Raw genomic sequence first — 71492 nt, forward strand, 5'->3', positions numbered from 1 at the left:
AAGTCAATCATTTGTTTGTTACGAATGGCTATTAGCATGTTGGATGGCATGTCCATGTGGTAGGTTCTCGGTCTGCCACATCATCTATTCTCTGTCGGAGTTGTTTTAAATTTTTCTAGTATCATGGTTGTCGTACCCTAAACTAATAAAAAAAGAGTTATAAATGAATAACTATAGAAAAATGTACCATTATGTTTTGACTTAGAATCAAGAATGACTGATCAGCCCTGCTCAGAATTCTCTGGCCCCACATCCACGAGCAGGATGCGGTGTAGGCCATCACACCAACATTCATTCAATTGGAATGCAATGTTAAGAATCGTGGGGCCCATAAGTCACATGTGATGTGGTGTGGTGTGGTGTCTCACTCTCGAGTTAGCTTACTAGTAACCCCTATAAACCGCATCATGTCTATCAATTTGGCATTGATCCACGGTTAGGATTCATCCCACTTGTACCATGGAGCTAAGATTTGCAGGAGTGGACTGAACAATAAAAACCCTTCTGTTTTATAATGCAAGGTCATTTAACTACAAAACATGCTTAAAAGTTCAAAATACAAAATGCAACTTGCAACTTGGCGGTGATGAAATAGGAGAAGGGAACAAGAGAGAGTGAAGGAGAAGAAGAAGGAGAGGGGGAGAGAGAGAGAGAGAGAGGCCGTAGGTGCGTTCTCTTTTTCTATTCAACTGTCCGAGTGGTTTGGGAATAGAGCTCTATGTTTTGACAATCCATCTAAATCAACCACCGTAAGTGTTAGAGGCAGGGAGAGAGTGTGAGAAAGAAATGGAATAAACTATCGTAGGCATGGAGAAAGGGAGAAAAAGAAAGGGAATTTCTTGAATTAGATTAAATGAGGAAGAGAACAAGAGCAAAAGAGATATTTCATCATTTCCATTATGATTTAGCGATGATGACAATCGTTAGAAACAATAGGGAGTAGGGGTGGTTTAAGACAATAGTTAAACAGTAAGAGTAGAGTTTGTCAATTAGCTAAGCAATATGGTCAGTTTAAGAAATTTGCCCTTAAGAATAATGTATAATGTATTTATTATTAAATAACAGTAATTATTTTTAAACTGTAATTAATGGTAATTATAGTTTAAGCTATACATAGCATAAAATTACATTTAATAGTAATTAATAGTAATAATTAACAGTAATTTATTTATTAATTATCAGTATTTATAATAATTATAGTATTTTTAAATAATTAATAGTATTTATTAAAAAAGTATTAATTAATAGTAATTAATAGTGCATCATATGGTATAATGTGTTTATTAATTAACAATAATTAACAGTAATTATAATTATTTTTAAAGAGTAACAAAATAATTTATAAACTGTAAATTAACAGTTGTTAAAATTTAAGCTATAAATTGCAAAAAAAATTACATTTAATTTCCTGAAAAACTTTATTTTCAATAAGTATAGTAATTAATACTTACAGTATTATTAAATAATGTATTTAATAATTAATAATAATAATATTTAAATTGTAACTAAATAATTTTTAAAATGTAATTAACAATAATTATAATTTAAGGTATAAATAGAATAAAATTATATTTAATTTCCATAAATTGCTATATTTTCAATAAATACAATAATTCAATAATTATAGTATTTTTTAATTACAGTATTTATTGAAAAGCAATATTTATAAATACATTATTTTTAACAATAATTATAATTTAAGCTATAAATAGCATAGAATTATTTATAAATACATTACAAGAAAATTACATTTAATTATAGTATTTATTGAAAAAAAATTATTAATAATTACATTGTTTTAAACAATAATGCATTTATTAATTAATAGTATTTTAATAAATATGATATTTTTTAATTAACAATATTAATTAACTGTATTTTCAATTTTTAGTCATTCAAGGGAAATAGTTGGTAAGGCCATTGAGAGGTGTTTACTTGATTGGGGCATTAAAAGAGTATTCAAAAATGGACTTCTCGTTATTATTCGGATTCACGTATCTCATCTCTTTATGGTACAAACACCGGGTGATTTCTCTGGTACAAACACCGCTCCCGCCTTTCCCGGCCAAACGCAAGCACAAACATGCCATCTCGACCTCTTTGAAGAGCTTTTCGGCGATGTCAGTGAGGCATGCGGGCACAACCTCGACGTAGCTGCATCTGTCCGATGCTCGCCGCCTGGCTCTTCGCTGCACATGCTAGATCAGCACTAAAGGTACCGTCAGCTGTGCCCACGTCGCTAGACGGTCCGATGGTACCGAATGATTCCCAAAAGTGCGTCAACTCACTTCAGAGCTTGTTGCAGAGTCGTAACATAAACATTCCACAGCCCAACTCCACATGCGACGCCATTCTCTGTTTCTGTGGCACTCGTCTCCATCAGATTACCTCGCTGAGTTGCCTCGCCACAGTCAACCTTACCTCCCACAGGAACGCAACTCCGACGGTTGCCGTCAAGAATTTGGAACAGTTAGTTTTTTTTTTTACTATTTCTTATCATTTATTTCTTCCCGTTGGCGCTTTCTTTCTTTAGAATTCCCAATCATCTGCCATTACTTGAACGGCAACCGAATTGTCAACAAAAACCTGTTGCTCTATCATCTCTTCTGTATATTTCCTATTGCTAATGTGTGCCATACAAGCATACCAAGAACAAAACTTATCCTCCACTCGAGAAAACTATTCCTAATTCCTATTAAATCGAGCTATAATAACCAATTAACACTCTATCTCACTAGAAGCAGGATGCTTCATCAAAATTAAATTTGCAAAGCACCACTGCAAATTCAAATCTGCCCATAACTCCCAAGCCGAACCAAAAGAATTAACTCAACTCTTACGAATCGATCCCAACCAACAAAACAATCTTCAGTCTCACTCTAAAAAACAAAGGAGAAAAATTAAAGATTATCTATTTTTGCCAGCGATATGCAAAAACAGCAGAAATCGAGATGAACCGTTGTTAACGGCAGGTACTAGTAAAGCTGCAGCTCTCGTGTTCATTCGAGATATTACGAGACGTTCATATTGTCATATTACGGATAAGTCGATAAAAAAAATTAGAGATATTACCGAATTGTTGCATTTCAAAAGTTAGGATACTAAATTATCGAGTTTTAAAGTTTGGATATTAAATTAACACTAAACCTAAAGTACAGGGTACTTATCGCGAAGTTTCCTAGGAAAATGCTTTTAAGTCTTCAGGTGCCTATGTTTTGATGCATCATATCAGAGCTAAAGATAAGCATCCAAAAGAGTGCCCAACATAGGCTAAGTGGTGGCTGTCTTGGGTTGTAGGTATGGTTCTCTACCAGCTAGGTTCTTGGGGTTGCCATTGAGAGCTAGCCAGAGGTCCAAGGAAATATGGACCTCAGTGATTGAAAGGTTTATAAGAAGATATTTATAGGGTGAAAGAGGGAAGGTTCCCCCCCCCCCTTTTTTTTTAATTTTGAGTGCATAAAATTTGAACTAGGGAAGGCCAAAGCATGAGGGAGGATTAGGTATTCAAAATTGAACTAACAAGACTGCAAAGAGGGAAGGTTTTTTCCTTTTTTTTTTTATTTTTGGTGCATAAAAAAACCGAAAAATGAACCACGGTTAACCGATCCATCGATTGCATCATTTCGGTTTTGGTTTGGATATTTTAGAAAACCGATCAGGTTGGTTCGATTAAAAAAACCACGGTTCGATTAACTGGACCGTGAGCACCCCTAGCCTAAGCTTCATCATTGTTTCCCCACATCACCTCAAACTTGAAAGACTTTGGATCGAAATTCACTATTTTTCCAAATTTATCAATAGGGGGTATGATCCGAACTCAAGGTAGTATGTCACAGTAAGTTGTTGGATACAAGGTTTTTAAAACCGAACTGGAGAGGGAACCATTATGGGGTCTAGTTCCAAGGTTGAACGGTCTGACCATTCAAACCAAATGAATGGCCCGTTTTGACAAAAAAAAATAAAAGATGATAATGAAAATAAAAAAATAAAAAATGACCAAAAATCATTGTTCGAATTGACGATTTATTGACCAAATCAATAGTTTTGGCCAAAAAGTGTTTATGGGCTGTGTCCAGTTCCCAATTTTTTCGATCAGACCATCTGGTCCAGTCCGGTCTGATTTTGAAAACATTGGTTGGATATATATTTGTCCATCCAACATTTATGAACCTAATTTTTCATGGGTACTTTTATTCCCTTCAAGTGAATTTATTTCTCCTGTAATCCATTTATAACAAGTTACAATCCTAAGTTATTTGCTTGACTTTGGAGTCACTAATCTTCCCCCTATCTCATTAAATAGGATCTTAAAAGTTAAAATCTCCAACGAAGGGAGACCCCTTTTGCCACACCAACAAAAAAGAACCGTTGACTTTGGTTGTATTTGATACTATTATCATTTCTACATGCAATATTTCGAATTGATCAACACAAATTTGTGAAAAAATATATATTTTTTGTTCTACTATAATCATATTTTTTAGTTAAGGCGATCATCTCATGCAATGTGAGACACATTTTTGAAACATTTATATAATCGTACCAAAGTCAACCTTAGTCAATAATATTTGTTCTAAATAATTAAGAGTCCACTTGGTTTATAATTGGAATCGAAATCAAAATTCTCCAAAATTGGAATTGGAATGTATAATCTGTTTGGTTTAGATAGGAATTAGAATAAATAGGAATGAGACTTCATTCTCAAGGGAGGGGCACGGAATGACCATTCCCTCAAATGGGGGGGGATGCCATTCCAGCAGGAATGGGAATGGGATTCCAATTCTACCCAACCAAACCGTTGGAATTGGAATAACCCCTATTCCTTCAACCAAATGGGGCGTAAATCTTTTGGTGCATTTATTTTTCGAGTTCGGCTTCAGCCCGTTCAAGCAGCCTTTACTGCCTTGCATTGAGAATATGTTTGTACTTACATGGCTTTATTTTATGGGGAGATATTCCCAAAGCAAAGTTGAGAAAGGCTGTTAGAACGACGTGAGCATAGGTTTGCCCTGATGAAAGCCGATCTCTTTATTTTCAAATCTTGACAGCATAATTAAATTAATTGGACTGGATGGTTGAACCGATGACCACTGATTAGACCTGTTCACGAACTGGGCTTTGGGCTTAGGCTTCAGGCCAGGCCTATTCAAGTTTTGGCAAAAGTTAAGCCTAAGCCAGTCATGAATAGGTTTAACTGTGAGAAGGGAGAGAAAATAAGCTTTGGAGTTTGGGTTTAAAACATGGACCAGAATGGAAGAAATGAAGGTAAAAGAGTTGCACTGGTTAGAAACTATGCCAAAATTAGGATTAAATTACATTAACTGGGAACCGTGACCATGAGAAATACTTTCAACCGACTGGCTATCAGTGTTTGGAAATGAGATGATGATTCTTGATTTTTCATAAATCACTAATTTATGATATCAGTGATTTTACAAAATAAAATGGAGAAATGGTTTGTTTGGTATCATTGATAATGAATATTAGTAGTGATTTTTTTTCCTTTTATGATAACTATCTCCCATATTCACATCACTCAAAAAATCAAAATCAGCCTGAAAGAGAAATCATTGAAAATGGTCATTCCTCTTTTAAGCCCGATTTAATAATCAATTTCTGACTAATTTTCCGATTTCTTAGAAATCTGCCAACCAAACGGCAGAATAATCAGCCATTCAAAATTTGCCCATGTGGCTCTGATGTGATGCGGATTCCTGAGAAATCCACATGCGTCCCAACACCACCTAAGTATTCCTGATATCCCCGGAACCAAAAAACAATTATTAAATTTTTGATTTTGTGAATATAAGAAGCATTAAAACTTTACGCTGTTTTTGGATGGATTTGAAACTTTGTGTTTTGGTTTCAGATTATATTGACTTTAAAAGCACCTTCCAAGCGCTCAATATTGTGTGTGGGGGGAAGACTGATGTGTGAGAGAGCAGAAGATTAAACATTAAAAACACTCCTTATAGGAAGCAAATAAAGAGGATTGGTTGATTCATTCAATTTTCCTTAATTTTTCCCCTTCCCCTACGAGTGTAAATGGATCAATTTCGAACCAAATTAGGTAATATTCGAATTCAAATTTAGTAAATCAATCAATTAATTATTTTAGATAATTAATAAATATATAAAATAAATATTTTATTTAAAACATATAAATATATAAATTATTTATATAATTTATATAAATTAGGAAAAATTCCCGATAGATACCTTATACTTTAGGTCGAGTGTCAATTTAATATTTATACTTTAAATGGTGATAATCTAATATCCCAACTTTCAATTTGCAACAATTTAATACCCGATATTAAATTTCCATCAGTTAAAAGATAAAAATCCTAAATACCCTCGTTGATTCAAGTAATGAATGAATTAGCGATTAAAATTACGAAAAATAACCCATCATCTATTTAGACCAATGCAAGTGGGAACCAACTCCCTGACACCGGTGGTGTCAAGCGAATGCGTTGTTGGAAAAGCCGATTTTGACGATTGTATACGACGCCGGAAAATTCGAAGTCAAAGAATCCAGTACCGTTGCCGGAGGACAACTCTTGTTGCCCGTCGTTGGAACATTATTGCGCCCACTACTTACTCAGCCGTTGCTGGAGAAGACGAGTTGTTGCCGGCGCCGGAAGAGACAACCAGGGTATGTTTATTTACTTTAACAACCACGCGACCGGCTATAATCAACTAGTGGAACCTGAACAATTGAACTGGAAAAAGCGGAGCGACCGGCTATAAACGGATAAGACACTTGTCTATCTCTTCCCGATGACACCTCGGCTTACCGCTATCCTCAACCATATTTTAGAATAGCAGATAGAGCAGAGCTAACCGGAACGGTTGTCATGTTCTTTCGACATGGCAATGACTCCGACCAGCGTTCACCTTAATGGCCTCTCCAATGCCACATTCCTTCGTTCTATGGCACCAAACCATCTCGTCTCCTCCTTGGCATCCAAAGAAAAGAAGCCTTGCCGCCTAAGATGCGCATTGGTTCCTCCAGATAGGCGAGATAGCAGGCGCTCCGTCTCCATCGCCCTCTTTCTCTCACAGTGGCTCTTTATTTCTAAATGTGCGTCTCTTCCCCTCTCTTTGACTTTCCAGCCATCTTATCTAGTGTTCGTTACAGGGTAAGCAGGATGTCGACGAGAGGAGATAGGTTCATTTTTATTCAAGAAAATTATGAATAAAAGGATGATAAAATTGAAACACAAGTAGAGGAAAACCTTCATGGAATCAGTTCAGATCTGTGTACCGCTCTGTTATAGGAGTTTTCATACCCATCAGGTCTGTGCGCGACTCTGGTATGGGAATTTTCAAGGTATGGGTACTATTCATGGAATGGAAGTGCTATGAATCAAGAGGAAGGTCGGATCTCTTCTACTCTTTTGTTCATCGAACCCAGAATGAAGAGAAAAAGTCCTTATATTTTCGTAAAGGGTAATTTTGATATTTTGAAAATTTAACCCACACCTGATATCACGTGAATGATTATCAAATTGTCGCAATTTGAAAGTTGAGAGATAGATTATCATGATTTAAAGTACGAGTACTAAATTAACACTCAACTTAAATTTAAAGATATCCAAATTCAACCAAATATTTAAATCACAAATACAATTGACACTCCTACCAATCCCCTCTACCTATAAAAAAAAGCATAAAATTAACAATTTCCGGATTTTTGACCTGATCAACCGGACCCGGAATTATGATCGAATGACGGTTCGAATGGTTCAATCGTCCGGGTCAACGGCGGATTAAAAACACTGAATTTTCAACAACAACGGGTTGAAAACTTCGAAAACACTGAGTTTTCAATTTATTCTTCTTATCGTGAACTCATTTCAGACGCGCTCCAATGGCAATTAGGGTTTTCTTGTTCGCTCTTCTCCTCCTTGCATCTCCCTTCTTCCAAGGTATTTTTTTTTCCTTATCTCTTGTTTTTTCATTTTCAGATCTGGACCTGCTTCATTTTCCTTGAATTTTGGATTTCATTTTTACGCTGAGGAAGCTTTAATTTTCGGATCTGTCCACCTTATGTTCTTTAGAATTTGTTTCAGTCGCGTCTGAATTCTGCATGCAGTAATCCGAAATGTGACATGCTTTTCTCAGATTTCGATCGGTTTTAGATTTACTTGACCATTGGTATGAATTTTTGTGAGATTTATCAACGGCGACTTGCATATCCATTTCTAATTATTATATTAACTGCTCGGCAATTGTCACCCAAATTGGTTCATTTCCTTTTTTTCTCTGCCTTTTAATGAAGGTCATTGCTTAAATTCATCTAGTTATTGTGTCGATCGAGTTCCTATAACGTTTCTACATTTATATGGTCGGTTCGCGCTTGTTGTTGATGCGGTTCCATTTATGTTTTGGGGTCTATGGTTTCTTGATAGACAAGTCGGGTAGATTTTCTTTTATTTTGATATCTGGTGCTTGCATGATTTAATGTAGATTGTACTTTGGAACCAATTGAAGCACATATCGTCTACTGATTTTCTGTTTACATATTATAGGTGGATTTATCTGACCATCGTTATTACTTCCTCTTCGTTTCCCTGGACAGTTTCTAGGTGCCAATCTGACTCCGAAGTCGAAGTAGCTGAAGTTGCTGAAGGGGATGATCTTGGGATTGTTGGTGATGATGTCCAAGTTTATGGTGATGGGAGCTTTAATCCAGCTCCGGGAATTGATACTGTCTGTGTTTTCCCCAAAAATACAGCACGTTGTAAGGATTTCATCTATTGAGGATGATAGTTTCTAACTCGATTCCTTTCATTTTTTTTTGTTTTTACATTTTATCTTCCTCCTTAAGTTTCCTTTGTGCTCTGCAGTGGTTCCTGCAGGGGAAGAAACTGAACTACTAGTTGGAGTTAACAATGAAGGTAAAGTTTCATTTGTGTTAGCCAATTTGTAGTTTCAACTTCTGTTTTTTTAACATGTATCTTCCCTGCTCACAATGCTGGTTTTTATGGTCCCTTTCATCTTTCAACATTGAACAAACTGTAGCTGTATCCACAACTTAACTCAATGACTTCTTTCTGGATGAAAAATACAGGCGAATCAAGTTTGAATATCATTGCCATTAAGGCTAGCGTTCATCTTCCTTTTGATCATCGGCTGCTGGTCCAAAACCTCACTGCACAGGTAACCTTATATGACTTTTATTTGTTTTATGCATGCCTATTGTATTTACAGGTCATCAATCTGATTTTCATGTTCTGAAGCTTTTTTTTTCTGCTTAAGAAATTGATGGTAGATGAACTTAATTAAACATGTAGACTTGGGGGCTGTTTGATAACAACTGAAGTTGCTGAACTTAAAGGACTTATTGGTTTATCTTTTAGTGGATAAAATAATAAAATAATGAAGGGTATACTAATCTGCCGAACTTCAACTTCAGCCATAAGCCATTAGAGCCAACAGCATCCTTAAAAACTTATTCACTAAAAGACAAGGCAATAAACTTTTTGGTTCAGCTGTTGTCAAAGGGCCCCTTAGTGACTCAGTGAAAGTGGCTATATATTTCTGTTTTTTGTGCCTCTTACAAGTGTCTGGTAACTGTTGAAGTAACTCATTAAAGTATAGTATATTTTAGAGCTGCAAAGTGTAAATTTGCTCTCTATGTCTGTGTATATTTGGATTAAAAAAATCATATTTCTAGAGTTATTATATGACTTATTGATGTAGTGCAGATGGTAAGTTATAGATATACGCTGCAAAATGTTCTTTTAAAAAATCATCCTTTATTTGAGGATATATGCGAGAATAATGAATAAGTGCATTTTGTTTCCCAATCATATAACATCAACACTCTACTGTATGAGCTTACCTGTACCAGGCTAGAAGTGACTAGGAATGAGACTCCATGGATTTAAAAACTTACACATGATGCAACCAGGTTAACTTCCGGTGACCATTATATTATTTCCTCCGACACTTTCCAGCACGGTAGCAAATAGTGATGTTACTTAATTTCTAAGGACCTTATGGTAATCCTTCTAAGTTTTCTGTGAGCAAATGACCCTAACTATATTAATGTGACATCTCATTCATTTTGATGTCAAGCATCCTCACATGACAAAATATATCTCGAAAAGTTTGTGAAATGTAAAAGAGGACAACAAATTATTGCCTTTTACTCTAGGAAATTCGGAGTTCTTTGGGAATTTTATCAGACTTTTTTTGTCTAGAATATTTAAGTGGACTAACGGAGCAGTCTTAAGAGATCAAAATTTGTATTCAGGCACAAAATGAGGGCTACAAGTTCATTATTAAGGGAGTCAAAATATCTTGTAGGTACTGTTCAGTGGATATTTAATAGTTTGAGGATTTGCAGCATTGTTAGATGTCTTAATTACTTATGGCTGGGTAGTTTCTTTGCTTGGAAATTGAAAATTTCCTTGGTCACTGGGTCTGGTTCTATGCATGCATGGCATAATATTATGTCATGCAAGGTTTGATTTGTATTTAATCAGTTTGAACTTTGAAGCCATTGAAATCTAGTTGATCTTTATTATTTGTGAAGTTGTTTTAGTGCTGAACTTCCTAGTTGATTATTGCTTCAATACTGGCTGGTATATAAATCCATCGTAGCACCATGGTATTTTAAATTTTAATACAACGATTTCAATTCAGAAACACTGTAATAATTTCTAAAATATTCATTTGTTTCTTTTGCTTCGTTATTTCTTTTTATTGCATCACATTACACAATTTTTCTCTTAAATTAATTGTATGCACAGACTAAAGGTTTCCTCTTGATCATGGATTGTATATTGCGTGTGTGTGTGTGTGTGTGTATATATATATATATATAATTTATTTGTAAAAAAATAATTTTTTTTGCTGTTTTAATTGATTTTGCTGTTGGTGAACCAAGAGGTATCAGCAATAAGTACCTCTTCTTTCAGTTGATGACTATTCATATCCACCTCCTTTCTCTTAACATTTTATGGAGGATTCATGTTTTCTGTTAGAGATCGATTTTACATTTTTAGATATCACAGTAACAATATGTTCAGATAGTGCTACCAAATGATTTTTCCAGGAACAGAAGGAACAGATGCCATATATTTCTAAGTGATTTATAATTTTTGGATTATGAGAATTATCTCTCATTCATTTGGTGATATATTAGACACTGCTGGAAAAGAACCAAATTACACTAAATTGATTGATGCAGCAGGGGCAATCCAGAGGATTCGGGAATTTATGAAGTTTTTAGAAACCATTTGGGACACATAATGGCACTCTACTCAGGACCTATAGTGTATGGAAACTCGATTAAGGCAAGCTATTGATAGTACCTGTACTTCAAGGTTTGAAGTTGGAAAAAGCTGAAAATTACAAAGACATGATAGTAGGAGACTCTGGAATCATAATAGATTGGGTCAAAATAATAGATTCAGGCAGATGACAGTATAGTTATATATTGAAAGTGGTAAAAAGCCTTATGATGGGGTTAAGAGCAATGGCTAAGCAGGTAAAGAGGTCATCAAACAATGTGGCAGGCATAATGGATAGACAAGGAGTAGAAAGAAACCAGCTGTTTTGGGGAAATATAAATCAAGGGGATGGGCTGTCATACTAGTAAATTTAATGAAAGAGGGGAAGATTACTGTTAGTCTGTCACAATTGAAATGCTACCAATAAAACAAAACATGTTTTTTGTCTACTTTGCAAATAATATCTGTCAATGGAAACTTGTATATAATTTGATGTTAGGTGAATTTTCATATCTGAAAATCTTTTATTTATAGTTGCATAACATGCTAAAATTTTGAGCATATTATAGACAGTTATTGTTGGCTCATTGATAATTTAGGCCCCGTTTGGCGCGTCTTTCTGCGTGGACTGTCGGCTTTAGAAGCCTGGAAGATCGCATTTTTGTCTTTTGATTTCCCATTTGGTTGGGGGGAAGATCTTTCCACCAAATGACCATTCCCCCAAAAGATGCAAGAAGCCCGATTCGGGCTATATTCGGAAAGCTAGGAATGGAGCTTTTCGCCTTTTTTTCCCGCTTGCTCAAGTCTTGTCTTCACGCAGAAAGACGATCTTTGGGCTGCCAAGATCGTCACGTAAAAGCTCACTACGTCTTTTGGCTGTTAAATCTTCCAGAAGATCTTTCAAAAAAGACTTGCGAACGACACCTTAGTTTGTCCCTGGTGGTATCGTTTATCTGTTAGAGCATTGTAAATAGGTTATATGTTTTGATTATCATGAAATCATTTGTTAAAGCATTACTAGCAGATAGCTCAGCTGTTTTGCAACCCTGCTAATGCGATGGTGTATGGAAAACATTGTCTTTTAGCATATGCCTTTGTAGGACTGGTCTAGCATTTTATCTTATTTTTTGAATAGTACTTTTATTTCTGTTTTTCCATTGTAAGTAGTACTTTTTTTTCCTGTTAAGGTTATTACTCAAAGAAAGGTGTTCATGTTCTAGCATGCATGGAATGGGATACTCGATGTTAACTTTGCATCTTGGTATGTATCCTCTGCCATTGCCATGGAATGGTAGTGAGCTTGTAGGTGTCAGTTGCGGTAGCATGTATGAAGTGTTGATGAATCTTCCTTTGACTCAACTCAGTGTTTTAAAAGCGCAAGGCACAATAAAGGTGCAAGGGCCAATTTGTGCCCGAGGCGAGAGGAGCAAGGCGAGGCGTGCGCCTTTTTGAAGTAAGGCACAAAAGTACAAAAAATTGCTAAAAAAATAAAAAGTATCAGAAAATTAAAAAAAAAAGCCAATATATTAAACATAATATTGATAAGAAATATAAAGTTAAATTTTAAAATTAATGGTCCAAAAAACCTATTATCTAAAATTAAAATACATAAGCATAACATGGAAAGCATATTCAAATGAAAATTAAAAAATAAAATTAAACATATAAAGCATTTTCAAGCATGTAAAACCCGCAATCTCTTTTTTTCCTCAATTGCACTACTTCAAGTAGCTAATGTGATGTAAAACATATACACATTCCTAATTCTACGAGTCACCTTTGTGCCACATCCCTTGAGGCAACCCTCTATTTGCTGATGTTGTTCATTCATTCATCTTAACAAAACATCTTCTTAAAAGGCAATTAAAATTATAAAATCATTATTTTTTGTGTGAGAATTAAGAATTTCAGACCCAAACATGGACCTGTTTGGGATTGCCTCGAGGGGCGTGGTCGGGGATCCGGGGGCAGAGCCCCCGGCCCAGCTGGTAGGTTCAAAAAAAAAACGTAAAAAAAATGTACAGTTTTCAAAAGGTGCACGTATGGGCCAAGGCGCAAGGCGCATCAGGCCCACCAGGTGTGCGCCTTTTGAAAGTGCTGCGCCTAGGACCTAGGCAAGGTGCCTACCCTAAAATGTGCCTCGCCTATGCACCTAGGCGCACCTTTTAAATCACTGACTCAACTAACAATCTACACATGGGTACTCACTTCAGCTTTGGTTTTTTTCAGATTGGTTTTCTTTTTTTTTTAAATTGATTGGTAGCTGTATTTTAGGATGTAGATGATGCCTTTCATGCAACTGGTTTATTTTACATATAGGAAAAAAATTTGCTATGAGTTCACATGACCCATAAAGTGCTTTGACCACATTGCTTTCCATGAACCATATAATCAGAGGATCGGAGCCCTCCATTCAATGTGTCCCACCATAAATATCTACTGGGACCAAAAACATGCTTGTAAGTTGTAACATGATCATGATTATATATTTCCGCCACATACAACTGAAAGGTGGAGAAAATTTCTACTAGAACTCTTAAAAACCCCACCAGAGAATTCTCCAACTTGGAAGGTTGTAAATGATACCACTATGCTGACTAGCATGAGAACACTAGTTCAAGTCTGAGAACAGTCACTTTGTGCCAACTAAGAAAAAAAGCTCAAGGTTAGGTCTGCACTTCTCCACCTCTTCCGAAGAACCCAGATAGCTGGAACCTACATTAGGTAAATGACCTTAACCTCTGTCAGGTGAGACTAATCTAGTGATGGGTCCTGATCTTCTGGCCATGCAACAAGTTTTGTGTTTTAGGGGCCTAGACAATTACAAGTCCTTTGTTCATGGACCCAGGAAACATAGGGATGCTACAATTAAAACTTTGTTGTATGTATGCGATGCTTAATCATGATCTACTTCTAAGAGAGGTATTGCTTTTTTTTTTTTTTTGATAATTAGGCATTTCTTCTTGTTTTAGTTATACTTTCGTTTTTTCTTTTCTTTTGTTTTGAATAATTGTCTTGTAGAAATTGGTTAAGCATGGAGTATTTCTACTTAATATTTCATGAGTTTTCTCCTTGACTCTGCATTTCCATCCTTGTGAATATTTTCAAGTCCTTATTATAATCTGGTTCATATGCAAGCATGGTTTCTTCTTAGTTTCATGTTAGGTGTAATCTATTTTATCATTTATTTTGCATTTTTTTTTTGCTTCTAGAAAGGGTTCATTGTTAACATATAACTTTTTCTGGATTTCAGGTTTTTAACAATGCAACGGTTCCGTCTTCTGCTCAGGCTACTTTTCCATACATATTTTCTGTTTACAAGTACTTGCAGGTATATAACCTCATTGTAATTGAAATGCATCTTAAGCAATGATTATTTGATCATCCATTGGTTTCTCTTTTGCATATGAGTTTGTAAAAAATAACAAAGGGCTACTTTTTGATCCCTTTGTCTCGGTACAACTCAACTGAATTAAGCCTTGCCCCAAGTATATGGGGTCAACTACTTCCTAAGCATCATATCAATCAAAATTGGAAGAAAACAATCCTGAGTGTCTTACTATCTACTCTTCTTGCAGCCTGGGTCATTTGATCTTGTGGGTACAATTGTTTACGAGATAGATCAGCAACCATTCCAGAGCACTTTCTACAATGGTACCATTGAAGTTGTTGAGGCTGGTGGTTTTCTCAGTGTTGAGTCTGTTTTCCTTGTTACCCTTGGACTTGCTCTACTTGGCCTTTTTGGATTGTGGATATATGGTCGAATTCAGCAGCTTTCCAAGGTCTTGCTCTCTTGTATTCTGCTGTTCTTGTTATTTTTATGCTAGCAAATGCAATTGTTCGAATTACTCTATTATTGAACAGAAAATCATTATTAATCTAACTTCTTGCATTTATTTCCATCACCCAGAAAACTAAGAGGGCACCCAAGGTTGAAGTGGGGACTGGAACAACTGATGCTTCAATGGACGAATGGTTGGAGGTGAGTGGTTTCTCAAAGATCATGATCATCATTTCTCCACTGTATTTTCTCTTTCTGGAGTAACACCTCCCCTTTCTGGTCAGGGAACTGCATATGCTCAATCGCTGTCCAAGTCAAAGAAGAAGAAATAGATTGTCTAATCACTCAGACTAGGTATTTGCGGCTTGTACAAGGGCCCAGATGTTGAGTAGTTTTTTCAGAGAAAAGAACAGAAAGAGCCTGCCTGGCATTTGTAGCATGTGGAAGAAGTTTGTATGTTTTCTTGCGGTTAGTACTGTTTAGAATTGAGCTCCTGACGCAAAAACTACACCAAGGGGTTTTAGGCAAGAAAGGAAAAAACAATTTTGTTAACCCACTAGATAGTTTTTGTTCCCCATTTGGATGATACATTTGTAGCGTGCAGATGCAGCTTGTTTCCTCAAAGGTAATGGCATGGAAGCAAACTGGAAGTCGTCATACTTGGTAGCATTCTTTCGATCTGTTTTCTCTCTTGGTAGGATATGTGCTGATTTGCACTTAGGACTCCTGGACCCTGGATGCTAGTAGGCATGTAACAGAAACAGACTAGTTTAACTAATAAAATATATTGTTGACCTTAACACTATGAGCTCTATTCACGTTTTATAGACGTTGTCATTGTCAATAACCGTGGAAGTAGGAACTTCATACTCTAATATGCATATTCTAGCATTATTGATAAACCAGAACAGGGTCCATCGTCGATAGTGGCTTAGCGCCTATGCCCATCGTTATATATTTGGGTAAAAGGCGAATTAACCTTAATCACTACAGAAAGAGATGTTCAAAGGATTACAACTTAGTGACGATTTTAAAAACGAGACTATTACACTAGGGATAGAAGTAGGTATTGTATGGGGAGATCATTTTCAGCCCGACCTAGAAATTCTGGGCGTAGGCCTCGGTTTTGTGCTCAGGCCGGCGCCTAATGCTTCAAGCCTTGCTCGCACAAATTTATATAATTTATAGATAACTTATACATATGTATATATTTTATATTATGTTATATTTTATTCCTCAAAACAATAATGTATATTTTATATATAAATATTATGATGAGACCTATAATACATATTATTTAATGTATAAAATAAATTTTAGGGAGAATGATGCCAATTTGCGGGGTGGGTGCCACCTTCTCCGTGGGTGGGTGCCAGTTTGGAATTGCTGCCAATTTACGGGCGGGCATTGGGCGTGTCCGTACTTCTCTGTAAATTTTATATGCATATATATATATATATAATGCAGAAGTTCAGGGAGTTTTGTAAATTATAGACCCGGGTAAACTATAGACCCTACTCCTATATCCCCCTCAAAACCCATAGCAAGTTGAGTTTTCAAAATCCAAACCCTCTTCACTCATGAAATGCACCCCCTCCTCGGTCCTACCCTCTCCGCTTTTGTGGGGGTTATGATGCTTGAAAGACATGATACTTGAAAAACTTACAATCAATCAACCGGGATCATAAAAGTGATAACTAATCATGTGGATTATCATTAAAATTCGTAGAGGGTTATGATTAGTCAAAAAGTCTTTCAAGCACCATGTCTCTCTAGCATCATAGATTTTTCTAATAATTAATCACTGCCTTTGGTTTGGAATGTTTAGTACAGAGAGGATTTCTTCTTCTTTCAAATAAACCATATCCAATTCTATACCATGAAGCCCGAAAAATAAACAAAAAAGTACGAACAGGCCCAATGCAGATTTCTTAATTCCACTACAGACCTATAAATATTCAAAATGTTATATACCCCCACTCTATACACCAATGCCTGCCCGTGAATTGGCATCAATTCCAAGCTGTCATCTACCCCAACTATACTTTGGGCCTAGAAATTCTGACCCTGAGCCTAACTGTCATTCTCCCAAAAATAAAATACAAATGGTGGCCATCAATAAACCATCTCCAGTTCCAAGTAAGAGTTACCACGCAGCTGTGCATGAGGCTTAGTTTGGTAAAAGTACAAAAACAAATATGTACTGTGCAAATACATATAAAATAATACAAACTATAAGGTTTTGCACTCTACAAATTTGTATTTGTACTCCTTTCAAATATGTAGAGTGAAAAACCTTGTATTTTGTATTATTTTGTTTGTATTTTGTACTGTACATATTTGTATTTATACTCCTTCTAGGGTGGCCACGAGCCAAGCCTTTCATGAGCTATTCGAACTCGGCTCGGTTTAAATCGAGCTTCAAGTCAAGTTTGAGCCCGATATATAGGCTCATTTGCTAATCGATCTGAGCTCGAACTCAATGAAACTCAACTCGTAAGGCTCGTGATCCTAGTATTAAATAAATAATTTTTATCACATACATACAAACAATCATACACATGATAATTTTATTGTATATAATAGTATTTTTATTTTTATGTATAATAGTAAATAATTTTTATAATTATTTTTTTTATATAATATTAAATAATTTTTATAATTCTTAATTTTTTGTCTGAAGAAATAAAAATAATAATAATAATTTTATACATATAATTATATTTTTTCAAAAAAAAAACTTGGCTTATAATTGAGCTTGAGCCGAGCTGAGCTTGAGCTTGGGAGCTATGAACCGAGCTGAACTCGAGCTCAAGTCTCTAGCTTGAATCAAACTCGAGCTAAAGATCAAGCCTGATATTATTGCTGTGAGACGAGATCGAATAGCCAATTATTTGGCTCAACTCGGCTCGAATCCACCCCTAAACTCCTTCCAAACTAAGCCTTTAAAGTCCAATTTAACCCTACTACGGTGCTTTTGGTTCCAATGCCAACTGTGAATCTGTGGACAGTGTAACTAGGGGAGTCATGATCCCCTCGTAACAAGTAATGCTCGGCACAGTGATTGGTAGTGCAGGGAGTGCAGGAAATCCACTGTCGAAGATTGTGGTTGATGAGTGCAGTGCAGTCAAGATCAAGGTAGGCAAATACGCTGAGCACGTTGAGTAATTACTTACTACTTAACAAAATTTTATAACGCCTATAAAGGGCGAATCAATTCCAGGAACTTCCTCAGTTGGATTATATTTCTTGCTTGTGTTCCAGATAAACTAGCATCAACAGTCTTCTCATGTGCTGTGTGCCATTCAATTTCTTTCGCCCTGGCCCTTTCTGTAAGCTGTGTCTGATTTCCAGTTTTAATCTAGGGGTACAAATCCAGCCAAATTGCATCATAGATTATTTGATCTTTAGGTTGCGTTTGGAAACAGTGCAAATAGAATATTAACACAAATATGTAAAGTACATTTTGGTTGATACAAATGTAAAGTTGGTTTAATTTTGCATTGATAAACTTACTTGTCAAATAGTTTTTAGTTGTAATGATGCAAACACAAATCTTGATATTGAAAATTTGAAATATACCTTTTTAATATTGGTCACTTTGAGTATAAATAATTTACTCCTTTTCTCGGTGCAGCTTTTCCTCTCATTTGGAGTGTAAATATGCAATGAAAATTATGTTTTCTGTCATTGTTAATACACAATTGCATTATTGTGCAAATACTAGCAAAATTGAATAAAAATGTATATATACACAGAACTAGGATTTGTACTCTTTCCAAATGCAACCCTAATATTTTCTTTTGTTGCCATGACAAAGATGAGTTCACATCTTTACCCCACAAGGGGCCACCTCATAATGCCTCACAGAACATCCCTGCCATGTATTTAGAACATCTCCTGATGATGACATCATCAATTCTGATACTATCATCAGGAGATGTTCCCAATACACAACCGAAATATGCTGTGGGGCGTAGATGTGAAATTACTCTGAAGCGATGTAGTGTTTTTCATCTTTCATGACTAACTCTGATGCATGCCTCCCCCCTCCCTCTTCTTTCTCTCTCAACCCCTCTTGGCCTTTTGACCAAGATCATCTTGGCTTTTAAACTGATGAATTTAGATTGCTATTTCTAATGTTTCAATCACAAATACCACGCATGCACCTTTTTAGTTAAGGTGGACTATCTCATGCAAGTATAAATGCCAAACACACCCTTAATCAACAATCTATTGTTCCAAATATTTAAATCATTTGATAAGTTGTTAAATGGGTCATTCTGTTTTGTATCACAACTTTGTTTTTTTCTTAATCATGACCACATGGCTAAACTAATTGGAGTGTATGGTTGAACCGATGACCCTGCACTGTGAGAGGGGAAAGCAAATCAGCTTTGGTGTTGGGGTTTAAAGCATTGCCCTTTGACCATGAAGGGTGAAACAGAAAAGAGTTGCACTGGTCAGAAACTATGCCAAAATTAGATTAAATTACATTAATTTACAACAGTGCCGTTGATGAACCGCCCAATCAGATGCAGCGTTTTGGATCCTTGGGTCAAGGTGGTCATATGACCTGCCCCCAGCACGCTTGCGAATTTCAATAAATTTTCTTCATATGCTTCCACGTACCCAGCAACCTGTACAAAATCACAATAAAAGATTAAAAAAAAAAACACCACGGTTAAAAACATCAAAATATTAAAACTTAGATTGTGTTTGATAGAACTCAGGATTTGTGCTTTTGCCCCTAAGGCTGGTCACAAGACATGTCAACTAAGAAGGTGTTTGAGATTGATGATTATTCCTTTGATCAGTTTTCTGATAAATGACTAATTTATGAGATCACTGATTTCACAAAAATCAGACAAGTTGTTTGTTTGGTATCAGTGCTGCCATGTCACCCAATTTTTTACAAATATGGTATAAATTTGTTTGGCGGTGATTTTTCTTTTAGGGGGCATTTTTTTTTTTTTTTGGGATTTTGAGAGGGGAAGGTTGGTAATGGGATTTTAGTTCTCATTGACCCAAAATCCTATGTTTATTTTTGAGATTTATGTGGGGACCAGTGAAAGTTTATTTTCCTGGGTATAGTTAAATAACTTTTCCACATAGGGGGAATGTTACTAACACTTGAATGGGACAAAGATGCCCCTTTTAATAGTGGATTTTATGATTAAAATGGTTATTACCTTATTTACATAGAAAATAAAAGAACATGGGTAAATGCACTTATCCTGGTAAATGTTTCCTAGGAAAAACTTATCCAGGTAATTGCATTTACCCAGATAAATAACTTACCGAAAAGCGAACGGGGCCTTATGGGAACTATCTCTAATATCTATGTCACATGGCATATCTTCCAAAAAGAATCAACTTGTAAAAAAAATTATGATTCCTTTTTTTCAATACGATTTTTTAATAATCAAATTTTGACTAATTTGATGGAGTTCAAATCTGCCCCCCCACAACATTGCACAGCACATCCCCGCCATAGGGGTGTCAATTGGACTGGATTTGGTCCAATCCAATCCAGTCCAATGTGAGGCCGTTACAAATGGACCTGGATATTTTGGATCATTTTGGACTGCTCCAGATACTATCCAATCTGTCAGTCCAGTGACACTTATGTTCTTATCTTTTATCAATGGACCAGATATTGGCTCAATCCAATATAAATTCGTTATGGATGGACTAGGTCCAATCCAATATGTCATATTGGGCCGTCCAATCCATCCGGAGTCCGGCGGGGATGTGCTGTGGACGTTGTAGGGGGCTGATTTGATCTCGATTTAATGATGTTCAGCCAACCAAACAGCCAAATAATCAATGATTCAAAATTTGCTAATGTGGTTCTGATGTGGCACCGATTCAAGCTCAAAACACCTTTTTTTTTTTTTGCTCAACTTTGTTTTCCACACCCCAAAGATCAAAATCAAGAGCTTGGCAAATGGGTTCAACTCACTACCTCAATTGGACTGCTCATCCAGAGGTTGAAATTAGAAGACAAGGTCAAATTTAGCTTATTCAAAGCATATCTTGTAGACAACACCGGAACCATAGCATCAGCATCTCCACTGCAAATCAGAATGATAAGTTGAAAAATGTTAGTCACAGCACACACACAAATCAAACACTTGCACTGAGTTTTTTTTGGTAATAGTCTCTCGCCTGTAAAGCAGAACTTGGAGTCCGGCTGATACAACTCCCCGAAGGGCGGGTAACATGCTTGAGCTGGTGTTCTGGTACGCTTTAGAAATGTTCCTGATTACAAATCAACAGAAAGAAAAAGGTGAGTTATGGCTCAAATGACTGTAATTCATCTCTGAGAACTGAGAAGAACGTGGGATTCAGACAGAAATTAAACTAGTTTTATTACTCGTTGCATTTGGTCCAGGCCTTGGACGAAACCGCAGAGTTCACATGGAGAGCTGCCTTCACATCTGGAAGATTGAGGTACGAGACCAAGCGTTGCACATCACATTCGTATAGACCATTTGCAGACTACCAACAGAAATATATGAACAAATAAATTCTCTCTCTTTTCATCAAACAGTGGAGAGAGAGAGAGAGAGAGAGAGATAGAGAGAGAGAGAGAGAGAGAGAGAGAGAGAGAGAGAGAGAGAGAGAGAGGGAGAGGAGGGAGCAGAGTGCAGAGAGTTGTGTACCTGAGAGAGGTCTATGGGGATGCTCGTGACTTTGCAGACATGAGCTGTGATGTCATATGGGTATATGGATCGAAGAGTTTTATCCTTAGCTTGGGCCAGCAGAGAGCAATCACTCGATGACCCGTTTGAATAGCAAGCCTGGTAGCTCCGGTAAGAAATGTAGCCATGGCTTGCCAGATAATGATCGACTCCTCGATTAAGAGCTTCCTCGTCTAAAATCGCATTTCCCAGCTGCATTTATGAATGAAATGCATAAAGTCAGCAGCTTTTCTTTCTGGGCTTAATTAGAAGGAAGATGTAGGTGCAGAGAGTGCTCACGGCTAGCCCTTTGAGGGTGATGTTGGTATATTTGCCTGCTGCATTGTGGGCTAAGATAATCTGAGCGAGCTGCAGCACGTAATGCCCGGCATAGCCCTCCCCAGCAAGATATACGTCTCTGGTTTTGTATTCAGGGAAGCGCTCTAGCCAGTTTAATAAGAACTTGTAGTTGTCGATTGCAGTAAGTTCGTCGGAGTATGTCTCGTAATCAGAAGAAGTGTTGGAATATGAGAAGCCGGCTCCAACAGGCGAGTCTACGTAAAGGACACTCGCAACTGCAAATGCAAACAATTTCCGGCTCCACCTTATGTTTGATCATTTTTCTCAGAGTAATTTCAGAGAATTTGGAAGCTTGACACGAAGACAAAAGGTGCCACTGAATCAAACAAACCTTTGCTCCAGGAAAATTTATTTGGTTGAAGAGACATCCCATCCAAACCCACGCTAAAAGGTCCATGTTCCAGCATAGCTCCATTTCCAAATGAAGAACACCCAGGACCTACACCGCTTAAAACCATTAAACAGAGTTTCTTCTGAACGACCAAGGGTAAATTAATTAATTACCTCCATTGAACCAGATGAACAATGACTGGTTGATAGAAATCGGGCCCTCTGAGAAGTAATAGAAAAAGGCCCGACCGGCCGCAGCACTGACGGTGACATAACCGGCGTATTGTACAACTATGCCGCGCTTAGGCTGCCCGGGTAAAGCGAAGACACGGTCGGCCGATCTGGAGCCGGGCTGAGGTATTATCGCATCGTCGATCAAATGCACAGCAGACCATCCCTCGGTCGACCCTCCTGAGGTGGTTGAATTTTGGGCAGAGGTTCCGGAAAACAGGAGTACAGCGTACAACAAAGAGACCAATGCCGCATGCGCAGAAAGGTCTCTCATGGTCGTTGTTTCCTTTCTCCTTCGATTTCCCTTCCTGTTCTTGCTATGTAGGAGAGGTACGTTCGTAATGGGATTTTAACTATTGTCAGACCTCGACAAGCGACAAGCGAGGACGACCGTAGACTCCCGTTGGAAGCGGACCACCATCTACGTCGGAAGTCGGTTGTATCGATGGAAATGCAAAACGGACCAAGTTCATCTACGGGTGTCAATTGGACCGGATTTGGTCCAATCCGATTTGATACAGTTTGAATCTATTCCAGATGGACCGGGTTCAATCCAATCCTATGAATACTTTAGACCATTTTGGACCGACACCGACCCAATTCAATGTTTGAACAGTCCAGTCTCTTCGAATTGGTTTTAATTTAGATTTACTACTTCCAACCCAAACCTGGTCCATTGAAGTCGGTATTCTTATCTTCTATCAATGGTATATATGTTGGTTCAATTCGACCCAATCTAATATTATGGATGGAACGAGCCAATTGAATCTAATAAATACTTTGGACCATTAAGTTGTACTTGTCAAATTTTATGTGTCTTGTTCGTCTATCTAATCCGATCTAAGGATCTGTTTGGTTTGCAGGAATATGAGTTTGGAATCGGAATCAAAATGGGTCATTTTTATTCCCACTGTTTGATTGAATAGAATTGGAATTCCATTCTCATTCATGCATTCCCCCATTTGAGTGAATTAGTAATTAAGCACATGAGTTGCACATGAAAAAATCTTCTTCATATTAATTACTTGAATTTTAGATATGTCATAGTTAAGATAGAAATTGAAATTTATCAAAAGTAACAATATGATTAAAAATAAATTTAAATATTTGTTATTCAATTATGACATTATAGGTTTCTTGAAAAAGTTGGATTATTGGCCCACCATTTAGATAAGAAAATATCATTGCTTTTGGATTCACTTTAAATTAGGGAAAATTATAGTCAAAGTCGATTGTACATTTAAAATTAAGCTACAAATTAGTCCATAAACCAACATAAATCTAACAATTAGCTCTACATTTCAAATTATAAAAACCGCCGTCATGTCATCAGAAGCTTATGTGGTTGTTTCCAACATGGGACTCTTAATCCATGTTGGATACAACAAAAAAGCTTATATTGAAATTGCCATTTAATGTCGGGTGATTGGAAAATTAAAAAATAAAAAGAGAGAGAGAGAGAGAGAGAGAGCTCTCTCACCATCTCACTTACGGTCATCTTTTTTCTGCTCAACAAGAAAACAGGCATATAACTACGAATAGAACCGTAGTTATAAATGCAAAAAACCATAGCTATAGGTCAATAGTCACGGCCTAGCTACGGTAAAAAAATAATAGCAATAGTTGCGATGGCTATAGGTAATAGCTACGGATGATAGAATCCATAGCTAAAACTAACCTATAGCTACGGTCAAAACCGTAGCTAAATGTCACTACAAATGTGAAACTACAGCTACAGTTTAATTTGAATATAAACCTATCTAAAAAAATAAAAACCTATAGCTACAGTTTCAGCAATCTGTAGCAAAATATGACCTATAGCTACAGTTTCAGCAATCTGTAGCAAAATATGATCTATAGCTACAGTTTTTCACTGTCTGTAACTAAAATTGTTAATGTATGGTTAATGGTTAGATCCTGAAATTTTATTCATTCCGTTTTTTGAGGCCTTATTCCATGTATCAAATGCAAACACAACTTATTTCATTCATAATATAAGATGGAACTTGAAAGCAAATTTCCAATAAAAGATTATATAATGGAAAAAATGAATTGCATCTCAACGTTCTTTAATACATCCATGGGTTTAAAATATATTACAATTTAAGGTTCTAAAAACCAAAAGAAAAATTAGAATTTATGGATCTTGAATACATAAAAGTAAATCCACAAAAGCTTGACGTATATAATTTGATCAAATTTATCTCGCTCCATCCACGTGTGAGTATCTCCTTTAGCATGTTCAACCTATAAAAAGATAATAGAAAATAAGTTAGCAAACACAATTTTAGAGATATAAAATCATGTATGAAAATCTAATTATTAATTGTGTAATATAAACTTGATGTTATTCTGCAAAGTGATTAAAAGGCAATCCCCTCAATTGATGAATTCTTTTAATATTAGCACATGATCTGATATTCCATGTGGATTTGTTTTTATCCTTTAAGAATTCTATATTGAATGTTAAAATTGTTAATTGTTTTTTTTTTTTTTTTTTATTTCTTCAAGTGTTAGGTATTCAAGGAATAAACTTAACTTGTTGAATGTTCCTAACAAAAAATGTGGAGACACTTATGTAAGTCTTGACAACTTATCTATATTATTCCAATTAAATGTGTGCTTTTTGTGGCTCCATTTGGTTGCCAATGAAATATAAGAAAGTAAAACAAGATTAGAAAAGATAGAAAATGAAAGAAAATAATTTTTCATAAATAATTTAAGAATCGATTGTTGTTGGGCCCTACTTACCCATGTTGCAATCTGCACTAAAGTTTGTTTTAACTAAAGATAGTTCTGGAGGGAAACATAACCATCATTTAAAGGAAAATTTTAGGAGCCAAGAAAATCCTATAATGGGCCAGACCTACTTTGTTAGACCAACTAAACACTTGTTTCAAAAGTTTCTTCACTTACTTTCTGGGCAAACTAATGGAGCCTTTTTCTTTGACCCAATAAAGGTCCTACAATATGCATGTAGGTCCTTTTTTAAGGCACCAAGGACTCAGATCACAAATAGTAGTAGCTTCAGTAGAACTCCCAAGTTTTATTTCTCGTACTTGCTTTCTTGTAAATATGTTGGTTAGTTTCTGAGTCACCACCACACCAAAATAGGTGTAGATTTAGTCACATACTAGTAATTCCCCCATTTTGTTCTTGGATAGAGTGATGGGTTCTAGAAATCCAGTTTAAAATGGTTAAATTATCAAACTAACCAGCTTGAAAAATTTCCAACCTGTTAATATAATGGGTTCGACTACGATATGGAAAACCATATCATATCTAAAACCTCTGCTACTGCCACGTATACAGCAGTTACCTGAGTTATGTAAGTAACCGGTATTATATTTTTTATATGTTAATTAAAATTTAACACTTTAACCTATCTGTTAATCTCTAATCTTCCGTTACACATTTTTATATCCTTCGAGTTCCCTCCCCTGGTCAACTTCTTCGAGCTCCCTCTTCTGGTCGAACTTCTCCTTCGAGTTCCCTCTTTTGGTCAACTTCTTCAAGCTCCCTCTTCTAGTCGAACTTCAAGGGAACAAATTTGCTCTGAAAAAAATTTACAATACGTTTTTTGGCCTAAAGATCAGTGGCTAATTCATTCTTAAGAAGTTTTGCCCTTTGATATCAGGTTCAAACAGTTTTAGCTGAATAAATGGGCACTTAAACTATTCAGTATTTGATCATGACAAGTTTCATCCTGAAGGGTATAGGTACTAATGAATTTCTGTTCTGTAAACTTACTGCACGTTAACAACGTATGAATTGAAGTTTGACAACTGCATGAAATTGACATTAAACAAGCAATGGAATTCATTTCCAAGCTGCCAAAAAGCAACCCTAAGAATCAAGAATCAACCTACAAATATACATGTATTCCAAGTTTCTTTTTCATTAATTCCACCAATACCTCGTTGTGTAGATCCCTGCTGCAAGTTCTGTCACTCCAGCACTTATTCTGGTCTGTCAATATGGCCCACAAGCCACCTACAAGAGAACAAGACTCGTCATTCCCACTCCAACATATACACAAATGTAGAGAAGATGGATCTAATAACAGTGTCCAGCGAATGAGATAACACCTAGAAATGTGTTTGTCGTTGCCGGTTGGTGTCGTCCATGGAGAACATAAAGAAAATCAAATATGATATCGAATACAGAGAGAGAAGGAGAGAAAGACAGAGAAAGAGGAGATAGAGATTTACCGGTGGTTAGATGCCGCCACTGGTTCCGTCCTCGCTGGTGATGTGAAGTTTGAGTAAGAGAGAGAAAGAGACGACTGTGGGAGAGATTCATCCGAGGAGGAAGAACGAACGGAAAGACGCTAACGTCTTTATTATTTGAAATGTGATTTTAATTGTTGTTGAAACCGGTTACCTGTGATACCCTGTATTCATCGAAACAGAAAGTCGAAGGTGATTGGTGCATCTCACCCGATATGATACGGAAAAGATACTTTTTCCATATCATAGATTTTCCCTAATATAATGCAATCAAAGAGGAAAAATCATAAGCTGACAAATATGAGAACATGAGTTTGAGACAGAGAGCAGACACTTCTTGTAGAAGAAATGTTGGAAGTTAGATGCATATCTAATCCACTCCCCACCCAAATAGGTGGGACCAGCATTGGATAATGTATTTAATGCAATTTACACAACTGACTAGTTTAGATACTTATCATATCAGATGACAAGAGCACAATTCAATGTTTCAATCTTATATGACCACTAAAAATATACAACCGTCGACAAAACTCACTGATAAGACTACTATGAACTTATCCTTATTGCCAGCCATTCAAATGCATGCTTATAAAATAGACAAAAACTGAGAAATTAACTAGTAAATTGAAAATCTAGTCAACTTCTAGAAACAAAGAAGACCAACTTTAAAGTAACAAGTAGAAAATTAATTGACAAATAAAATGGAATGTCACAATATACAAAATCTAAAATACAAAAGGTTCCTTTCTTAAAAGCTAAATACAAGAGTTTAACTATGTTAAGCTTGGTGGCAAAGGTAAATACATCTCAACTTAATAAACATTACCAGCACCATATTATTGCTAAACCATCTAGGACAACCAAATGAATCAAAGAACTAGGTTATTTGTCAGAAAAAAAACATTGATAGAACCCAACAGTCTAAACATCAATTTACGACCAAATAATAAAAGGATCAGTATCTTTTATTTGTTTCTTATTGAGATCAAATGTCTTCCATTGGTTGATATTTATAGTGATATTTTTCCATCAAGTAAAACCAATTTAGCTTAAACCCAACCAACCGAACTAATTAACTAGTAGTTTTCTAACTCTAATAGATCATTCAAGCTTAGATTGTTAGGGAGGCCCCTCACCCATGCATTGAATATTCAAGCATCAGATCAAATAGTAAATATGTTTTTCCGACCAACTAAATGGCGTGAAGGGACAAACACACAAACATCTAGGACCCAACAAATAAATAAATGAAATGGAGTTGATAGTTTACAGGAAGTTCAAGGTCAAGGTGTTCAATCTAGTGGGAATCATTTTCATAATGTCATTATTATGTTTAAGCGTAGACAAATCCAAGTAGGAACCATGTGCAATAAGAAGGTTGTGATAAAATTAAATTGTTAAATATTTGATTGCCTCAAGAGTAAAAATTCCTATATGGACATTATTTTACATGACATGGAAAATACTAATGAAAATTTGTTGAATCAAATAATCCTATGGCCTTCATTTAAAGAAATATACTTATGGGTATATATATACAGATAAGTATTCTAATCTTTTCCTTCTAGATTTTTAAATAAGAGATGAATAAAGAAAAAATATTTGTTTCTCATCTTTTCACACTTTCATTCTCTACTAAATGTATAGCCATAATATTGATTTTTAAACCTCAATTATACACCTTTCGTCACAGCCCGTAACCTCTTTTATTGCTGGTATCCTGCTTCAAGATTTAATTTCTAACATCGAATATGTCAATGAAGGAGACAATTAATGTGCAGAAAAAATAATAAAATATTAGAAAGATACCCACTAAACTGAAATCTTAATGTCTGTGAAAACTAAAAACATACTTAACATCTATATATGCAAATGGAATATTTTTTCGGTTTTCTTGTATTATCTACCTAGAGTAGGCTTTTAGACCCATTATTGGTGATGTTTAACCTTCACAACTCTGGACGAATATAAAAAACTAAGAGTTTTTTTTTTTTTTTTTTTTTATCACAACGGCTCATTTGACATTAGGAAACCTAACCTTTCCTGCTATGTTACACAAAATCATAGATTTGGATCTTATTTTTTTGGGGCAACTTATTATTTAAACAGCATCTTACAAATGTGCTTGTTTCTATCAAGAAACCTAAGTAATGTAACCCTGCCGAAATCTTACAATCCACCCTCAAATCTTTGGTCGAGTATTCAATAATTTAAAGGAAGCAATATATACTTACCTCCAATCAATTATCATGTCTTGTTGACAAAGATTGGAGGTTGGAACTTTGGATGCCGGTAATAGTTGTACCAAGTTCTCAATGGCATTTTGAAGTATCGATCAGTCCAATGCCAATAGATTAGTCACAAATTAATATTTAAGAATTTAGGGTCTCTTTATGAAAGAAAATCAAAGAATTACGGAAAACCAACACAAACATACCTCTTTAATCAGTACAAAAAAAACATATTAGTCACGAAATTGAAGAGCTAGGAAACCCTAACCACAATTGAACAAGAACTATGAGACGTGGCAAGGGACTAAACTAGTAAAAGCAAGCAAAAGAGAGAGGGGGAAATGGGGAAATAAGATGAGAGATATCTCACTTGAACACACCAACCTTTGCCACTAGACGTACTCAAGAAATTTACCCAATTTTGCTCGACTGCTACTGCTTACATTCAACTCTTTTCATGGAAGAGAGAGAGAGAGAGAGAGAGAAAGAGAGAGAGAGAGAAAGAGAGAGGGGGTAAAAGAGATCGAATCTCTCCGGTTCAAGGGAGAGAGAGGGAAAAAGAGAGATCAAACTTTCCCTTATTAAAGGGAAGGAAAATCAATATTCCCTTTCCCTCCCGCGTGAGTTTGTAATTTCATGCCAAACCCGTTTGGGTTCGTTTCAGGTTTGCATCTTTATTAACAAAACCCATAGGGACTGAACCTTGACTTCCTATTGGTAGTTGTGCATAAGGGTGCAAGATAGGACGGCTTATATCGGGTTGAGGTCAATCCTAACTTAAACTAACTCATAAAAGATTGGGCTGGGTTTAGCCTTTCGATTAGGTCATTTTCATGAATCAAACCGAACTCAATTTAAATCGGTTTGATTTGATTTTAAATCAGATAATTTAGTTAGTTAAAATATAAATATATTTTATATTTATAATAATAATTATTATTATTATTAAAATATATATATATAGGGGTGCTTTCTCCGTATAGGAAATGAGAATCTATTACGAATTTGACTGGTTTTTTTGTTAGAATGGGCCGAGCATTTGAATTTGACCCGATAATCGGACTCCTGATCGGGTGGATTTTAAAAACAATGATTTTATGTCATTCGAGCATGTGACTTATACGATCAAAAAATAAAACTATTATAGCCACTAGTTTTCAAGTCGACGATTCGAATGGATGGCCCATTCTAACAACAAAATTTTAAAAAAATAAAAAAATTACCAAAAACCATTGAACGGGTTCAATTAGTTTATGGTTTGACCACTTGGGTCAATGGGTCGTTGACCAATTCAATGGTTTTTTGCTAAGGACTGGGATTGGGGTAAAATGGAACTGGTTGCCTAGACAGTTTCCAATTAAAAAAAAAAAAATTTGACGACCCATTATGACAACAAAAATTACAAGCAAAAAATTAAGTGTGTGAGATCCATTAAGCAGTACCATACGTGTTATGTCATTCGAGCGTGTGACTCATACGACCTAAAAATGGAATCATTCTAGCCACCGGTTTTCGGGTCAAGTGTTTGACTATTCGGTTCGAATGGATGGCCCATTTTGACAACAAAATTTAAAATAAAAAATAAAAAAGCGGCCAAAAACCATTGAACAGGTTAATTGTTCGACTACCCAAATCAATGGATCGTTGACCGATTCAACGATTTTTGGCCAATGACCAAGATTAGGATAAAATGGAACTGGTTGCCTAAATGGTTTCCAATTAAAAAAATGGCCAAAAACATTTTATAGGTCAACGGGTCAATGGTTTGACTGTTCGAGTCAATAGATCATTGACTAATTCAATGGTTTTTTACCAGAAACCAAATCAACGAGTGAACGGGTGAATAGTTCCATTTCAGCCCCTACAAAGTAGGCCCTTCGCTAGTTTATAATTAAAAATAGATATTATACATTAGTATCAATATAAATAGTAATGTTAATATATATATATATATATATATATATATATATATATATATATATTTATAAATAAAATATAAATATATGTATTTATTTTTATTAATTTGGTTTTCAGTTTGGTTCAACTGAATTTTTTTTTCTCAAACCAAACTCAAAACCAAAAACCGAATTTGAACACCCATAGCCCTAGCTTCTCTACTTCCCTATGTTAAATGTTTTTGTCTCCTGTATTGAGGTTAATTCAATTTACGGTTAAGGGACATAATTATTACGCTTTAGAAAAAATTTTGCTAAACTTAAAATTATTGGCTAGGTGTTATAATTTCATAACTGCCCTTGACATGGTATCCAAAACATGAGCATATTTTTTTGTAATTTATATATATCATTAGTTTATTGATAATTTATTTATTGAGTTATTAATAAATTAATTTAAATTGTTTGCTTAATTATTTTTAATTAATAATCATTATTTATTATTGTAATTCAATAGCAAAAAAATTACAAACAATTTATAAATTATGATTTTTTTTTATTTTTAGCAATTACTTAATTATCATTTATTTATTAATTATTTATATTTTTCACCCTTTATATTATTTTTAGTCATTGTAGTAATTATTTACTAGTTTATAACTTCTTATTAGTTTATTAAAATTTTAAAATATTTATTATTTATTAACCATATATTCCATTGATTTTTAGTGAAATTACTAAAAAATTATCCTTCTTAAGGGGTAAAATTGTCTGCATCCGTTTTAGAAGATCTAAGCTTCAAATTTTAAAACAATAAATATAAATAGCTTTTTAACTACGGACGAGATGACAGTAGCTAAATGTCAACTTCATTCTTATATAAATTATATAGCCACCAATAACTAACATCCGTGGCTATAGCCATAAATAGCTTTTAGCCACGGACAAATGATCGTGATTACAAATTAGCTTCTTGTTTCTATTACTTGTAGCTACGGATAATTAAAATCCATGGCTTTAAAAGTTTTTAGCTACGGATAAATTAATATTTAGCAATATCCCATACTTCAGCCACAGATTTTTATGTCTGTAGCTACAGTGTAGTAGCTATATACCTATTTTCTTGTAGTGGGGGGAGAGAGAGAGGTTTTTGATTTGGTTACGGACCGAAGGTGAGAGAGTGGGAGAGATAGGTGGAATAAGAGATCGAGCAATGACTGTGAGAGTGAGAGAGAAGGGAGGGAAATTGAGAGACAAAGGGAGTTGAGAGAGAAACTAAAAACTTATTTTCAGTATAGTTTTTTGTTGTGTCCAACATGGACGAAATGTCCCATGTTGGCAACAACCACATAAGACTTCAATGACATGGTGGGGGTTTTTATAACTTGAAATGTATGGTCCATTGTCAGAGTTTTGTTGGTTTTTGGATCAACCCGCAAACTAATTTTAAATGTACAATCGGCTTTGACTATAATTTTTCCTTTAAATTATAGATTTCATTTGACTAAAACCACTAACCCACCATCTAAAAATAAAAATTGTTTAATTTATAAGTTGACATTAAATTTTGTATTATATTTCCATCATTGATAAAATTATTCATTATGTATATAACTTATTTTTGTTTAATATAATGAATGCACAATATTAGAGATGTACCCAATATTTTATTTTTTTAAAATGTATAACATTAGATATGTGCCCAAAATTTTTTCTATCTTTTTTTGTCATTCTTTGTATTTTCTATTATTAAAAACTTTATTATTTAGGTAGATTTTGAATTTGGCATTCCATTTTTATCGTTAATAAAAATACTTCTTACATTTCATAGTCATTTATTTTAATTTTTTTATTATTTAATTGTGACATTATTTATTAATCCATTTGACCCCAAATGGTTGAATTGCTTGCCCACCACTAGGAGGGAAGAAAATGGTTTTGTTATCAATTTACTTTTCAAAATATTTATTCTTATACTATTAAAATTAATATTGTGGATTTAATTACAATAATTTAATGATGAAAAAATATATCTTAAATATAAGATTTAATGAGAGATAATAGGAAAATATTATTATTTCCAATTGGTTTTAAATTTTACATTCCATTGTCATCATTAATAAAAACATTTCTTATTTATCATATTTATTGTTGTTTAATATATATGCTAAAAATGTTCTCAACTTTTTTAATTTCTATTTTTTCATTTTATCTATTTTTTAATTTTATTATTTAATTGTGACAACATGGATTAACCCATTTGACCCAAAATGATTTAATTTCTTACCACCACCTAGATGAAAATACTATTTTTGCTAGGTAGATTTTAAAAGTATAAGCTTTTATGTTATTGAAATTATTAATTTATTAAGTATGGATTTAATTAATATAACTTAATGATTGGAATAAATAAAAATGACTTAAATATATAATTCAATGAACATGAATGCAAGTTAATATCTTAAAATGTTGGATTTAATGAGAGATAATTGAATGAACTGGATATTTTTAAATTACCTATTTTCAACTCATTTAACATCAATAACCAATTATCCTTTTTGGCCTCATTTTTTATCAGTAAATATAAATATAAAGGGGTAAATTTTGTCCTTAGAAAATTCCATAAATATTCTTGAGACCATTTGTGATTTCTCACTTCAACTGTTTTTAATTCTCATTTCGATTCTTACCTAAACCAAACAAACTATGGTAATAGGTCATTTCGATTCTGATTCCAACGAATTTTGGTTCCAATTCCAGCTATGAACCAAATGGACCTTGATGGTGTGCAATCCGGTCACTCCTGGCTGGCACTTACGTGGCTCCTAGAAGATACCTGAGATGGAGAAGAAGAAGAATCCACGGGGGCTTGTCCAGTGGGAACACTCCGATGCTTAAGTTAGTATTCAGTAGGAGAAGCAAGGAGAAGATGAAGGCTAAGAGTGCAGGTAGTGCGAAAGTAGAAGATGATAATGATCATACCTATCCTCCTTGATACTAAACTCCTTATAACAGAAATTTGTTGCCTCTGGCTCCTTGGCTTCTGACAAGGCGGGTATAACCGCCACTGTCATCCTGCCATAGTCGTTACTGGTAGGGCTGAGGTGGCACGCGCGGGGCTGTCACCGCAGGGTACGATCCTGTCAGGTGTAAGGCACCCTCTGAAGGTGGCAGACACGACGCTGTCTAACGAGGGATATGGTTGTTGTTCCCAGATTTGTCTGGTATGGTGGTCGGCGGGAGGTCTTCCTGCGATGTGCCGGACTACCCTTCCGCGAGCTACCATGTGTCATGCTATCTCGTAAGCGGAAAGCTAAGCCAAGCTGTCTGGCCCGAGGAGTCTTTACCTCGGGGTATCTATAGGTGGATCGGTGTGCTCCTGTCTGGGAGTGGTCCGAGATTCACTGGGAGGAGCTCGGGTATTAGGAAAGGTCAGGGGGACCCCAAGCTCGGACGTGGCTCGGGGTGCCTTAGCCCCAGGGGTGGCGGTGCAGGCCAGGCGGCTCCCGGCGAGTAGTCTATTCCATCGAGTTGTCGAGCTAAACTCGGTGGGACCTTCCCTTCGAGTTGCGGTTGCGCCTGCTGTGCTGTCACACTGAGTCATCGTTTGAGCAAGGTCATGCACACGTGTACCCGTGCTACGAGGTTAGGCCAAATCGCCCTCCATCAATTGCCCCCCACTCCCCATGCTGGGGACGAGGCCCCAGTGCGAGGAGTTCATGGTTTGTTGGGTGGATTTGGCTCGGTTCTCACGTCGCGATGTTGGGCAGTTTAGCGGTTAAACCGGTTGGGTATTCGGTCTGCGCGGAGGGAAAAACCCAAGTCAATTCACGCATGGACATCGCGCACTTTATGCTGCGCAGACATCAAAAAATGTGCTAAACCAAATTTGCCTTGAGAGTCTCGTAGCCGGTTTCTTTGAGGTCCGTTGGATTGACCCAATCTTGACCGTTAGCTACCGGGTCCCACGTCTATAAATAGCGGGACCCTGGCCATTTTCCTTCGTCGCTAAGTGTTTTTTCACCTTGAGATCGCGTCTAAGGTCTCCAGCTCGGTTTTGTCTCTTTCTGGTGAGTCCCCGAGTCTTCCCTCTTTTCTTTCTCCTCAGTTCGTTATTCCTTATGTCTAGTGGGGGCAGTTTCTCGGACGGACCCGAAGTGGGCACCTCAGGTCATGGTGACCCTGCTGTTGCCTGACCTTCCCACGAGGCACGGACAACCTTGGGTAAACTGGCGTCCACTTCTCATCGAGGTCGGATGCCAAACCAGTTTGGTCCTTCTACTTTGACGCTAGAGAGGCACCAATACCTCATTCAGCAGTTTAACCTTCCTTCAGAGTACTCCTACAGCCTTCCCACCGGCAATTTCCCCTGGGAGCACGGTCCAGATGAGGTCATGATCTTCAGGGAACAACTCGTCGATGGGCTTCGTCTCCCTCTTTACCCCCTTATCCCCGAGGTGTTGGGGCGTTTCAGCATCACACTGGACTAGCTTCACCCCAATTCCATTCGGAATTTGGTGGGAACCATTTCCCTCTGTCGCAAATGACAGTTCTCTTTGGACACAAACATACTCTGCTCCATATTGTTAATAAAGAAGAGCACCTCTAGTGCTCCCCCCGAGCATGGGCAGGTCTACTACTTGTCTCCTCGCCCAGGCTTCAAGCTACTGCATAAGTTCCCGAGCAAGGTTCCGGCCTGGAAGCAAGACTATTTTGTGGTCTGGGCCAGCATGAGGTGGCCCTTCCTCATTAGCTGGAGGGTGGCTATCCAAGCTACCAGCATCGCCCTCAACTAGCATATGTGGGAGACCTTCCACTCGTGAGCTCAGGCTGAGCTCGATCATCGGGAGTACATCACCGAAGAGAAGCTCGTTCAGGCCGGTTTGAGCTCGGGTAGGTCTATTTCTATCTTTTGGTGCATTGCTTTTATCTGCTTGGTGTCTTTAGGTTTATTGACGCCAACTTTGTTGCAGGTCCCATGGATGAAGAAGAAAGGATTACGACTCCTAGGCTCCTCAATCAAATGAAAAAGAGGAAGAAGCGGGTTGCTAAGAAGGCCCGTGTGGAGACACCGAGGGCTCCCTCCCCTGAGCCCGATCATCCCCGGGTTCCCACCCCTGAGCCCGAGCTCAGCAATGCCCCTCCAGTGATAGATCTGGAGGGTGATTTCCCACCCCAAAAGCCTAAGGTTACGAAGGGGTTGGTGGACGAGCCAGCCGGGGCTGCCGTTGAGGCTCCGAGTTCTGCTAGGGCAGCTGCTGAGGCCACCGAAGAGTCGGCTCACCGCGCTACAGATGTGGCGACGTCCAGTTCAGGGATCGGAGAGGAGGAGGAGTCCATCTTGGATCCTGAGGTCAGCCTCAACCGAAGTAAGAGGGGCGTCATCAATGCAGAGGTCATGAGTTGGGCCGAACTCTCCCCAGGTCAACTCAGGGGCCACGCTGCAACCCACATCATGGTGGTAAGTTCATATTCCATGAGCCAACACTCTATCCCCCTTTTTTTTTACTGACAAGTTTCCTTCTGTTAGGTGAACACTGTCATGCACGCCTTGACTTTCCAATCTGACAAACACCTGAGGCGCGCTTTGGCTGCTGAGGAGTCATCCCGTGTGGCTCATGCCGAGCTGAAGGCAACACAGGACAATGTCCATTAGTTGGAGAGTGTTGTCACCGCTCAGAGGAGCCTGAATGATGCCTTGGTGTTAGAGAGGGAGGAGCTGGCCCGTGAACAAGACAGGCTGAAGGCCGAGGTGAACGGGCTCCGAGTTGGTCAGGAAGCTCTGAAGCTTGAGGTGGAAAGCCTCAAAATGGCCCAAAAGGCTTTGCAGCTCGAGATGTATGCCCTCAAGGGAACCAAGGAGGCCTTGGAGCACGAGGTGGAGTCTCGTAAGGCCGATATTAAGGAGAATACGGAGATCTTTGACGACACTCTGAAGTAGACCAAGGTTCAGTCCGTCATCGACTACGTCAAGTCGTCGAGGTTCGATAACGTGATCTCAAAGGCCTATCGTAGGGGGTTCAAGCTCGGTCGGTGGTGGATAAGGCGTGCCTACCCCAACTTGGATATAAGTGCCTTCACTTCTTTCAACATCACGGATGACATGGCACGCCAGGCCGCGGATGACCCAGACTCTAAGGATGATGGTGGCAACGGGGAGGCTGACGCTACCGATTTGACTGATTCTTCCGAGGAGGCCCCGGAAGAAGCCCCGAGTAAGGCTAATGAGCCTCCCAAATAGTCAGGTGCTCCTTGTATTCTGGGCCTGCAAGCTCGACTTCCTTCTCTTTTGTATTGCACATATTTAGGCAATGTAATGGAGCTTATGTAATGAAAAATTCACTTTGCAAAACACTTGTGCAATGTTCATTTACTTTCCAAAGTGGTTGTCTTATTCTAAACTGTTAGACTACCAGGCTAATTACCCGAAGTGGCCTCGAACTGTATTCCAACACTTAGTAGGGGTAGCCTTTTGTACACCGAGGTGAGTGACATAGTAAGGTACATTCCTGACCTATCTGCGCCCGGGTTAAGTTGACATCAATTGTCCTTTATGGGTTTAACTTGTTGCATGCTAGGGCGGGCTATCTGTCACAAGGTTCTCGCCCAAACTGCCTGTGCCTTAGGCATCGCAAGTATTTAGCCTATGTCGACGAGGCAACTAGGTCTTGTACGCCGCCGAGGTCTTCCATTAGCTCAGTGTTTTAGCCCTTAGGCTGGAGGAGTGACTTATAAACCGTTCTCCTGGAGTTTGCCCATGCCATAAAGGAGATTGGGTCTTATCGCGTCGAGGTCATGTTAGCTCAGCATTTTGGCCCTTAGGCTCGGGGAGTGGATCGTGGCCTACTCAGTTGTTACAAATAGTATTGTCTTAAGTTGACAATATTCCATCCCCGAGGTACTTGTTTCCCTTCGAGGGTCTCGAGCCCGTATGTTCCTTCCCTGAGTACTCGTTTCACTCGGTAAGGTCCTTCCCAGTTAGACCCTAGCTTACCAGCGCCGGGCTCAGGTACCATAACTTTACGAAGAACCAAGTCGCCAACGCGAAGGTTCCGCTTCTTGAACCTGGCGTTATAGTACCGAGCTACTCTCTGCTGGTAGGCTGCGATCCTGATGTACGCGAGGTCCCTTACTTCGTCGAGTAGATCGATGTTGGTACGGAACTCATCTTCATTCATCTGGTCACTGTATGCTTTTAGTTGCAGCGGGACTTCGATCTCTGTGGGGATAATTGCTTCGGTGCCGTAGGTGAGGTTGAAGGGTGTTTCTCCCGTGGTGGTCTTCTTCGTGGTCCGGTAGGCCCATAGAACACTGGGTAGCTCATTTGCCCACAACCCTTTTAACTCTGTCTGGCCTTGCTTTCAGTTCGCGGAGGATGGCTCTGTTCGTGACTTCTGCCTGACTGTTTGCTTGAGGGTGTGCGACTGAAGTAAAATTCTGTCGGATTCCCATGTCTTGGCACCAGTCTTGGAATTTGATGTCCTCGAACTGCTTTCCGTTGTCAGAAATCAATACCCGAGGTAACCCGAAGTGGCACACGATGTTCTTCCAAAAGAAGTTTTGGACGTTCCGGGCTGTGATCATTACAAGGGGTTCAACTTCTACCCACTTGGTGAAGTAGTCCACTGCTACATTAAGAACTTCCTCCCACCCGTTGTTGGCGAGAATGGCCCGAGTAGATCGATGCCCCACTGTGCAAAGGGCCACGGGCTAGGGAGGTACTTGAGGTCGACAACGGGTTGGAGGTGAATATTGGCATGCTTCTGGCACTTGTCACATTTTCTAATGATCTCAATAGCATATGCCTTTATCGTTGGCCAATAATACCCCTATCAAAGTGCCTTCTAGGCGAGGGCCCTGCCCCCCCCAAGTGTCTGTCGCACAACCCCTCATGAGTGTCACGGAGTACGAGCTCAGCTTTTGTAAGTCGCAAGCAACGCAGGTAGGGGAGCGTGTAGGATCTCCGGTATAGCCGTTCGTCTATCATGACGTATTTGGCTGCTTGATGTTGCACCCTTCTGGCTGTATTGTGATCTGCAGGGTGGGTCCTATGTAGTAAGAAGCTCGCGAGCGGGTCAATCCAGCTCGCCTCTGCTTGAACGACGGGAGCAACCTCCTCTACCCCCCCCAAGAATGCTAGGCCAAGGTAGGTCCTCTATGTACACGGTTCTCATGGTGATGGTGCTGGCGCTGGCTAATCTAGACAGGGCGTTAGCCTCAGCGTTCCGACCTAGGGATTTGCCTGATAAAGTGTGATTGGAAGTTGAGCAAGGCTTCTCTGACTTTGGCTAAATAGGTGACCATGGTTGGCTCGCGAGCTCCGTACTCGCTAGTGACCTGGTTGACCATGAGCTGGGAGTCACTGCAAATAACGATGTGCTTGGCTTTTACTTCTCTGGCTAGAGCTAGTCCAGCTATCAACGCCTCATACTCCGCTTCATTGTTAGATGCTGCGAACTCGAAGTGTTAGACAGTCTTGTATGCCCTTAGCTTCAATCGGATTTGATGTACTTTTGTTATTTAGTGGAAATAAATTAAAGTGCATGTTTGATTCATGTTGTTTGGTATAATTCTGTGTAAGACCCTAAAACTGGACACTTATAGAAACTTGTGTTAGTTTTAAATGTTCACAGCCATTGGATAAGTCTGGGGAGATTTATCCTGCCAAGGCTGATACTGATGTGCCACCAAGTGTTGGGATGGCTTGTTTCGGCCATCAGGGTAAGACCCAAGGCACATGCAGTATGGGATTGCTTGAACCCATGAACTGGACCAGATTTTCAATATTGCCCTAGACCTTGGAGACAGATGGGCAAAATTGAAAAGTTACACCTGACCCCTAGACACGATTATGACACATCACTAGGTGTCGGATCGGGCTGTCTTTGATGTGTCAATCAGTGAGATCCTTAGTGGGGGTCAAAACCTGCACATGTTGGGGCAGTCTGAGAATTCATCTGAGTGAGTGGTCATAGTGATAGGATCAGCCCCTTTGTCGGACAATGGTAATGATCGGGAATGCACTCTCTCCGATGGAAACCAAACTGCCGGCAGTTGATTTCAATCGTTGGAAATTTGTTTTGCAAAATTAATAAATAAATAAATATATATATGTACGATTTCAAAAGATTTGCAAAAGGTTTTAATTCCCGGGATCCATGTGAGTGGAGAGTGCGGCACTGTTCTTTGCAGCCGAGGGAGAGGTCTTCTCTTGTCGAGTAGTGCTTGATCATTAAGGGCTGAGAGGTTAAGTGTAAGACCATTTAGGATAATACCTGATGGGCTAATCTTGCACCTGCCCACAGTCCCTGGGTTTTTATAAGATGGCTTGGCCCATGGACCACCTAGTGTAAGTGTTGGGCCCATGGGGTCCATGTGATGGACTGAAGGGGGTCACTGAGTCTTTCAGTGGGTTCGGTTGGGCCTTGTAATAAAGGCTGGGCCAAACCCATGTGGCTGGTGTGTAGATCAATGCTTGGGTCTCACGCCATACAAAGAAGCCCAACTGGGCAGCAGAATGGAAACTGGTTAAACACTGAACACTTAATGGGCCAAAAGCCCATTTCGAACTGGGCTGATATGATCACCTGTTCATGGGGTGAATCTGAGATTAATCTTAGTAAAACGATTGGGCCTTTAACCTTATCCACTCTAAGAAACCAAATTCAAATTAGATTTGAATCTGGTAACCTCCTGATAAGATCATGAGTTAACTAACTTAATCTGCAGATAAAATTAATATTATCCCCTATCCAAATACTGATTTTGATTGGGATAACTCCCAAAATATTGGGAGGTTTCTTAATCAAGAAGAAAGAGGAGAAAACCCTAGAAGAAATATCAGATTTCGAACTAGGGGTTTCGGTAAGCAAGAAACACATCCTGCAACTTGAGATTTGATCTTTCACAGACTCCAGAGAGAAGAGACAGTTCTGCCCTCTTCGTTCCTGGACTTCTCATCCTTCAGCCGCCGCCATTCCCTGTTGGAAGATTGGATCTTTGCAGCAACAGGAAGTCAAGAAATCAGTTCTTGACAACAGTCTTGCAAGAAAGACAAAAGGATTCGGTGTTCAAGTTTTCCAAAGGGTTCTTGTGAAGAATCCAGTGTGTAGGAGTGCTGGTTCCGTTCCATCCACAGCTATGTCATCTTCAGCAGGAGCGGATCTTGGTTTCTTCTTTGGGCGTGAACACCAACTTTGGGAGATATTATTTCTCCGGATTAGGTATAATCCTTCATGTTTCCTTTTGGTTCAAATCTGGTTTGTTTATGATTCAAGTAGGATAATTGAATAATGTATTCTAAATTTAGGGAATATGATTCCGAGATGGAAGAAGATAAGATTTTTTTTTGAAATTCGCCCCCCCCATTCCGCACCCTTCATGGCGTCCATTAGATGGATCCTACCATTCTTTCAGGAAGCGTAGCGCATACTCTAGTTTCGTGCCAATTGGGTCGTGCAGGACTATATTAAACTTACGCAAATTTTCAAAAACAGAATGCAAGTCTTGTATTAATTCATGTGAAAAATAGGTTTTGACGACCATGTCGTCTACAAAGCATTCTACTTTTCTGCCAATTAGTGGCGCAAACAACTTATTTATAAGCCTTTGAAATGTTGCCCCTGTGTTTTTCAACCCGAAGGGCATAACCTTGTAATAGTATAGACTGAACTCCGTGATGAAGGTAGTCTTTTCTTCGTCCACCGGGTCCATCTTGATTTGGATATAGCCCAAATAAGCGTTTAAGAAATTTAGCAACTCGCGCCCTGAGGTCGCATCCACCAAACAGTCAATTATGGGGAGTGGGAAGCAGTCTTTTGGGCAGACTCGGTTCAGGTTGGTGTAGTCAACGCACATGCGCCACTTGTCGTTAGCCTTCTTTACCAGAACGGGGTTGGCTACTCAGCTCGAGTAGTGGACTTCTCTTATGAAGTCAGCTACGAGGAGCTTCTCGACCTCCTCGTCGACTGCTTCCCACCACTCCGGGGCTAGGTTGCGTCTCTTTTGTCTAATGGGCCTAACTACAGGATCAATATTCAGCTTGTGAGTTATAAGGTTAGGGTCTATACCGGGCATCTTTGCCGCAGACCATGCAAAAACATCTAAATTTTGAAGTAAGAAACTTACCAGTTTGGATCGTAGAGGTTCATGGACGGAAGCACCGATCTGAAGCGTTCGAGCTGGGTTTGCAGCTGAGATTGGAATAGCGACTATTTCTTCCGTGGGTGCAACTCGTTCTTTGCCTTGCTCTGTAGGCCGCTCCAATTTGAGGTCGTTGGCCACCTTGGTCTTTCCCTTTAGGGCAGCGACATAGCATTTGCGGGACTCGAGCTGGTCGCCCCGTGCCACCCCCACACCAAAGTTTATAGGGAACTTCATTGCCAAATGATAAGTGGAGACCACCGTCCGTAAGACATGGGTGATCGGCCGACCTATTATGGAATTGTATGGGGAGGGGGTTGCGACCACCAGGAAGTCGTGGTTGAGTTTGACTACACAGGGCCATGTGCCGACTTCCACAGGTACTGTCACTTTCCCAAGGGGCCTGACTTCTTATCTGCTGAAGCCCACCAAAGGAGTGTTCGCGGGCTTCAAGTCACTTCCCTGCAACTGAAGCTGGTCAGACGCGGCTTTGAAGAGAATATCCACCAAGCTGCACGAGTCAACAAGTACGCGCTTGACCACGAAGTTGTTGATCCTCAGCTTTATCACAAGTGCGTCGTCGTAGGGGTAATGGACCCCTCGCGCATCATCTTCTATGAAGAAAATTGGCTCTTCTGTCTTTGGCCACTTTGGAGGATTCTGTTCTTCCCGAGCAGCTTCATGAACTGACGTCCGAGCTGCCATTGAAGTACAACCCGCGATGATCGAGCCTCCCACTATCACGTGGATGGTGCCCCGAACAGGCCTCTCTTCTGGAGGCTGCTTCTGCAACTGTTCGCCCGGCCTGCTGCTAGACTTGGGAGCGTCCTTACCGTGTTCCCCTCACTGACCTGTTTTATTACTATCATTATTATTATTTTGTACAAAGTTCCTTGGATATCCGCAACGGATGAGCTCCTTTATCTCGTTACGGAGGTTTTTACAATTTTTTTGTACTGTGACCGTGATCTCTGTGAAAACTACAATACATGTTCTTATTTCTATCATTGGGATTCCCCCTCAAATGGGGTGGCCACTTCACATACGAGGCATCCTTGATCGCCATCAGGATTTCGGCCCACTTCGCGTTCAGTGGGGTGTAATCAGTTTGGTCCGCTACAGGAGCTTGGAACGACTGACCCGACTTTGCCCCCCGAGCTGCATCTTTTTTCTTTCGGTTGTCCCCTTGACTGGGAGGCTCTCCTTCCCTTTTTCTCTTCTCGGGCGCGCCTTCGCCCTTCTGGTTGATCTCTTCCTCCGTGGCTATAAACCTGTTTGCGAGCTTAAGGAATTCGGTTATGGTCGCCAGTTGGTTGACGACCATGTGCCATTTGAACTCTTTATGTGTCATGCCTTTCTTGGCTGCTGCGAGGCGCACGGTGGGGTCCAAGCAAGGTATTTGCATGCACGCATTGTTGAACCGCTTGATATAGCCCCGGATGGACTCTCCCTCTCTCTGCACTATGTTGAGGAGGCTTTCTTCAGTTCGCGGGCACCGCTTGCTGGTGACGAAGTGGGACGTGAAGGCTTGCGCGAACTGCACCCAACTTCTTATTGATCCGGGTGCCAGGTTTCGGTACCATGTGCGGGCTACTCCTTTGAAAGTGGTGGAGAAGGCCATGCACATGCATGACTCACTGGCTCTCGCCAGGTGCATCTGCGATTGGAAGGCATTTACGTGGTCATTTGGATCAAACGACCCGTATACTTATCAAGAGGGGGGAGCTTGAAGTCTTTAGGCATTGGGATTGCAAGGAGTTGGAAGACAAGGGGGATGGAACTGAAAGAAGGGGAGCCTTAGCTTACCTCTTCTCTACCTCCGAGCTCGGGCAAGTTGTGGGTGGCAGATTGGCAAGCTTGGAGGCAGCGTCTTTGTTTCTTAGTGGGCTTGACATTCGTGTTGCTTACCTTTGTGCTATCAGGAATGGTGTGTGCAGGAAGTAGCTTAGGCTGTTGGTGATCACTGCGGACAAAGGGATCCTGCTTGGAGCTTGCGGCCAGGGTCTCGAACCGGTTCTCTAGGAACGGGGTATCGAGCTTTGAGGGTTGAGACGATGTGGACCTGGCGAGCTGAGGTCCTCCCGACCTGACTGCCCGTAGTGCGACCGGAGTGGCCGGTCTTTCTTGTCTGCCGCGGGAGGAGGCTTAGCTCTTAGGAGGGTTCTGAGGGACTTCCCCTTGGTGAGAAAGGCGCTCCTCCTGGCGGCGAAACCTAGCCCGCGGTGAGACTGGGTGCCGAGGAGGGAGTTGCGGCTGCTGAAGCTGAGGTTGAGGCAGCTGAGGGAATTGCTGCTGATATTGGTACTGGGAGATGTGGTGCAACACTTGCTGCTGATAAAGCTAGTGTTGCTGGAGCTGCTGCACTTGGGCTTGCATGGCCTACATGCACTACATCAAATCGTCGAGCTGGCTCTGGCTGGTCGCCAGAGGGATGACAGTTAGTTCAGCCAAGGTCATTTCGACAGAGGTAGGCAGGGGAACACCCACAGGCGTCGTTGCTCGCGGCATGCTTAGGCTGGGGACTCCGTCCATCGAAAGGGGAATGGTGAACTGCCCAATGCAGACCGTGGGAACCTGGGGTTGTTCCCTGGAGTTACCCATCTCCATGCTTCATCCAGCATTGCTTGAGGAAGCCATGAGTGCCGAGTTTTTCAGAGAAGGAAGAACTATGAAGGTTTAGAGGGAGGCTTTTAAAAGCGTATTCCCACAGACGACGCCAAATGATGGTGCGCAATCCGGTCACTCCTAGTGGGCACTTACTTGGCTCCTGGAAGATACTTGAGATGGAGAAGAAGAATAATCCTTGGGGGCTTGCCCGACGGGAACACTCCGATGCTTAAGTTAGTATTCAGTAGGAGAAGCAAGGAGAAGATGAAGGCTAAGAGTGCAGGTAGCGCGGGAGTAGAAGATGATAATGATCATACCTGTCCTCCTTGATACTAAGCTCCTTATAACAGAAATCCATTGCCTCTGGCTCCTTGGCTTTTGACAGGGCGGGTATAACCGCCACTGTCATCCTGCTGCAACCGTTACTGGCAGGGCTGAGGTGGCACATGCGGGGCCGTCACCGTAGGGTACGTGCCTGTCAGGTGTAAGGCACCCTTTGAAGGTGGCAGACACGACACTGTCTAACGAGGGATATGACTGTTGTTCCCATATTTGTCGGGTACGGTGGTTGGCGGGAGGTCTTCTTGCGATGTGCCAGACTACCCTTCCGCGAGCTACCCTGTGCCGGGATATCTCATAAGCGGCAAGTTGCCTGTGGCAAGCTAAGCCGAGCTATCTGGCCCGAGGTGTCTTTACCTCGGGGTATCTATAGGCGGATCGATGTGTTCCTGTCTGGGAGTGGTTCGAGATCCACTGAGAGGAGCTCGGGTATTTGGAAAGGTTAGGGGGACCCCGAGCTCGGAGGTGGCTCGGTGTGCCTTAGCCCCCGGGGTGGCGGTGCAGGCCAGGCGGCTCCCGATGAGTAGTCTATTCCGTCGAGTCACCGGGCTAAACTTGGTGGGACCTTCCCTCCAAATTGCAGTTGCGCCTGCTGTGCTGTCATGATGAGTCATCGTTTGAGCAAGGCCATGCACACGTGTACCAGTGCTACGAGGTCGAGCCAATCTTCCTCCATCATACCCTAAATTGATTTTGATTTAAATGAAATTCAGCCCAAAACCACTCTATGGACACCCTTAATTGCATCCTCAATTTAGGGAACACAAACTCCATTTAAAAATAGTGTTGAAGGCAATTCTTCTAAGTTTTGTGGGGATTTATTGCTCTAACAAGGGACTTGATCTTAACACGTGTGATGATTTTATGAGAAGTTATAATTTATTTCGTTTATAGCTATTGAATATTTTCCTTTTGTTACATATATTGTTTTAATATGGTTTCACAAAAATATTATTTTTAATATGATTTACATGTATTGTAGAAAATTTGGCACATACTTAATATTATATAACCTTCATGCTAAAGATATTGAATGTGTTGAGTACAAATTATTTTTATTGATAGTGGGAAAATAGAATAAAAATTTAAAATTTTCTTGAAAAGGAGCTCTTTTATATTTAGGGGCTAGACCGGGAATTCAATGGTTTAGGCTAATGCACGATGCCATAAATAAATAATAAAAATAAAAAAATAGATAAAAATACTAAAAATTATAAAAATAACATAAAGCGTTTTGTAGAAAAGTTGGGAAACACGCATAATGTAATACATTCATCATATTGTATAAAAATAAATGTCATAAGCAAGAATTATTTTATTGGTTGTGGAAATGAAATAAAAAATTTAAAATTGACATAAATAAAACAATTTTCTGTGTTAGATAAAATGGATCAGATGTAATAATTAAATAATACAAATTTAAAATTAGATAAAAATATAAAAAATTATAAAAAATAATATTTTTTTTATAAAAAAATTGAACATATCTCTAATATTACTATTATTTGAAATTTGTATGTACATCAACTATGCACACTTACTATTTCTATGTCCAAAAGAGTAAATTTAATATTATCAAAAAGTAAATATTTTATCAACCGTTTTGTTAAGTTTTATTATCATATGTTGTTATAGATAAATAAAATCGGGTCCAATTGAGCCATATCCAATTATGAATCTATCATACGTATACCTGTTCATGGGCCGGGTAGCCTAATGGCCCGGTCAGGCCCGCACTTGGCTTGGACATGTAGTCAGGCCCGCGGGCCTTACCTCGGGCCCCAAACACCAAGCCTGATTGTGTTTTGGGCCGGGCCTAGGATTTGTCAAAAAGCCCGGCTCGACCTGACTAATTTATATTATATAAAAAATATATAATATTTATTATGATATATATATTAATAATTTTTATTTTTTTCTTTATAATCTCTCTCTCTCTATTCAGCCGCTTTAGCAATAGCAGCGACATGAACTTTAGACTTTGGGCTCGAGCCCAGGCCCGAGCTTTGGGCTTTTTATGAGGGCTAAGCTCAGGCCCAAATTGTAGGCCTGATGATCGGCCCAGGCTCAGACCTTAAAAAAAGCCTGTTAATTAAGAGTGAAAACCTGGCCCGAGCCCAACCCGGCCCATAAACAGATCTAATCATAGTCAACGATTAATAATTAATCTGGGATTATAAACCTTGTCCCGAACTAGACCCGACCCATTGACATATTTTGCTGTAAACCCGAGTTGAAGAATGTGAATTACAGGCTCTGGGTCACCGGGTCAGGCTAGGGTTTGGGCAAATTGATTAGTTGACAAACTCCTAACCCAACCCGGCCCAAGTGGCACTCCTATACTCGTGGTCATTCCGGTAATTTGGAAAATTTCTTCTAATCGAACGGTCCTAGCTCTCTGCAAGCATCCATCATTTTGGAACTTGGGACACGATCACTCACAGTTTTCTCGTCTGCTCGTTTTCCTCCTTAACCCAAGTGCAGGCCATTTTCGTAATTTTGACATCGTGTCTAGGATACATATAACATCTATCAAAACCCTAGATTTCTGTCTCTAACCACCCTTCTCCTCCCCCTCTCTTCCCCTTCCCCTCTCATTTCCCTAAACCCTAATCCATCAATCCCATCCACTGCTCCTCTCAATGGCTGTTGCTGCAGCTCGACCTCTGGTCACGATCCAGCAGCTGGATGGCGACATGGCCACCGACGGCGGGAACTCCATTCCCCTCCCCGACGTCATGAAGGCGTCAATCCGCCCAGACATCGTTAACTTTGTTCACGCCAACATCTCCAAAAACAGCCGCCAGCCCTACGCCGTCAGCAAGCGCGCCGGTCACCAGACCTCGGCCGAGTCATGGGGTACCGGTCGTGCCGTTTCCCGTATCCCTCGTGTCCCTGGTGGTGGTACTCACCGTGCCGGTCAGGGTGCCTTCGGTAACATGTGTCGCGGTGGGCGTATGTTCGCTCCCACCAAAATCTGGCGCCGCTGGCACCGAAAGATCAATGTCAACCAGAAGCGATATGCTGTTGTCTCTGCTATTGCCGCATCTGCAGTGCCCTCTCTTGTGCTGGCTCGTGGCCATCGCATTGAAAACGTTCCAGAGATCCCTCTGGTCGTTGGTGACTCTGCCGAGGGGGTTGAAAAAACATCCGCGGCTATCAAGATGTTGAAGCAGATCGGTGCTTATCCCGACGCTGAGAAGGCAAAGGATAGCCATTCGATCCGGCCGGGAAAGGGTAAGATGAGGAACCGCCGGTACATTTCTCGCAAGGGACCTCTAATTGTTTATGGCACGGAGGGTTCCAAGGTCGTGAAGGCCTTCCGTAACATTCCTGGTGTCGAAGTCGCCAATGTTGAGAGGCTTAACCTACTTAAGCTTGCTCCTGGTGGGCATCTTGGTCGGTTCATCATCTGGACAAAGTCTGCTTTCGAGAAGTTGGATTCTGTTTATGGATCGTTCGAGAAGTCATCGGAGAAGAAGAAGGGGTATGTGCTGCCTAGATCGAAGATGTTTAATGCTGACTTGTCGAGGATCATAAACTCTGATGAAGTTCAATCTGTTGTGAGTCCGATCGAGAAGGAGGTTAAGAGGGCGCCGCTCAAGAAGAACCCGTTGAAGAACCTCAATACCCTCCTGAAGCTCAATCCATACGCGAAAACCGCAAGGAGAATGGCTCTTCTGGCCGAGGCCCAGCGCGTGAAGGCAAAGAAAGAGAAGCTCGACAAGAAGAGGAAACAGATACCCAAGGTACTTGTTTTGGTACACTTTCCTCTTCGTTTTGTTTCTAGCGTTTCAATGCTGTTTATTGTTTATTTATCTGATGATTTTACGTGCCCAAATAATTTTTTATCTTGATAATATATCATTCGCGGAAAGACAAATAATCTATATATGGTCTCTTTTTTGGAAAGTTCATTCTGTCGGGATTATCAATATCTGGTTTGTGTGTAATTTTCTATACATTGCTTTAATTTGTACAAGCTATATACACCGCTATTTTTCATGGACGTGGAGCTTCAGATATATCTTCGTTTTGTTGAATGTAAATGGGTAAATGATTGTTTCCCGCGAGAATCATGTAATATTATAATTTAATTCTACAGGGAGGACACCAAGTAAAATGCTTATGAGTATGCAATTAATTAAATTGTGTTGTGGCAATAAAATTCAAATGATAAACATTAACCAACAACGATTACGTTTATACTAAGTAGATGAATTGGAAGATTGACTTGCAATTTAGATTACAACTTCCATATTGTTCTTTTCTATGATACCAAACACATCCTACATGCTGATTTATATTTGACTATTATGGTGTTAGACAATGACTAAAATTGTTTTTTTATACAAGTTTTGATTTGTAGCTGCTTGTTGGTGTCTGATACATTTGCCAAATACTTGTATGCTCGCTATTATGTTATAATAGACAAGGAAAGAATGCATCATTGACAGTGTGTGGCATGATTTTACAATAAGACTCCATGCATTTGATTCTCAAGGAAATAATGCCTTTTTCTCCTTTCATGGGTTCGTGAGGCATCGTTTTCCTTTTGTAAACTAAAGTTCTCAACCATATATGCGGTTTAAAGTTTTTATCAGTAGGCAGCTTTTAAGGAAATGAGAGTTAATTTTTGTTATCCAAAGTTAACTTTTGTAGTTTGGTGACTCATCCAAAAGGTTCAACACATTGTCTCTATGGAGTTAAACTATTCCAAAAACATGTGCGACATGAACAATCCACCAGACTTTGATCCACCATTTGGACACCCATTTTTTTTGTTAATTTTTTTCTGTTGCCTTTAGTATGCTTGTTTGCCTTTTTGTGTCCCTTTGTGTGCTTTCCTCTCTCTGAAAGCTTTATTTTCTATCAGGCTTGAACATTGTTAAATAAAAAGGCAAATTTGTTCCTCACAACCATATATGCGGTTTAAAGTTTTTATCAGTAGGCAGCTTTTAAGGAAATGAGAGTTAATTTTTGTTATCCAAAGTTAACTTTTGTAGTTTGGTGACTCATCCAAAAGGTTCAACACATTGTCTCTATGGAGTTAAACTATTCCAAAAACATGTGCGACATGAACAATCCACCAGACTTTGATCCACCATTTGGACACCCATTTTTTTTGTTAATTTTTTTCTGTTGCCTTTAGTATGCTTGTTTGCCTTTTTGTGTCCCTTTGTGTGCTTTCCTCTCTCTGAAAGCTTTATTTTCTATCAGGCTTGAACATTGTTAAATAAAAAGGCAAATTTGTTCCTCACAATAAAACGTTGATGTGTTGCATCAAATCCTATTCCACTTAAAGTTAACTTGCTGAGATGGCAAGGAACTTGAAATGAGAAAAAAAGGAAGAATGCAATAAAAGAGAGAAAGAAGATAAATTTAAGTAATCTCAACAAAAAATTCAATCGGGAGTACTGCTTTCATTTGAAACCAAAGCGTTTGTTTCAGCAACCAGTTGTTTAAGTTGCTTAACACCTATACTAATTTAATGAAAACAGACTTCTGATAAAAATCATGAAACCATCCTAATGAATGAAAGTGTGTTTTTATTACCTATTGTTTTAGTTGTTTAGCATCGATATTAATAGAACAAAAGTATTCTCCTGATAAAAAATATAAATAATGCAAATTACTAAAATAATTACAAATAAAGAAAATACGCAGATATTGCCAATTTTTACATTGGAATGTATAATTGTAGCTTGATGATAATATAACTTTCCTCTTTTCTTGGTATTTATGAGCTATGAAGACATGGAAACTGTAACTTTGATACAAATTTTGAGAAAGAAGGAACATAGAATATGTATTTAAACTATTGGAAGTAAACAACTGTGCAAGTAGCAATATCTGGAAATATCCTATCCTAGCATTCTTTGAGTACTCTGAAAAAAGTGCAAGTCTGGAAGGCCCTAACAAGAGACTTCATTGAGTCCTCTTAAAAGCATTGGTTAGTCTGGCATGAGAAGCTGCTTGCATGGTGTCACTATAGTTGCATGGTATTAGAGTGAGACAGTATAGTTTCTTCTGAGCTATGTTTCATTGATTTTCTTTTCTATCTGCATTCTTATTTCAAATCATCTGCCATCAGTGCCTGTTGGCTCCATGTTATTTGTGCAATGGTCATAAACTTATAGGTAGTATTTCAATCATTCAAACCCATCTTCTACCTACCCTTTATTTCTTGTATCAAAACATTTCCTGAAATGTATTGCTTCCTGAAATGTTAATCAACGTTTTCGATTATATAAGCTTTTGAGCCAGAAATACTGGTCTCCTTGTATCGGTTATTCCTCTGACATCATCATTTTATGTAGTAAATGTCTCTATTTTCTTCTGTAAGTATTGTTCAAAATGGCATAGCTTTTGGTCTTTTGCTTTCTGCTATGTATATAGATTTTTTTTTTCTAATTCTCTTCATGGATGGTATATTTTATGAGCATCTGCTGCATGCATCAACTAGGATCACAAGTTTTATTGCCATGTTTGGTTTGCTTACCCAAGATGATATTAGTTTTTCTTGATTCATCTTCTGTGTTCTTGAACTGTGCTGATTCACTTGAACCTATCCCAGATGCATTGTTAATTAATTAACCAAAGTTGTCAAATGTTTAACCCGTATTTCATCAAAATCCTATTATAAGTGGCTTAATACTTTGCTGAAATATTTTGTTGCTGGTATTATATTCATTTTCAGTTTTTTGCTTCTTTTTGTGTTTAAAACTTGATTACATAGCATCCTTTTGTCCTGCATCATAAATGTTGCCCTAGTCTGGTTGTATTTGATTAATGGTCAAATTTATAGTATGTTTGTTGTTAACGCATTGCTTGTCGTGCCGAAGGTTATGAAGATGTAACATATTCCTGAAACAAGATAAATCTGACTTGTAAAATACTAGTGCATGAACTTGTTAATTTGTTCTGACGGTTCTCTATTTGATATGCATAGTAAAATCTTTGCCGTCTGTGGTGGTTTTTTTTTTAATCATTAGTTTTTGCCTTGTGTATCTGTTAGGAGGAGGCTGCTGCAATAAAGGCCGCAGGCAAGGCATGGTATCAGACGATGATTTCAGACAGTGATTATACCGAGTTCGAAAACTTTTCAAAGTGGTTGGGGGTTACTCAGTAATTATTCTAGGCTTTCGGTTTTGGAATTTTGTTAGAAGGCTGTTATGTTATTTGGTTCCGGATTTGCTACCTTTAATTCCATACTTTTTCATTTCTTCTTTTCGAGTCAGGATGATGACCCCAAGGGGTGGGGGGCTGAGGTCTGAAATAAGAGTTCGATTTTTGCTAAATATAGCCTTATCTCCTCATCATGGTCCCCTTTTTCGGTTTCAGTAATTTGGGACAGAAATTAGAATATGTAGTGCGAGTGAGTAAAAGCTAGTTTATTATCTGTTTTTCTTTTCAAATTCATATGGTAGAGATTCACTGAATCCTTAAGTCTCGATTACAGGGAAGATATTATGTATGTTTGGTTACAGGCTTACAGCTCTTGATATTTTGAAGCGAACGTGGTTCATTAAGAGCCAAAAGATCGAATTCAAGCATTCATTGCCTAGTTGCAATCTTGCTATCTATCAATGCAACCAAACAAAAGTTTCTGATCAAATATCCCTTTGATCCAAGGACTGTTCAAATCCCTGATACTTCTCATGTTACCAGCACTGCTACATCTTATTGTTTAGATCATGTATGATCTCGGTTCTCCTGCAGTGAGTCAGGGCTCTCATAAAATCACTTAACAGTTAACCCATTTACCCATCAACTAATATTTATAGTGCGGGTCCGTGTTGTTTCATGCGTACATCATTTAGGTGTGGAAATTGTATACATATTTACAGGTCTGTCATGTGTAGTTTCCTATACCGAGTCTGAGCATATCATACTATATGAGAAGAATAATGGCTCTATACACTCCAGTGTCCAACGTTTATCAACTCATAATTTAGCAGTCGTTTGAGGTGGTAGCTAGATAAATCGTTTCCTTGGTTGCTGCACGCCTTTGCTTTTTCTTCATTTCAAGTTGTGCCAACCGAAAGAAATTCACGTAACATCTGCAACATCCCTGTTCAATCTTTTCAATGAAATTGCATGCCAAGCGAATCGTATCAATCCTTCCATTCCAAACTCCCAAGTCCAACCATCCAAAAGTTTCATGCAAGTTTGGTTTTTTGTGATAATAATTCTGCCATCCACTGCCTAAAATACAATAATTGGGTTGCGGGTGGAATCCCCTTATTTCTATTGAGGAAATTGGGTTCTGAATGTTTGGATGTTGGCAAGAGGGTTGTTAAAGTGTTTTAGCAGTCTGCAAATCATTTGGTGGACTATGGAACAATGATTGCATGTTTTTTCAACAATATCTGTAAGAATTAGCAAGTACGGTAGTAGAATCAACACCAAGAATTCCTCTAGGAAATTGGATCAGTTTATTGATTTAAATTTAATGAATACTGCATTCATAGGACTATACAACCAGCCCTGATTAAACTTTGTAAGGCTCAATTAGTTACAGCTCTTTCTTCTGTGGTAGGAAATAAGCTATTTACAAATCAAATGTCCCAAGGCGCTACCTCAGTCTCAATGTTGATGTGAATCTCTTCTGTGGTGCAATACACTGGTAAGTCCCAAGGTTCAAAGTATCGATATGGATTGGCCAATACGTATCACATTGGGGGTTTCGTGATACACCCTTACAGAGGGTGTTTCGAGGTTCTCAGCCGGTTTAGAGAGTGGACAGACCTTAATCTGAATCCTCTGAACTAGATTAAAAAGACTAAAAAATAAAATATAACTATTGATACTGTCTGATACGCCACTATTGGCATATTGAGCGTATCGATATTTTGATCCTTGGTAGGTGCTGGTGGTGGTGAGAGCTACCATCTTTTTTTTGGTGGTGTGGGGGAATTGAAAATCTAATACACTTTGTTTTTAACCTTTGGCTTCTATGCCATCAATTTAACTGTTCTTTCAATTTCTTTAAGACTTAAAGGTCTAGAAATGACAGTACTGGTTACAACATTGGAATGAGCAAATTTAGCTAACCAATCTGACGCAATGTTGCCGTCTTGATGACACTCCACTTTGCCCACTAGACTCTCGAACAGCAACCTACAATCCTCAATGATCAATTTCAATCTCCACGGTGGTTCAACCTGTTTCTTTAGACAGTTACCACTAATCTTGATCTTCGAGTTAGCAATGCGATTGATCATCATGATAGAAAAAAATTCCATGTTTCTTATACCACGTGGGATCTATTTTAGCCAAAATAGTTTCCATCCTTTTCTTAAATTACTTTTCCATTGACATTTTTTTTGGCTGAAGTTTTAATTTCTTCAATATCCTCATGCTAACTACAGAGCTTTTTGTGAATTCCTTTATAGGGTGTGATCTTATAGTTGGGTTTTGTATATTTCTTCTCAAAAGCCTTTCTACATATATTTATTATGTGGAGTGCAAAGAAGAATGAAAGCATGAAAGACCTTCTGGGACTGGAGTATCATCTTGGTGTTGCTTTATGGATCCACTGGTCTCATGTTGTGGTCGTCTGTCTTGTGCTTGAAGTTCTTCACTCAGGTTGTTAATGTCTATGTTAAAATTTAACTTAATGGTTATAATCTTTGATGGACCTTGGAGCAAGCTCTTGTAACTTGAAAGTGGTTCAGAAATTGAGTTTCTCTAGTCTAATTGCAGCTTATGCAAGTACAATCGATCTTCCCAAATTGTTATAAAATTATAGTTATTCCAACAAGTGTGCAACGCATCTGTTTTGTATAAATCCATCAATGTTCTTTAAAAGATTCAGGAAATTTTCTTCATTATTTCAAGATGAAAAGCTTAGAAGATGCATTTGAAGTTCATAGAAGTCATAAAATTACGGAGATGAGATTAGTTGGACATTTGGACCAACTGCAAATTTTCCAATACCGATTCCTACATTTTGTTATGTTGTTACTTCATCAGGTATTTCATTTGTTAAGTGATGATGGAATAGAAATACTAATAGATGGATGAATACAATTCAGTGTCAAGGTTTCTTAGGCTCCGTTTTGAAGGAGTACAAATGCAAATATGTAGAATGCAAAACCTTGTATTTAGTATTATTTTGCACTGTACATATTTATATTTGTATTCTTTTCAAACCAAGCCTCACTCATACTGATCATATTTGTTTTATGCTCTGAAAGTCTAAAATAGACTTGTTCGGGAGTCAGACTTGAGCTTAACCTTTGCCAAAATTTGAATGGGCCCAACTCAAAGCCCAAACCGAAACTTAGGCCCGTGAAAAGTCTACTTTCAAGGAGTCTTCTTCTGGATGGTTTAGTTGTTATAACTGGAATAGAATAGCCTCCGGCAGGGAAAGTTTGGATCTGGTCCTAACACAGGACCCGAGCCCCGACACATAGTCCCAACAGTCATTGCAGCTCTACATCAGGATAACTCATCATGAAGGAGAACGGAGATGTTTCCAGTGTATGGCTGCAATGGCTGTTGGGACCAGATTTAAACTCAGTCAGTACGGTTGGCAGTCCTGGACAGGATCACCTACCAATAAAACAGTTCCAACCCTCTACTAACATCATATCACATCATACATAAAAAACGGAGAAGAGTCTCAGTTCTAATGGAGAAGATTTCTGATGTAGAAAATAAAAACTGACGCTATAATCGATAGAAGTCGAGACTCGAAGAAGAAGAAGAAGGTTTCGGAGTTACCTGGCGCCGGTGAGCCGGTGAAGAAGAAGAACTGAACTGGCAAACTACGAACTACTGAAAAAATCTTTGTACTCTGTAACTGTAAGTGCCGAAGGCCCGAAGCGGCAAAGCCGATTGTGTTGATTGTGGATGTCAGGAGACTCAGGACGTGGAGTGTTGAAGAAGACGAAGAGTCAGAGTCGAAGTATTAATCATTAAATCCAATGGGTTTGATTGGTCAATTACATGAGAAATTGCACCTGCACACTTGGATGAAAAATCAATTTTTCTCTTAAAAAAAAAAACCATATTTTGAACTTGTCCCACATTAGATAATTACAAGGTTTGTTTTCAGTATTTCAATATGAGCTGATTTACACTCTTTAGAATTAGTAGAGGAGAGTATGGGGATTTGATACCATGCAACACGTGCACACGTGTGAGTGTGGTGCTTTAGAGGCGCACTTTGTGCGCATCCGCATGGCTCGCAATGGGCGGCTTTGGTTTTGGTGCGTTGATGACCGTTGATCACTGTTGATTTCATCAACGGTCATGATTCGATCGGGTATGATCAAGAGGCACAATTCAAAGTTAACAGTCACCAACTGTTAATAACTTTTTAAAGAGTCACAATGTTTGAAATTGTGACTGTTTAAGGTGCCTTCTCTAAACCAGCACCTACCTTTTCCTCATACTTCTTCACAAATTATTTAAGGAGCATGAATCAGACTCTAAAACACATAATTTCAAAATTCACTATCTCTCTTTGTCAGTCCGGTCTGCTATAGTTTTACAGAAGGTTTTTTTGGAGACTTTTCAACTTTGTTGGTTGTAGATTCTCGCCCAAGGCTTTGTTGTATCTTGGGAACGAATTTGCCTGTATCCCAACAGCAAACTCAGTAAAACTGAGTGGGGGCAAATAACGTTCTAAAGACAGTGTTTTCAGACGCGCCTCAAAGCTTCTCCTTCAAAGTTACAATGAGCCCATCTTCCCCAACACGCTATTGCTTAATAAGAAAATTTGGCATATAGCTAAATTCGAATTTGAAGTTCGATGTATATTGTATATTTATTATTTATTAATTTATTAAATATTAGAATAAAATAATAAATTATAATATAAATACTATATAATAAAATTAATCGATTAATGGTAACCAAAGCTGAGAACCAAAAAATAAAAAAATCAAATAAAAAACCGAACCGGACCGAACAACTGAATAAACCCAACCAATTCAACTGAAACCAAAATTTTGGTTTTAACCGAATTGTGCTCACCCCTACCGAACATTGGTGGCGGCAAGCTTGAATGGTGAACAACTAAAAGTTAATTGGCTTGAATGGTCAACCCGAACCCAACACAGGTTGGATTGGCCAATTTATATGCATCATTGGTGGTGTACTAAGTAGTTTAGAATTAGTGGGACCTCCTATCTCCAGATGGTCATATTGTCTCAGAAATTCTATAATTCTGATTTCCAATCTGGTCGGTTGTCACTCTTCTTTGTCAAACCGAAAGCAGGTCAAGGATCAAATACAGGGGGGCAGTCAGGATTTGGGCTGGTTCCTCCTCTGATCAACTCATTTCAGTTATCACCTTATTTACCCGTCTTTGTGGCCTCACGAAACCATTAGAATTGGAAGGCCCATGTCACAACTCGGGCTGATACTGGGCTTGGCCTTGTCAGACATTTGAGCGGGCCCACAACTGGGCTGGGCTTGGGCATGTCACAGTACAACCTCTTCTTTGGCTTTGAGCTTGTCCAGTTCCTGAAGTGTTGAATTTATTGGCCTTCCAGCCTAGCATCACCAAGCTTGGCTATAAGATGCTTATGGAGTTTTTCATAGAGTAGTTCATTTCAAAATATCGTGGTTCAATTCAGTGTTTTTGATGCTCAGACAGTTGGACCATTCAGCCCAAAAACCATCTAAACAATCGGTTCGATTTTTACCTCAAACCCAGTCCTTGACCAAACATGTTGATTTAACCAGTGATTCGGTGAACGGTTTTAACCATGTTTTTTTTTTGTTTTAATTATTATTTTTTATTTTTTTAAAATATAATGGGCAATCGTTATACTTTAATATTTTATTGAATCACATTACTGAAAAACCAACCTCTAAAAAGGCAAGGCGAGAAAGCCCTCCTAAAAATCTACCGCATCTGCTCATTAAACAATAAAGGATGGTGTCGGCATTGTCCTTAGTTTATTATTGTTTGGACATCTTAATCTCCTCGAAGCATTTTATGCTCCTTAACAAATATAACTAGTGTCGGGAGTAGGTTGTAGGCAGCATTTGGGCTTATTATATTGGTGTAGTGACATCGTATCCTGTGGTCAATAGCTACAACTTGTTTTGTTTTTGTTTTGTTTTGTTTTTTGTTTTTTTGTTTTTGTTTTTTTTTTTATTGCCGATCAGTAATGCAATTTTGCTGTTACACCATGTGGGTATTAGAGTTTCCCCATGTTTTTAACTTTTACAATATTGCTAGCTTAAAGTTTGGTCTAGAAAATTATGAAACTACAGATCCACGCTTATTTAAGTGCTGTTTGGTAGGGATTACCAATTTATCATTCTTTTCTCATCTTGGAAGGCCCAGCCTATCAGTCTGAAATAATATTCGTATGTATATTATTCGACCAAAGACCCATATAAGCATGAATTCGGATATGCTCCTCACAGAGCGCGCCTCACCGACCTCACAGCACGTTCCAGTCATGCATTTGGAACATGTGGCTGAAACGTGCTGTGAGGTGCACTCTGGGAGGAGCAGATATCTCTATAAGCATGGGCCTGAGCTTATATATTTATTCCTGCCCGTTATTACTTAAGTATATGTTTGGCAACCATGCTGCAGATACAGCACTGTTTTTTTGCTGATGTGTTAGTTGAAAAGAAAACGGTGTCTTTTTTTTTTGTTTGGAAATGTTGCTGTCAGATAGGATGTTTCTTGAAGCAACAATAACATTTTCTGTTTAGTGCCAATGCTCTTGGAAACATTTTCAGCACTGATATCTATTATCCAGTGCCACATCATGACCCTGTCACTACCACCTCATGTCCCTGTTGGCAGCAATGAGCTGCAGTTTCAGTAAATTCCAAATTCAGCACGTCTTCTCGATTTCTAAGTTGTGGCTTGAAGCACCATTTTTTTATGAAAAAATGATTCCAAACAAACAAACGTTTCCTGAAACACTGTTTTTTCTGACATAACGCTGATATATCCCTGTTTTATGGAGCAATGGCATGGATGCCAAATAGAAACGTGTTTCTCCAAACAGAAGGTTGCTTGCATTGTAAGAAACATCATGGTAACTGATAACTGTTTCTCCAAAGTTGTTCTTAGAAATCATTTGTAAATATTAAATCAAACAAGAAAAGGAATGAGGAAAAGAGCAAAATAACCATATGGGGTTATGGATAAATGATTGAAATACCAAACAGGGCCATATGAGTTCTGAATTTTGAACTTGCCTCAGATTGATGAGTCCAAACCTCTCTCAACTAAAAATCCTTCCAACATATAATAACACAGATCATGTTAAAATAGATTTGTTCATGGGCTGGATTCATACTTGACTTTTGTCAAAATTTTAATGAATCCGGCCCGAAGCCACCTACGAACAGGTCTACTTAAAAGAGTGCTGGGACAGTATTTGTTGAAAGGAGATTCAAACTCTGCCAGAAGCTTGTCATCTCCGCTTCACCATGTCTCACCCCACAGTATATCCCCACTGTGTATTAGGAACATCTTCTGATGATGTACCTGAATTGATTATATTAGTAGGAGATGTTCTCAATGCACGGTGAAGATGTATTATGGGGCGTTGTGGGGCAGAGATGTAAATTCCCCCATGAGATCGGATCTACTCCTCAAAGATGATGCGTCACACGCACATCCTACCATGCAGTAAGAACATTTCTCATACTTTTAAGTTATTATTCATGGGAGATGTTCCCAATACACGATGGATGTATATGTGAGGCGCCCAAGTGAGGAGCAGATCCCGTCTCGTCCCCCAAAGGTGTACAACCACGTTTAGAATTCGTACATGAAAAGTAACAAACCAAGTGTCTCAATCAGCGTAGGGACGACGGTGGTTAACGATGTTTGATTACAGCAGAGCTTTACCCGGCCAAAAGGGGAAGAAAGAAATTGTTTGAAAAGCGAGGGCAAATAAGTAAGTCTATTTGGTTAATTATTGAAAAAACGAAAAAAAATTAAAGTGAACAAATAATATAATTAATTAAAAATAAAGAAAGTTTGACCAAAAGAGCGGATGGGGATGCGTAGACTTTCCGCGAGTGGAGATTAGGCGTCCACGTCTCCCAAGGCGTATTACCTCGTATGCGTGTCGACAATACACCAAACTCTGCTTTATAAACTAAAGGAACAACCCGAATAATAATCTTATTATTATTTAAACATAATAACCCTATCTAGTAATAAAATAAAGAATATCAAGTGATCCCACTAACATTTCACACGAAAAAAGTGGAGACATTCACGGACCAACTGGGCTTTCAAAAGAAGCCTAAAAATTAATAAGTTATTATCTGAAAGGTTGGGAGATGTAGCAGATGAGATTGCTGCCCAATTGGCATCACCCTTTTGATAAGTGTTGACGTCAGATTCACTAAGCAAGTTGTAGATCGTGAGCCACTCGGCATCTTCCACGTGGCAAGAAAGTCGTTTCCTTTCGGACAAAACAATTCGGGAATGTTCGAGGATTGAGGATTCCTCTCGGCGTGGAAGGATTCTCCCAACATAGGCCCATTACTGGTGGATGAGGGGTCCACCGCCGTGGAGATGGACGGCCTGAATATACCAAGTCCTACTTTTTATCTTCAATCGTTGTAGTATTTTCCTTTGCCGCAGGTTACTCCACAGCCCATAGAAAAACGAGTTCAGCTTGCGTCAGGGCAAAGCCCATTAGAATAGCTTTTACAGCCTTGTATACTTATGTGCCAAAGCTATTCATCATCTTCTTCTTTTTCCTCAAGAAGATGAAACACAGCCCAAACTCTTTCTCACAAATATCACAGACGCAATCTTTTCTGACAGACCCACTCATTGGAGGGTGGAAATTGCTCTAGATCATTTTATATTCTAATGAGAAGTATGTTGAATAAATCCCCAGTACAGATACAAGAGTTACATAATCCGATCTACTTGCGTTGATATTGAAAAATTCTTCATTCCTAAGCTGTAAAAGAATTAGTACATAGAGTTTCCGAAGCCTAGGCTTGTGGCGTGCCCAAAGTTCCAACTCTTAGTCGGGCCTAATTCTTTTGTGTCCTGGCTTCCCGTCCGAATTCAATGTCTCACCTGAATCCCTATCGCATGAAGCGTCAACTAATTTGGTAAAAGAGTTTGAAAGATCAGAATAGAGATCAACCACTCTCCTGATGTTGTTGTTAAGCTCCCGAATCAGAAACAATTGTTCAGGATCTTCGACTCATGGTAATGGTTTATCTCGTTGATGAACAACCTATTATGATATAGGATGCTTTGAACTTGAACAAAGCTCTTTTGGAACGTCTACAACACCTTGTTATCTACTTGCATACTGTTGCCAATGCCTGTAAATGCATCCCCATCCATTTTCAATCCAAATTCAATCCAATTAAAACCCCTTACTTGAAAATCTGAAACATTTTCCAAATGAGTGGTTAAATCAAATCTTCGGAGATCGTACGCAGAGGCCTTAAAATCAGAAACGAGGGAGAGAGGGGGGTGGGGTAGCGACTGTGGCTGTATTTAGTTGCAATGCAAACAAATTTGCACTGATGCAAAACTATGACAGTACAAATGATTTGAGTGTATATTCTGACCTATTTTATTTAAATTTTAGCATCTTTTATTTGATTGCAGTAAAAACGAAGTTAAGACAAGGAAGTAGAATATCCAAAACAAAATTATATGGAAATTTGCATTTTTTTTCATTTGTACTCTCATCCATTTGTACTATTACAAATAAAATTACACTGCAACCAAACACAGCCTAAGGAGTAATTTTTGTTGTTGAATGGATTTCGTTCAACCATTGTCTAGCACAGTTCACTTCTTTTCAAGCAACCAATTTTGAGGAGGGGGGACCCCAAAGGAGATAATTTCTAAAATTCGGATGAGACCATTACTAGAATCTCTCTCTCCCTCCCTCTCTCTCTCTAATATATATTAAAATTGGTCCTACCATATCAGGAGCACTCTTAGTTTTCCAACGTGTCTCGAAACATAAACCCTACACAAGAGAGAGAGAGAAAGAGAATCATGCCTTCACCTACATTCCAAAAGGCGATAATCTCACCACAGAACTACGTAACCATGGAGGAAGGTCTCGCAAAGGCCACAGATCATCATCTTTGGGGGCCATGGATGATCTATTTGACACAACAAACAGAGGTAATCGGTCACATTTTTTTTGTAGGTACGCATTTTGTTTTTCTTTAGTTCTTTATTTCTTTGACACATGGGCTCCATCACCACATTCTCTCTCTTTCTAAAGTGCTTCTCTAATATTCTCTAGCATCCAATGGTGGGGCTCAGCCCTAACTCTCTATCTCCCTGGTCACCAAGCACATGGGTTCTACATAGAGCACAACATTTTTATTGGAAGACTATTCACAGTAGTTTCAGGTGTTGCCTATATTGTTGCAAATGGGAAAGATAGTGATGGAGCGCGATCCGGCTGATCTTAGCTGTCCGTGGCCTTGCTTTCGAACGGGGTAGCAGGGAACCTGAAATGGAGGAGATGGGGAAGCTCCGGGGGGAACCCGGTGTAGAGGCTCCGAAGCTCAAGTTAGAATCCTTCAAAAGCAAGGTAATACCAGATAGCGCAAAGTTTTTGCATACCTCTGTTGTCGGGGGGCAGGGGGCTCTTATAATCACTTCGTGCACTTGTCCCGGGGCCCTTGTCAGGTCAGGTATGATTACCCTTGTGCTTGTCAATTCGGCCGTCGTCCTTTCTGCTGAGACAGAACCGTCACTGCCTAACCGTCATCTAACTGGAGATGGCGGTGGCAGGTGGCCGTTCAGGGTGCTGCCGCCAAACGTTAGATCCCAAGTCAGTCAGGCGCGGCGCCCTTGGGCATGAACTTCCTTAGTGTCAGGCGTGGTACGATTTGTTTGGTTTTGGTGCCAAGTGATGCGAAGTGCTGAGCGAGGCAGTCTTGAGCTCGGAGGTATCTATAGGGCAGGTCAGTTCGGCGAAGTGTATCCCGAGCTGTTACAAGGTGGGTCAGTTCGGCGAAGTGTATCGCGAGCTGTTACAAGGTGGGTCAGTTCGGCGAAGTGTATCCCGAGCTGTTACAAGGTGGGTCAGTTCGGCGAAGTGTATCCCGAGCTGTTACAAGGTGGGTTAGTTCGGCGAAGTGTATCCCGAGCTGTTACAGGGTCAGTTCGGCGAAGTGTATCCCGAGCTGTTACAAGGGGTGAGATCGGGCCCCCGGTAGGGAGTTCAGTCCGCTCGTGTCCCCTTGTTCCCACCTAGGCTTGGCCCCTTTTGCCGAGCTGTTGTTTCTGCCACATGTCACGTGATAGAGAGGTCGGGCCAAATCTTCCTTCATCAATTGCCCCCCACTCCTTGCACCGGGGGTCTTGCCATGGTGCGGGGGGTTTCGCGCGGTAGCAGGTGGATTTGTCCCGTTCTTCGAACCTTCACTGCGCGAGATGCTTTTGCTAGGGTTCTTTCGGTTTCCGAGAAGGCTGGAAATGTGCTTACTCAAGAACGCTGGTGGTTGTGACAGCGCGCGTTTTAAATTTCAAACCAATTCGCACCGCTGGGACGTGACAGCGGGTCATTTCAAAAAGGCGCGCCACTGCTGTACGTGCGCGGGCGACTGTCAGGGAGACGTGTGGCGCGTCAATTTCGGAAAAGCCACATGTCGAAGCGACGTCAGTTTCAAAAAGACGTGCGCTGACGTTTCGCTTTTTTCGGAAAGACGTGCGCCAATCACGTCTCGACCTTAAGGGTTGTGCGGTCGGTAAGAACGCGGGCCTTCGGATCGTCTTCGGTCTGCACGGTCGATTCTTGGTTACTGTAGCTATAAATAATGGGGGACCCCGGTTGGTTTGTCACTTCTACGGTTTGTCTACTGAGTTCGCGTCCAACCTTTCAGCTCGCGTCCATGTCTTTTCCAGCTCGTGTCAAGGCTGGTTATACAGTCTTCACGATTCTTTGGCTTGTTCTTCAAACTTTCCGGTGAGTACTTTCTTGAATCCATCTTTTCCCTAATGTCTAGCTTTGATAGCTCAGACGATTCTTCGAGTAGGGCCGACGTAGGTTCCACCAACCGAGCTGTGTCCCCAGACTGCCTCAGTGATCCTGATGTGGAGCTTGAGGACCATGAACCAGTAGGCCGAGTCGCTTCGGGCAGTTTGGCGTCTACCTCCCGCCGAGGTTGGATGCTAGACAGGTTTGGTCTTTCGACCATGACACCTGAGGGGATTCAATCCATACTTCTGTCTTACAATCTTCCTGGGGGGTACACATATTTTATTCCTTCGGGTAGCTTTCCTTGGGAACACGGTCTTGACGAGATCGTGATTTTTCGAGAGCAGCTCGCTGCGGGGTTGCGACTTCCTTTCCATCCCCTTCTCGTCGAAGTCATAAACCACTTCGGTGTCACTATTGGTCAGCTTCATCTGAACTCTATTCGGAACCTGGTGGGGACAGTTTCCCTTTTTTGCGAGCAGAACTTCCCCTTGGACTTAGAGATATTCTCCTCTATCTTGATGCTCAAGAGACAGGCGGGTTCTCTTCCTGGGGGAAGACGGGCATATTACCTTTCTCCTCGCCAGGGTTTTAAGCTTCTGCACGATCTTCCTAATAAGGTCCCGGCGTGGAAGCGGGACTACTTCGGTGTGCGAAGTGCACAAGGATGGCCCTTTCAGACCGGGTGGGGTGAGGCCGCTCTTGATTTAGGCGTGACTCTTGATTTAGGCGTGACTCTTGTTTCTTTGTCTGCCACTGTCTAGGTTATTAAATTTCTGCAGTCTTTTATGCCGCGAACTGGTTTTTTGCCGAGCTGATAATATGCTCTTCTTTGTTTGTCTACGCCGAAGTTCCTCTTGGCTTGCCTCGTGCCACCTAGGACCTGATTTCGTCCACTTCGCTTGGTGGTTTATAGGTAGTATCGCTTTAAGTTCACAACGTTCCACGCTCGAGGTACTCGTTTGCCTTCCAAGGTTTCGAGTTCGTATGCGCCCCCGAGCGCTCTTTTTACTTTATACGACCCTTCCAAATTAGGTCCAAGCTTGCCCATGCCGGGTTCGGGCACCATAATCTTACGAAGGACCAGGTCGCCGACTCGAAAGCTTCGTTGCTTTACTCTACTATTGTAGTAGCGAGCTACCTGCTGCTGGTATGCCGCTGTTCGGATGTGCGCGAGGTCCCTTACCTCGTCCAGTAGGTCAAGGTTGGTACATAACTCATCTCCGTTCGTACGATCGTTGTACGTTTCTAATCGCAATGTTGTTATTTCGATTTCCGTCGGGATCACTACTTCAGTGTCGTAGGTGAGGTTGAAGGGGGTTTCTCCCGTGGCTGCTTTTTCAGTAGTTCGGTGAGCCCATAAGACACTTGGTAGCTCTTCGGCCCACAATCCCTTAGCTCGATCCAGACGTGCTTTCAGTCCGCGCAAGATGGCTCTGTTCATTACTTCCGTCTGACCGTTTGCCTGCGGGTGTGCGACTGACGTGAAATTTTGCCGAATCCCCTTGTTCTGGCACCATTCTTGGAACTTGATATCCTCGAACTGTTTGCCTTTGTCGGAGATTAGTACCCGAGGTAACCCGAACCGACATACTATGTTCTTCCAAAAGAAGTTCTGTTTGTTTCGAGCCGTAACAATTGCCAGAGGTTCAACTTGTATCCACTTCGTAAAGTAATCTACTGCAACAACTAAGAATTTTCTTCCGCCTATTGCTGGTGGGAATGGCCCTAGGAGGTCGATGCCCCATTGTGCAAAGGGCCACGGGCTGGCGAGGTATTTGAGGTTGGAGGCAGGTTGATGGTGGATATTAGCGTGCTTCTGACACTTGCCGCATTTTCTGACGAGCTTGACAGCTTCTGCCTTCATCATTGGCCAGTAGTATCCTTGTCGAAGTGCCTTTTGGGCGAGTGCTCTGCCCCCCAAGTGTCCGCCGCACAGGCCTTCATGAGTGTCGCGGAGTACGAACTCGGTTTTGGTAGGTCGCAAGCAACACAAATAGGGGAGCGTGTACGACCGTCGGTACAACCGTTCATCTATTATGACGTATTTGGCTGCCTGGCGCTGCACCCTCTTGGCCGCATTGCGTTCTGCAGGGAGGGTTCCGTCTATCAAGAAGCTCGCGAGTGGATCGATCCAGCTCGGCTCTGCCTCCAAGACGGGAGCGACCTCCTCTGTCCCTTCGAGAATACTAGGCCGAGGCAAGTCCTCTATGTACACAGTTCTCATATTGTTGTGACTTCTACTGGCTAACCGGGACAGGGCGTCGGCCTCAGTGTTTTCTAACCTCGGGATTTGCCTGATGATGTGTGACTGGAAGTTGAGCAGGGCTTCTTTTACTTTGGCCAAATATGCGATCATGGAGAGATCGCGTGCTTCGTACTCGCCGGTAACTTGGTTCACCACGAGCTGAGAATCGCTGCAGATGACCAAGTGTTTTGCCTTTACCTTTCGCGCTAGGTCCAGCCCGGCGATCAGTGCTTCGTACTCTGCCTCGTTGTTGGATGCTGCGAACTCAAAGCGTAGTGCATATTCTAATTTTGTGCCGCTCGGGCCGCACAAGACTATTCCAGCTCCGCTGCCTTGCCGGTTCGAGGAACCATCCACGTGAAGGATCCAGGGCTCTTCATCCCAGTTCGCGCTTCGCCTGACCAGGAGAGATGCCACACTGGCTGCTACTTCATGGGGTTCAGACTCTATGGGCTCAGGAGCTCCGGGTTCGCCCGAACTGGGGACCTCGGGCTCGACCTGTGGGGCTTCGTGGCTGAAAGTGCACTCGGCGATAAAATTTGCCAAAGCTTGGGCCTTGATAGCGGTTCTCGGTTTGTACTGGAGGTCGTACTCACTGAGTTCGGTGGCCCATTTCTTCAGTCGACCGGAAACCTCGGGTTTGAGTAAAACTTGTCTAAGAGGTTTGTCAGTCAGGACGATGACGGTGTGAGCCTGGAAGTATGGGCGGAGTTTCCGAGCTGCTATTACTAGGGCATATGCTAGTTTTTCTATCTCCGGGTACTTTGCCTCTGCTCCCTGCAAAATTTTAATAACATAATAGATGGGTCGCTGGACCCGGTCTGTTTCTTTTATTAGTACCGAACTGACCGCCTCGTCGCTTGCCGAGAGGTACAGTTCTAAGACCTCGCCCACTTCGGGCCGGGCTAAGTTTGGCACACTAGTGAGGTAACCTTTTAGTTCGTCGAACGCGAACTGGCAGTCCTAGGTCCACTCGAACCCTTTGCCTTTGATTGCCTTGAAGAAGGGTAAGCAGCGGTCTGCTGATTTGGACAAGAAGCGGTTTAGAGCGGCTATGCGGCCGTTTAGCCTCTGAACCTCTTTTACTTTCCGAGGTGGTCTCATATCTAGAATGGCTTTTATTTTGTCCGGGTTGGCCTCAATACCGCGCCGATTGACAATGTAGCCTAGGAACTTGCCTGAGGTGATGCCGAAGACACATTTGTTGGGGTTCAAGTTCATGCTAAACTGACGCAGGATTTGGAAAACAGAATCTAAGTCTTGTATTAATTCTTGTGAAAACTGAGTCTTGACGACCATGTCGTCTACATAGCACTCTATCTTCGTACCAATCAGGGGCCGAAATAGCCTATTTACAAGTCTTTGGAAAGTCGCTCCGGCATTTTTTAGTCCGAAGGGCATGACTTTGTAGCAATACAGGCCGAACTCGGTTATGAAGCTGGTTTTTTTCTCATCGAATGGGTCCATTCTAACTTGGTTGTAGCCCGAGTAGGCATCCAGGAAGCTTAGCAACTCGTTTCCCGAGGTCGCGTCCACTAGGCGGTCAATTCTGGGGAGGGGGAAGCAATCTTTCGGGCAAGCTCGGTTCAGGTCGGTATAGTCGACGCACATGCGCCATTTGCCGCTTGCCTTTTTTACCAACACCGGGTTGGCCACCCAGCTCGGGTAATGGACTTCCCTTATGAAGTTTGCTACGAGGAGATTCTCGACCTCCTCGTCGACCGCTCTCCAGCGTTCTGGGGCTAAGTTGCGTTTCTTCTGTCTAACGGGTCTGACTACAGGGTCAGTATTAAGTTTGTGAGTTATCAGTCCGAGGCTAATGCCGGGCATGTCGGCCGTGGACCAGGCAAAAATATCTAAATTTTGAAGTAAAAAACTCACCAGTTCGGTTTGTAGGGGATCCTCGATGGAAGCTCCGATGCTTAGTGTGCGAGCTAGGTCCGTACCGAAGTCGGGATTGTGACAGTTTCCTCCGTGGGCGAAGCTCGTTCCTCACCTTGCTCCGCAGGCCGCTCCAGTTCGAGGTCGTTGGCCGCCTTGGTTTTTCTCTTCAGGGCGGCAACATTACACTTGCGGGACTCGAGTTGGTCGCCCCGCGCTACCCCTACACCGAAGTCCGTAGGGAACTTCATGGCCAAATAGTAGGTGGAGACCGCCGCCCGTAGGATATGCGTGATCGGCCGCCCTATTATGGCATTGTATGGGGAGGGGGTCATGACTACCAGGAAATCATGGTTGAGTCTCACCGCACAAGGCCATGTGCCGACTTCCACAGGGACAGTTACTTTTTCGAGGGGCCTGACTTCCTCTCCGTTGAAACCCACCAGGGGAGTGTTCGCGGGCTTCAGCTTGCTCCTCTGTAACTGCAGTTGGTCAAATGCTGATTTGAAGAGGATGTCCGCTGAGCTGCCCGAATCTACGAGCACGCGCCTGATCTCGAAGTCGCTGATCCTTAGTTTAATGACAAGCGTGTCATCATGGGGGTAGTGGACTCCTCACGCGTCGTCCTCCGTGAAGAAGATTGGTTCTTTGGTCTTTGGTCTCTTTGGGGGGTTCCGTTCTTCGAGGGCCGTTTCGCGAACTGAAGTCCGGGCTGCTGCCGAGGTACACCTCGCTACCACCGAACCTCCCACTATTACTTGGATGGTTCCCCAAACTGGCCTCTCTTCCGGAAGCTGCTTCTGCAACGGTTCGGCATGTCTGTTGCTAGACTCGGGGGCATCCTTTTCGTGCTCCCCTTGCCGACCTGCCTTATTGTTATTATTGTTGTGCTGTACAAAGTTTCTCAAGTTTCTGCGACGGATGAGCCCCCCTATCTCGTCCTGGAGGTTATTACATTGTTCGGTGCTATGACCATGGTCTCTATGGAAACTACAATACAAATTCTTATTTCTCTCATTCGGATTTCCTTTTAGGCGAGGTGGCCATTTAACGTACGGGGCGTCTTTGATCGTCATTAAGATCTCCGTCCGCCTCGTGTTTAACGGCGTATAATCCGTCCAAACTGCTAGGGGGGCCCGAAACGACTGGTTCAGCGTCGGCTCTCGGGTCGGGTTTTTTCTATTCACCGGGTTGGAGAGCTCGCCTTCTCTCTTTCTTTTCTCGTTCCCGCCTTCGGTTTGTTGGTTGATTTCTTCCTATGTCCTCATGAACTTATCCGCGAGTTTGAGGAATTTGGCCACGGTTGCGGGCTGGTTGGCCACTATGTGCCATTTGAATTCTTTGTGCGTCACCCCTCTTTTGGCCGCCGCGAGCTGCCCTGCGGGGTCCAACCGCGGTATCTGCAGGCATGCTTCGTTGAATCGCTTGATGTAGCCCCGAATGGATTCTCCTTCTCTTTGGACTACTCCGAAGATGCTTTCCTCTGTTCTGGGGCACCGTTGGTTGGTGACGAAGTGTGTGGTGAAGACCTGCACGAACTGGGCCTAGCACTTTATCGACCCGGGGGCCAGGTTCCTGTACCAAGTGCGGGCTACCCCCCTGAGGGTTGTGGTAAAGGCCACGCACATGCACGATTCGCTGGCCCTGGCGAGGTGCATTTGGGACTGAAAGGCGTCAACGTGGTCGTTGGGGTCGAAGGACCCGTCGTACTTGTCCAGAGGTGGGAGTTTGAAGTCTCTGGGTAAGGGGACCGCCAGGAGTTCCGATGCGAGGGGGGAAGGAACCGAGAGAACCAGGGCAGCCCCTACCTCGTCCGAGTTCGTGTCTTTGCCTCTAGATTCCGACAAGGCACGGGTGGCGGTTCGACGACTTCGCCGTTGAGCGGGCCTGTACTGGCGCTGCTGGCCTCCGTGTTACCGAGCTCGATGGGCCCGGAATGCTGGTAGTCCGCCGCCAGGGTGCTGAATTGGTTTTCGGTGAGCGGGAGCTCGGGCTTGGAGCACCGGGGTACCGACCTCGCGGGTGAGGTTCCCGACCCGCCCGCGGGTTGAGAGGCGGGGATGACACTTTTCTCTCTTCGACCTGGGGACGAGGCCTGGCTGTTAGGGTGGTTCTGGGGCCGGGAGGCCTTCGCCTGGTGGGGGCGTCCATCCTGCGGGGAGGCCTTGACCGGCCTCGGAGCGGGGTGGCGAGGTGGAAGTAGTGGTTGGTTCAGTGGCAGTTGGGGGAACTGCTGTTGATAGTGATACTGGGAGATGTTGTGCAGCACTTGGTGCTGGTGAAGCTGGTGCTGCTGGAACTGATGCATTTGGGCTTGCATTGCCCGCATGCACTGCATCAAGTCCTCCAACCGGTTTTGGCTGGCTGCCAGGGGGACGGCAATTGGTTCAGTGAAGGTTGTCTCAATGGGGGGAGGAAAGGGGATGCTTGTGGTAGGAGGGTTTACGGGTGCCACTGCTTGTGGCGCGTTCAAGCTGGGGATCCCATCCTCCGAAAGGGGGATGGTGAACTGTCCAACGCACACCACGGGGACTTGAAGTTGTTCCCCGGTGGCGTTTGTCTCCGTGCCACGTCTGGTGTTGCTGGAGGAGGCCATGAGTGTTGGGTTTTTTTTTTTGAAGAAAAGGGGTTATCGAAGTTTGGAGGGAGGCTTTTTGAAGCGTGTTCCCACAGACGACGCCAATTGATGGAGCGCAATCCGGCCGGTCTTAGCTGTCCGCAGCCTTGCTTCCGAACGGGGTAGCAGGGAACCTAAAACGGAGGAGATGGGGAAGCTCCGGGGGGAACCTGGTGTAGAGGCTCCGAAGCTCAAGTTAGAATCCTTCAAAAGCAAGGTAATACCAGATAGCGCAAAGTTTTTGCATACCTATGTTGTCGGGGGGCAGGGGCTCTTTTAATCACTTCGTGCACTCATCCCGGGGCCCTTGTCAGGTCAGGTATGATTACCCTTGTGCTTGTCAATTCGGCCGTCGTCCTTTCTGCTGAGACAGAACCGTCACTGCCTAACCGTCATCTAACTGGAGATGGCGGTGGCAGGTGGCCGTCCAGGGTGCTGCCGCCAAACGTTAGATCCCAAGTCAGTCAGGCGCGGCGCCCTTGGGCACGAACTTCCTTAGTGTCAGGCGTGGTACGATTTGTTTGGTTTTGGTGCCAAGTGATGCGAAGTGCTGAGCGAGGCAGTCTTGAGCTCGGAGGTATCTATAGGGCAGGTCAGTTCGGCGAAGTGTATCCCGAGCTGTTACAAGGTGGGTTAGTTCGGCGAATTGTATCCCGAGCTGTTACAAGGTGGGTCAGTTCGACGAAGTGTATCCCGAGCTCTTACAAGGTGGGTCAGTTCGGCGAAGTCTATCC

At 40.7% G+C, this 71492-nt stretch overlaps 3 protein-coding genes, 1 long non-coding RNA gene and 1 pseudogene across 9 annotated transcripts; 2 read left to right on the forward strand and 3 right to left on the reverse strand.

Annotated features, from left to right (window-relative positions):
- The first annotated feature begins 7156 nt into the window (after nucleotides 1-7156).
- LOC148870226 (translocon-associated protein subunit alpha-like) lies at nucleotides 7157-15830 on the forward strand. The gene is made up of 8 exons (XM_088969101.1): nucleotides 7157-7934; nucleotides 8588-8749; nucleotides 8856-8906; nucleotides 9080-9168; nucleotides 14503-14580; nucleotides 14828-15031; nucleotides 15160-15231; nucleotides 15315-15830. Exons 1-8 carry the CDS (start codon nucleotides 7877-7879, stop codon nucleotides 15360-15362), a joined length of 762 nt encoding a protein of 253 aa, XP_088825227.1. The 5' UTR covers nucleotides 7157-7876; the 3' UTR covers nucleotides 15363-15830.
- A 2612-nt stretch (nucleotides 15831-18442) lies between these two features.
- Nucleotides 18443-22958, reverse strand: LOC148870227 (serine carboxypeptidase-like 40). 3 transcript variants are annotated; one of them, XM_088972944.1, is made up of 9 exons: nucleotides 22581-22956; nucleotides 22408-22515; nucleotides 22017-22291; nucleotides 21699-21929; nucleotides 21410-21534; nucleotides 21202-21294; nucleotides 20999-21107; nucleotides 19526-19670; nucleotides 18443-18714 (listed from the first exon to the last, which is right to left on the reverse strand). In XM_088972944.1, exons 1-8 carry the CDS (start codon nucleotides 22909-22911, stop codon nucleotides 19527-19529), a joined length of 1416 nt encoding a protein of 471 aa, XP_088829070.1. In that variant the 5' UTR covers nucleotides 22912-22956; the 3' UTR covers nucleotides 18443-18714; nucleotide 19526. The 3 variants fall into 3 exon arrangements, with proteins under 3 accessions (XP_088829070.1, XP_088829069.1, XP_088829068.1); XM_088972943.1 differs by lacking the exon at nucleotides 18443-18714 and adding an exon at nucleotides 19252-19401; XM_088972942.1 differs by lacking the exon at nucleotides 18443-18714 and having other exon boundaries at nucleotides 19252-19670; nucleotides 22581-22958.
- A 1685-nt stretch (nucleotides 22959-24643) lies between these two features.
- Nucleotides 24644-29827, reverse strand: LOC148870228 (uncharacterized). 4 transcript variants are annotated; one of them, XR_016106736.1, is made up of 4 exons: nucleotides 29471-29827; nucleotides 26849-27030; nucleotides 26554-26630; nucleotides 24644-24884 (listed from the first exon to the last, which is right to left on the reverse strand). It is a non-coding gene; the product is annotated as an uncharacterized LOC148870228 (long non-coding RNA). The 4 variants fall into 4 exon arrangements; XR_016106737.1 differs by having other exon boundaries at nucleotides 29485-29825; XR_016106739.1 differs by having other exon boundaries at nucleotides 26849-27122; nucleotides 29485-29747.
- Nucleotides 29828-47633: 17806 nt separating this feature from the next.
- Nucleotides 47634-52501, forward strand: LOC148870229 (large ribosomal subunit protein uL4). The gene is made up of 2 exons (XM_088971694.1): nucleotides 47634-48832; nucleotides 52102-52501. Exons 1-2 carry the CDS (start codon nucleotides 47726-47728, stop codon nucleotides 52213-52215), a joined length of 1221 nt encoding a protein of 406 aa, XP_088827820.1. The 5' UTR covers nucleotides 47634-47725; the 3' UTR covers nucleotides 52216-52501.
- Nucleotides 52502-60828: 8327 nt separating this feature from the next.
- On the reverse strand, nucleotides 60829-61524 carry LOC148870230 (protein ELF4-LIKE 4 pseudogene; annotated as a pseudogene).
- Between the last annotated feature and the right edge of the window lie 9968 nt (nucleotides 61525-71492).

This window comes from Nelumbo lutea, chromosome 2 (genome assembly GCF_056320005.1).
Source record: "Nelumbo lutea isolate HS-2025 chromosome 2, American lotus-T2T, whole genome shotgun sequence".
NCBI lineage: Eukaryota > Viridiplantae > Streptophyta > Magnoliopsida > Proteales > Nelumbonaceae > Nelumbo > Nelumbo lutea.

Coding starts and splice junctions, on each gene's coding strand:
- LOC148870227 (XM_088972944.1), bottom strand. CDS start 22,911: ATGAGAGACCTTTCTGCGCATGCGGCATTGGTCTCTTTGTTGTACGCT. Junction 22,516..22,580: donor GTTCATCTGGTTCAATGGAG/GTAATTAATTAA, acceptor TAAGCGGTGTAG/GTCCTGGGTGTTCTTCATTT. Junction 21,535..21,698: donor TCCCCATAGACCTCTCTCAG/GTACACAACTCT, acceptor TTCTGTTGGTAG/TCTGCAAATGGTCTATACGA.
- LOC148870229 (XM_088971694.1), top strand. CDS start 47,726: ATGGCTGTTGCTGCAGCTCGACCTCTGGTCACGATCCAGCAGCTGGAT. Junction 48,833..52,101: donor AGAGGAAACAGATACCCAAG/GTACTTGTTTTG, acceptor TGTATCTGTTAG/GAGGAGGCTGCTGCAATAAA.
- LOC148870226 (XM_088969101.1), top strand. CDS start 7,877: ATGGCAATTAGGGTTTTCTTGTTCGCTCTTCTCCTCCTTGCATCTCCC. Junction 7,935..8,587: donor TGCATCTCCCTTCTTCCAAG/GTATTTTTTTTT, acceptor TTCCCTGGACAG/TTTCTAGGTGCCAATCTGAC. Junction 15,032..15,159: donor GAATTCAGCAGCTTTCCAAG/GTCTTGCTCTCT, acceptor TCCATCACCCAG/AAAACTAAGAGGGCACCCAA.